Below are 72,089 nucleotides of genomic sequence, written 5' to 3'. Positions count from 1 at the left end.
GAAGACCGCTCTTGGATGTGTACCTGTAGACCCTCAATTTTGTCCCTTTAACACATGTCTTTAAGTTCGTTTTCAGTGCTCCACAGTAGTTCCTTGGTGGCCCAGTACTACTCACCACTTACCTTTTTCTGAGTCACCTTGGAGACTTTGGTTGAGGGATTATTTGATCCCTTATTGTGACCCTTGGCAGCCCTAACTTAGACTTAGGCTTTTCTTGTTTTTTTAGGATAGCTTTTAGATACACTTGGCCCATTAGGCACCACCCTAGGCCCACTTAGTCTCATCATAGGCCCGTTTAGGCACACTTGGCCCATTTGGACATTTTTAGTATGACTTGCATGGTTACATGGCTTTTGGGCTCGGCTTTTGTTTATTGGTTTATTTTTATTTTATTTTATTTTATTTTTAGTTTTAGTTTTATGATTATCATTCACTTTTTATTGGTTATCTTCTTTTTTATATTATTTTCCTTAACTTATTCATTTATTTATTATTTATTTTTGTTTATTTATTTATTTATTTTTTATCGTTTCCTAATTTATTTACTTGCTTATCTATTCATTCAATTTATTTAACTTCAAGAATTTCATGTTTTTGTAAGGAAACTTACCATTGGAGTTTAAGGAAGGTGGGACTCTCCTTGGAAGGTTTTGGAGGGGAATTTGAAATTGGGAAGATTGCTTTTGATTGGAAGATTTAAAAAAAAAAAAAAAAAAAAAGAGAAGAAGAAAGGAAAGAGGAGAATTTTCCTTTTTGGAAACAAATTTACGTCTTGAGGAGTGATATATATAGGTGAGAAAAGGAGGAATTGAGGGAGGACACACATTGGAGAAAGGAAAGGGAGAAGAAGGAAGATAGCAGTAAAGGAGATTTTTTTTAAGAAAACTTTCAGCACACGTTGAGAACGGAGGAGATTTGGAAAAGAGAAGCAATTTTTGCTTCTTCAGAAGAGTTCTAAGGTAAGTCTACTATTATTTTATTTTTTTTTATTTTTTTATTTTTTGGCTCGTATTATCAATCTATGTTCCTTATTCTTTCTTTTATGACCTGGGATGTTGTTTGCTTGTTGGGTTGAGGACGGCATAAACTCCATGTGAATCTTGTCGATTTCTCGTTTTTATGTATTGTTACGGATATTGTTTCATTCCTTGCTATTTATTTTTTATCATTTGAACTCAATGAGACCCTGTTTTATAGTATGTTATTTCAAGATATTGGTCGCCCCGTTTCTCTTTACTCCTCCCCACCAACCTAATCTCGTTGATTCAAAACATGAAACATGGTTTTCATTGGTTTCTTTCGTTTATTTTCACTGTGCACTGTTTTTGGATGCCTTCCCCTGTTTCTGGTGCTTGTTTATATGTGGTGATTCTACTGGACACTGTTGGAGTATGGTTTTTTTTTTCGGAACAAAGCCCGTGGTGATGCTGGAAGTAGTGCTCAGAAGAGCTTGTCAGAAAGTAACAATCTCAAGGCAATACCTATTACAGAATTCAAAAGGAAGTTTTATCAACGTATCACAGATGACTGTTTGTGTGGGACAGCAGAATGTTGAGGGTAAGCGAATCCCATATGGCTTCATAGATTGAGCGCTTCCCCATTTCACCAAAGATGATTACAGACCTGAAAATGGAGGATTTGTCAAAAAACTCTTATCTGCGTGGGTCGACTCCTGAAAAATTCTTTTTTTGTGCTATGGGTGGTAGGGAAGGTTTGATTGATACTGCAATCAAAACTTCTGGGATTGGATATATCCAGAAGCAGTTTGTGAAGTTTATGGAAGATATTATGGCCAAATATGAAGGTATTGTTAGGAACTCGTTGGGGAATGTTATCCAGTTTTTTCGTATGGTGAAGATGGTATAGATGCAGTGTGTATTGAAACACAGAAGCTAGACTCACTTAAAATGAAAAAGACTGAATTTGATAAGAGTATTCAAATATGAGATTGATGATGAGAATTGAAATCCGAGCTACACATTGCCAGAACATGTTGAGGATCTGAAAACCATTAGGAAGTTCCGTAATGTGTTTGATGCTGAAGTTCAGAAACCTGAGGCATACATGCATGCTACCACCATGGCTCTCAGCCACTCACGTCTAGAAAGTAAAACAGAAGGAAATTTTTTGTGGTAAATAAGCAAACAAACCTGGTTTTACGCAGTTCGTTGATGATTCACATGAAAACATTTGAATCAAGACACCATCTTGCAGAACTGAAAGCAATGTTAAGGAAAGAACTGAAGGTTTGGTCCCCTGGTTTGTGCTTGGAGGGGAACAGGATTTCTGCTGGAGGCAGTGGAAGCTTTTATGATAATTCTTCCAGAGATTCTGCTGCAAATGAAACCAGTGCAGCACCTAGAACTGACACAGCAGCTTTGGAGCAAAGAGATAAAATGTACTCTTTAAATAATAATGGTCCAGAAATGGAGATTGGTCGCTGTTGTGTAGTCTTTTAGTCTTCACTAAGACCATTAGTTGGCGAAGTTCACCAGATTTTGAGGCAATTCAAGATCAATTTGCTTGATATGGATGCTGCTAATATGAATGTTGTACTCCCTAAGGATGTTCTAAGACTATCAAGGGCTGACTTAGAAGAGGGATTGGCGTGGCGTGCTTTTGTTAAATCTGCAGAAACGATCTTTGAGATGGTTCAAGCAACAATTGTGCTCGAGGACAAGATTAAGACTGAGTACTTGATGAACGGATGGTGATATTGGTCATCACTCTCTACTGATGCCAAGACTTCTATCGTCTTTTCCCTTGCCCTCTACATATACTCCCTAGATGCTACCATTGCTTATGAGAAGATCTCATCTAATTTGGATGATTGACAGTCCCAAGCTCAACAGCAAACCTGATTTGGAAGAAGCTAAAACACAGGAAAATGCAAAATTACAATCTGCTTTGCAAGAAGTGCAACTCGAATATAAAGAAACTAAAGAATTGCTCATGAAAGAACATGGGGTAGCCAAAAGGGCAGCAGAGCAGATCCTTGTCATACGGGAAGTATCAGTCATTGACCACGCAATGTTGGATAAGCTTACTGCTGAAAGTGAGGAACTGAAGTCCTTGATGAGCTCCTTGGAAAAGAGAATTGATGAAACATAGAAAAAAATACGAGGAGACAAACAAACTTAGTGAAGAAGGGCTGAAGCAAGCATTGGAAACAAACCAAAAAAAAATAGTTCAGTTGAAGACTTCTATGCAGAGGCTTGAAGAAAAGTTTTCTGATGTCAAATCTAAGAATCAAATTCTTTGGCAGCGAGCCTTGTTAAAGACACCCATAAAACGCATTGCAGATATTCTTTCAACTCCGGAAAAGAATCAAGGTTTGGAAAATGGTCATCACTTGAGTGAAGAGAATGGAGCTAATGAACCAATAGATGCAACGCCTATTAAGGAGGTTAAGACAGACTCAGAGAGCAAGATGAGGAAATCCCATATTGAACGCCAGTATGATGATATTGATACCTTGATTAAATGTGTTCCAAAAGATATTAGCTTCAGTCAAGGAAAGCCTGCTGCAGCATTTACAATCTATAAATGTCCTCACCAGTGGAAACCTTTTATGGCTGGAAATGGACATCTCAGAAGAAATTCCTTGCCGATCAGTTGGCCCAAATGATCCTGAACTCAAAGAACAAATAATTCAACCCATGGCTACTGCCCTAGCAAATGCACTACCTATCAGAAGAGGACATTACTGTTTCAATTGATGTAGCTGAATTCAGGATAGAGAAGCTCTTTGCTGCTGCTACCACTTCTGCCTCTACTTCTGGCATTGACATCTGCCACTTTTCCTTACCATGTCTCATGATCTGGACAGTCCTTTACAAACTCAGATGGCAGTTGCAACCAGCAAAGGAACCAGTTATTATTACTCTGAAAGATAAGAGAATGGGAAGAGAACCTTATACAAGATGTGTTTTGTTCAAACTGAAACTGGCAGTATGTTGGGCATGGAGTTAGCCAAGAGTGACAAGGCATATACAATGAAGAAAATATTACAGCTTGCCCTCGATATCCCAACTGAGGAAATCTCATTAACACATTGGGATCTGCACTTGTTCTAGCTGCTCAACTTGGTAATCAGTTTTATGGTGATACTGTGAAGAACCTAACTGAAACAGTGGAGGATTGTCTCATGATTTAAAAATTTGGATCAGATCAGAAATATTGCTCATCCAGTCGTAAGATGAAATTCCTTGTCTCTCCTGTCACTCATGCTACAGTGCAATCTAAGGTTGCATTTGGCCTTTCTGAATCTGTTAAAATTTTGAAGCATTTAGCCAAGTCAGATTCTGTAGTAATATATTTTATTGAAGAACCTAGGGAGAATGACATTGCCAAACGGATCAGTGAATGAATGCCTTAAGGAGAATATTGATACAAAATTCGTTGAGGATGACATGTTTATTGGGAAATTATTCTTGGAATGAGATGGCTCTCTCAATCCCAGATTAAAGAATAAATGGATGCAGTAGTTCAAGTACCTCCAACGGTGATTTAGGCTCTTCATCAAGTGATTCGGACCCAGGCACTTCTTCAGATAGTGAATCAGAACGTGCTTCTACAATTTTGGTAATAACCCTACTGAAGATATATAGTTACTGTGATCTTATAATGAGGACTCCCTATTTCGTATAAGGAGAAGGTCTTGATCCGAGGTAGAAAGAGACATGGTTTAATCGGTGACCAAGAGATACCTGGTTTTCGAAATGGCTTGGTTCAGATTCTGCAGCTGTCAGTAGAGACATTCTGACCAGAATTATGTATTCCAAACATTTGGGCACGCGGATATGGCCTTCGAAAAATGAGAAGCGCAGTTTTAAATGGAATGAGACTGTTTTGAGAAAGGGAAAACTAGGTTCTTGTGACTGTCAGCTTTCAGGTCTTATTTCATATTGTTGATTTGCAACCAATGAGCTCTAAGCTTTGCAAGGAAAGTAAAATCTACAGTCAATGAATGAGTTTGAAATTGAATATAAGGTGACTGGTGTATATAAGACATAAACTAGTAATTTGATGATGTCAACGTTAATTCAGCAAGCATCTAATGCTACTGGAGGTGAGAGTGATGAATGCAGGGTTCCCCCTCAAATGGGTCCTACCATGTACTGCATTGCTGGAATATTCCACCTTATTCTTCACAAGTTTTCTTTTTCATATTCCAAGAGACTCAAAAGGGAGAAGAAAATTCGATGCTGATTTGATGCAGCTTCATTTTTTTATGAGCTCCGATTTTAGAAACCTGGTTGTGGATGCCAATCTGATCTATTCATGGTGTTCGTCCCGAAAGTGGTTTGGGGAATTTATTCATGGCATAAGAAATGCTATCTGAACACATCAGTGTGAAGTTGAAGCATTGGATCAGAAAAGGGAGGAGACGCAAGTTCCACTTGATCAGGAGGAGCAGAAGTCAGCTTCTTTGAAAGAAAAGTTAAATGTTGCAGTTAAAAAAGGGAAGTCTTTGGTGCAACATCGGGATAGTTTGAAACAAGCTGTTGAAGAGATGAATACCAAGGTGGAACACTTGAAATCTGAGATTGAATTTCATGATAATGCTCTTGCAGAATATGAACAAAAGATCAAGTACTTATCCACCTACCCGGAAAGGATAGAAGCCTTAGAATCTGAGATTTTGTTATTGAGAAATCATTTGACAGAAGCTGAGGTTGAAAGAATATACGTTTCGCATGGCATCTTCAGGGAAGACCCGCCTAGAAATACTGATATTTCTGTAGCTTCCAGTGGCTGTAGGATGTGAATTGATACATTTGGAATCCAACAGTTGATGGACATGCCAATTTCAAGCCTTCTAAGGAGATAACTAGAAGTCAGGAATTCCTAATTCCAATTATAGAGACTATCAAATGCAAATTGCCTTTAACTGAGCTTATAGAAGAGAAGAATGAGGAGTAAAATGATTTAAAATCAATGTTGGAAGTCACAGATAATCAGGGATTTGATTTGGAGTTGTGTTTTCAAACTTAGATGAAATGTGACCTACATCAGCTCAATAACATACAGAAGAAAGTTTGGGATGAAAGTGAATCTGTTTCAGAAACAGTCTCAATAAATATCGAGAATATGAAATTAAGGTTTTTGAAGACCTTCCGTTTGATAAGGATCAGTAAAAGCTGTTTGAGGGGGCTGTATGGAACAATCTTGACCCATTTGAAGAGTACTTAGATGAACAGATTTGGGAGACTCCGGATAAGTGCCAGCTTCAGGATAAAGTCAGGAAGAAATAAGGAAAGCTAGATTCTACAGTTACTGAGAATGGAGAGAATTGGAGCATGGGTCAGAGGCAGCAAGTTTGTCTTGGCTGAGTGCTACTCAAGAAAATCAAGGTCTTGGTGCTTAATGAAACATATATGGAAAATGAAGAAATCGGTGAAGACATTATGGGATTGAAAGAAAAGCAATTCTGACTGGTTTTCCGAGAAGAAACAGATGGGCAGAATACTGAAGATATTATGCAGAAATTTAAGGTCATTCAGGTTTGATGTGGAAATAGAGCTGGACAGAACCACAGAATTCATGCCAATTCAGTTACTTCTACTTCCAAGAACCTCCTAGCTAATACTGCAAAAATCCATTTAGTAACTGCTTCAATCTGAGCACACGGATCCAAGGAAAACATAGATGTGGAAAGTTGATTACGCCAGGATAGCCTCGGGAAGTGACAAAAGAAGGCAGAATGTATTTGGGGATTCAACGCCAGCAAAACAGTCCCAAATCTTATTCTCAAGTTCCATTCCACCATGGCAACCTTGCCACACGCACCTTCTCCTCTATTTGCTTCATTGATTGGGAATTTACTATTTTAAAACTGAATTTTAGAATCGTTGTTCAACTAAACATTCCTAGCTTTGAAAAATTCATCTTCAGATCCTTTCTAGGCTAAAATCCAGATTCTAACACAATCTTTTGCTGCCATTTTCTTTCTGGCACAAGTTTTCATTATTTCATTTTTATTTTCAACCATTTTTTTTATTTTTTCGATTTTCTCAAGCATGAACAAACTCCATAATTCCAAGTCATGGAATTTATGGAATCAACTCATGCGAAATTAATTAGGGCTTTGGTGGGGGCCCGACATTCATGATACCTTCTTCAATATTGTTTGCTTGATATGTTGATTTTTTTATTCTTCTTGATGAAATATTTGAATTCACTTAATATTTATTGTTGAGATACCCTTGTCCCCATAAGACGTGTGGATGTTCGCTAATCAGGTATGCTCTTCTCACCTTACAACTCTAAAATTCTATGAATGTGTACGTTATCATGAGCTATGATCTTGTTTGATGGCATGATTGATTGCCTTGATGCTCGTTTGATCATCTTTGACAAAACACATATTATGTGTCATGTTTCCAAACTAACTCTTATGTTTCATGATAGCGCTTGAGAAACTGTTCAGGTACGCACTTCGACTCTCTCTTATGGTTTGTTTTCTTGTTAGGCATGCAATATTTGAAATCACCTAGCCTATTTAAGTATCCATAGTTAACTGATTAATGACCACACTTCCCTTAACTTTGTCAGTAAAGACCTTTATAGGGCTTAGAGGGGTGCTACCTCCTAGAGGTACCTTCCCAATAAGTAACATAATCCCTGGACCAAGACTTGGGTTTTCAAAGACATGCTTTTCCAAAAATTATGGAGTTACATTTTTTTTTAGGGTTTTTCTTTCTTGTTTTATTTTCCCTTTAAAATAAAAATAAAATAAGTGGCGACTCCATTTTTTCTAAAAATTAATTTTTCACAAATAAAAAGCGAGTCTCGTCGATCGAGTGAGGGCGCATGTGAAAAATGCGGGTCCATAGTACCGTTCTTTGCGTGTTTCAGAAAATCATCTCTTAATGCGTGGCTTATGTGGCGGCCATCTTCCTCTTTCCATAAGATACAATTCCATAAGTACCCGAACCAAGTTCTTTTATGTATTCCAGGTGATTACTACTCAAAACATATTATTTTGTGGCTTGTAATTAGCTCTTTTAAACACCTTTGAGTAGTAATTATTACCTTTTAACTCAATTGGCATGTTAAGGACCCTTGCAATCATTTCTAATCAAATTGTGTTAAGTTTTGGTGTTTTTGATAGCTTTTTGCTCACCAAAGCAATTTAAGAATGAGGGAGAGCTGTATTTAGTTCTTGACAAAGCTTTTGGAAGCCCAAATTCATGAAGAAACCAAGCTTTGGAGCCTCATAATCCTTTGCCTTAGTCGTTCAAAGCATGCAAGGAAAAATCAATGGATAGAGGAAAACAGAGTGAAGAAAACAGAAAACAGCAGCTTCAGTCTTCCTTCGCACTTTTGGAGCACTTCCCGAAGTCCATTTTCTACATGCTATATTTCATTTCAAAGCTCAGGAAGTCAAGAATCCAACGCTTCAAACCATGTATGATTTGGAGCTGAAATGAGGAAGTTACAACCGTTGGAAGCCGCACACCACAAGCTGAAAGCCAACTTTGCAGCGCTGTGAAATCAGCCTTTTGCTGCGAAGTGATTTTGCAACCCTTTTTGTGCGTCTGCGAAATCTCGTAGACCTCGTTTTCACCTATGAAATGGTCCTTAGTGCTTCCCGATATGTGCGACCGACACTTTGAGATATTTTTCTTCAAATTTTTGTGTCTAAATTTCCATTTTCTCCTTGTATTCAGCCACTCATGTAATTCCTTAGCTAGGAAGTTTCCAAGGAAGGGTAAATTACCTTCCTATATAAACTCTCTTGTAAACACTAAAAAGGTGACTCTCGGGGAGCTTTCTCCAGGAGACCAACTTATGTATGTTTTACACTTAGTAAAATACAGAGATCTCTTTTGCTTTCTTTTTCCTTCTACTATTTTCTTTTTCTTGGAAGCCAAACAACCTCTGAGGATGTTTTCCCAGAGGATGAGAGGCTAAACCTTTAGTTTCTTGGAGTGAAAGGAAGCTAGGTGAAAAATCCAGATGCAAAGGTGGAAAACTCTCGTGCATTAAATACAGGTAGTTGGAGTTCATAAATGGCTTTTAAATCTAAAGTTTTGCTTTAAATCCCTTAGAATCACTTTGAATGGCCAATACATGGTAAGCTTCAGGTCTCTGTGGATGCTTATTGCTAGATCCATATCAGTCCATTAGTTATCATGTACGAGCCATTGGAAAGTGGTTCAAGGTGAAGACCCATAGTGTCTAAAGCCATTAATGGAACTTGACTACCACTTCTATTGACTTTTTATGGATTAAATCTTCATTGTTAAACCTATACCGGTTCGGGAAATAACTATAGGTTAAATCCCCAATGCAAGGAGAAAAATCCGGAGTTTCCCACTTTGCATTCTGAACTTGATCCTAGCAACCTCTAGCTCTAGGAGACTTTCTTTCTTCCATTTTTACTTAGTTTTATATTAGTTTAGTTTCAAACACCACTTTCAAAACAAATTTTATTTTCTTTTAAACTTTAAGTTTATGACAAAGAAAATCATCAAACTCAATCTCTAATCTTGAGTATATCACTGGTAGAGTGAAAACCCATTCCAGAGTTCGACTCTAGAGCTGTTATACTATAGTAGTTTTGCTATACCAGTATGAGGTCATAAGATTTATAAATGTTTTTTTATTAAAATACCTGACTGGGCTTGAATCACCAGGTCAGAATTTTATTTTATTTTTTATAATCTGCAGCACTCTAGTGGCTAGAAGAGAATAAAATATTGCCTGGTTGTGTAGTTGACAATAACAGGAATTGGAGGATTCATCGTTTTCAAATATGCATGGATGGATGGGCTGCTGTCCAGATGGTTCCGTCAGTGAGTTCAAACAGCCGCCTCTTTGCTTTCAAATCTCCTTGCATTGATCCCTTCAAAACAACCCCTCTCACACTCTCTAAACTCTCTTTTATATCCCTTGAAATAGCCTCTTGCATGCTCTCAAAACTCTCTCTTCGGATCATCTCAAACAACAACTCCTCACGCTCTGAAAACACGGACTGATCTTTGTGCGAACAGCAGCCTATGATCCCTTCAAAACGCCTACTAATCTCCTCCCAAACGGCACCCTCAAAGGCTCTAAAAAATCCCTCATCTGATCACTTCAAACAACAGCCTCTCACGCTTCAAAACGCAAGTTGATCCTTTCCAAACAGCAGCCACTCAAGCTTCAAAACGCAGGCTGATCCTTTCCAAACAGTAGCCTCTAATCCCTTCAAAACGCCTCCTCATCTCCTCCCAAACGGCAGCCTCCCATTCCATGGAATGCTCTATTTCTTTTTTCTTTTTTTAATCTCCGCGGATATATGGAAAGTGCATATGTGGTGACTCACTTGGAGATTCTATAGGATGCAGCCATGTGTCCTCCTTGGTAAGTAATCAAATCCTTACCATGTTGACTTTTCTTTGTTAAAAAAACAAAAAAGAATCTCCTCACAGCCCACTATATGCGTATTGTGCACTAATGGTGGACTGCATGTCCACTTCTCCTCATGCATGGACTGTGTTCTCTCATGCGAAGTGCGTGTTGTGTCCAACTCTTTCAAGGATGCAGCCGCTTTGCTTATGACAGCATGTGGATGAAGAATTGATGTGCAAATTGGAGGTGGACCATCATCGAGGTTTAGGAATCAGGATGCCAATGTTGCTGTCAGTTTTCCTTTCCTCTCTTCAATGCGCCCTGAAAATGTATCAAAAATAGTGCGGCTGGTTAGTGGTCGTCTTCCCAATGGTGCAGTTGCACCTTTATCCTGATCAGAATCTGTGTCCGCTCCTCTCCAAAATCTGGTGTATCTCCATTCAAAAATCTGGTGCATCCCTCTTCAAAAATCTGGTGCATCCCTCTTTCAAAAATCCCATCATACTCCCTTCCAAAATCTGGTCATCTTTCCTCTCAACAATCTCGTTTATCCTTTCAAAAATCTGATCATCTTTCTCTTCCAAAAAAAGTTTAGTCATCAGAACTCCTCCTCAGTTCCTCAAGAATCTGCTAAGAATTCTTCCTTCCATACCTGCTCCCACCTTGCACCCGTAGGGATCCTTCAATATGTGGATTGTCCAGATCTTTCACATGCGTGCTGGCCACTTACCATCCTTGCATGGTGATATTTTCCTTCCTTTTTTTTACAAGATTCTTTCCAAGTCTCTTTATTTGGCCGTGATTTTCTCTCCTTGATGGCTCCAAGTCTCATGCAAAAATTAAAAATAAAATTGAAATAAGAAATGAGAGTTATGATCAAAATGGAATATAACGAAATAAAATAAAATGTCAAATCACATAGCCACAAAATCCAAGTATCAATTTATGGGATTAAAGAATGAATAAATAAGTAGGTAAATAAACAAATAAATTAATAAAAGTATAAAAATAAATATTAGACGTATGCAATTAGGAAAAATCAAGAAATTAAATTAATGCAATAGATTATAATAATTTAAATGTCAAACTCAAACCATTAAAAATCAGAAAATTCATTCATGCAATAAAAGGTCAGCCAACAGTCATCTTATCCCGAAAAATAAGTAACCGAAATCAAGATCATGCCTAAGAGAACTATGCCAAAAGAAGTGTCTAAGTGACCTATTCTGAAAGATTGTCTAAGTAACCTAGGGTGAATGTGTGCAAGCTAGAAGGTGCTAAGTGCATCTAAATGGGCCTAAGGTGGTGCCTAATGGGCCAAGTGTATCTAAATGGGTTTAAGGTGCCTAAGTGGGCCTAAGTCTAAATTATGGTTGCCAAGAGTTATAACGGGGTTAGATAAATCTCTCAACCAAAGTCTCCGAGGTGGCTAAAAAAAGGTAAGTAGTATGAGTAGCTATGAGCCACCAAGGAACTACTGTGGAGCACTGGAAGTGAACTTAAAGACATGTGCTAAAGGGACAAAATTGAGGGTCTACACCATGCCAGCTAAGGAGAGTCTCTCTAACTGAAGAAGATAGTGCCCAAGACACCCCAAACAAAGTAAAGAGTAAATCCCATAAGACCCTTGTTTTTTAACAATGTAGAAGAAGATGGTCTATGGTCTCCTCATTCTCAAGACACATAAAACATCTGTTTGTCAAGGCCCATCCTCTTTTCTTAACAAGATCCAGGGTTAAGGCTTTACCCCATGTAGCCTCCCACATAAAGAAACTAATCTTGGGTTGTACCCACACATTCCAAATGCTACTAGAAGGAAACAAAGAAGGGTAGTCCGCTTCTAAAGCAAGGTAGAGAAACTTGGCCGAGAACTTTCCACTCTTTGTTTCGGTCCAAACCACCATATCATCCACATCTCCAAGCACTCTCTTCCTATGAAGACGTTTCAAGAATCTTTCTGTCTCCTCTACCTCCCAATCATTTAGGCTTCTTGAAAAACAGGGATTCCAACCCCCCCAACCCCCCTCCACCAAGGGGTCCCAAATATCTACCACCCAAGCTTCCTTATCAACAACCAAAACAAATAAGGAAGAAAAAGACACACACAAAGGGGAGTCCCCACATCATCTATCCCTCCAAAACCTCACCCTCCTCCCATTACCTACACAGAAAGAAATTCGTGCACCCACCAACTTCCAGTTCATCGTTATTCCTTTCAAAAGTCCCACACTATGCACCTCTCTCACTTCCCGAGAGCACCAACCCTCTCTATCTTCCTCATACTTCCCTCTAATCACTTGATTCCACAAAGCCTCTCTTTCATTTGCGAAACACCAATTCCATTTAGAAAGAAGAGCCTTATTGAGGATGAGAAGACATTTAACCCCCAAACCCTTTTTTTTTTTACTTAAGCACATCAATTCTCATCTTACTAAATGTGGCTTTCACTCCAAATTGCCACCACCCTAAAGGAAATTCCTTTGAATTTGCTTTAGTCTCCGACTAACTGAGCTTGGCAAGCGCAACAATGACATAAGATAAATAGGAAGATTCGACAAGGTGCTTCGAATTAGTGTCGTTCTTCCCCCCTTAGATAAGTATTGTCTCTTCCCCATGGCCAACCTTCTACGAAAGCGCTCTTCCACTCCATCCCACACTGACACTAACTTAAATGGAGCACCTAGGGAAAGGCCCAAATAGGTGAACGGGAGGCTACCCACTCTACAACCAAGTCCAAAGCGATATCATCAATATTTTTTACCCTGCCTACTGGAATGAGTTCACTCTTCTCCAAGTTTATCCTCAACCCCGACACAACCTCAAACCTTATAAGCAACCAACTTAGGTAAGTCAGATGATCCTAAGAAGCTTGGCAGAACACCAAAGTATCATCAGTAGACAACAGATGAGATATCTGAACTCCTTCTTCACTCCTACCCTTGACCCTATAACCTAACATAAAACCTCCATCCATAGCCCTTTTAAGAAAGAGGCTAAAAACCTCCATGGCAATCACAAAAAGGTAAGGCGAAAGGGAATCGCTCTGCCTCAACCCCCTTGAGCTTTGAAAGCAACTCATAGAAGTGCCATTAACCAACACAAAGAAGCTTGCAGTGGATATGCACCACTTAACCCATCTTATCTATTTCTCCCCAAAACCCATTTTCTACGTAACTGTGAGGAGAAAAGACCAGTCCACATTGTCATATGCCTTCTCTATGTCAAGTTTGCACAAAATACCATTCTCATTATTTTTTAGAACCAAATCAATGGCTTTGTTAGCTACCAACATTACATCTAGAATTTGTCTTCCCTCCACAAAAGCCTCTTGAGCCTTAAAAACCACATTTCCAACCACCGTTTTAGCCTATTGGCTAAGACCTTGGCCAACCACTTATACAAACTTCCAACTAAACTTATAGGCCTAAAGTCCCTTAAATCTTCAACCCCCCGCTTTCTTTGGGATTATACCATAAAAGTTGCATTTAGGCTTTTAACAAATTTACTGTGTTCATAAAATTCGTTGAAAAAATTCATCACATCATCCTTCACAAAGTCCCAAGCAAACTGTCAGAAAACCATTGAGAAACCATCAGGCCCCGAAGCTTTATCCCCACTACATCCCAACAGCGCATCATACACCTCCTCTTCCGTGAACGACACCTCCAAAGCACAAGCATCCATATTCTCTAGCGTCTCTCACACTACAGCCCGGATAAAGGACGCCAGTCCCCCGAATTGGACAGCAAAGTCTTGAAAGCATTGACTATCCCTTCATTAATCTCATTCTCCTTCGAAAGCCAAACACCATTAATCCTAATTCAGTCTACATTGTTTCTTCTTTTATGAGCATTGATCATCTTATGGAAGAAGCCTGTATTTCTGTCACCCTCTTTCAACCACACTTTCCTAGATTTTTGCCTCCAAGTAATCTCTTCTAGTAAAACCCATTTTTTATATTCTTCCATCGCTTCTCTTCTAGCTTCCATCTCTTTCAAAAATAGTATGTTAGTCTTCTCTTTAGCATCCCAAAACTCCATCTAATCCAAAACCAAATTCTTCTTGTATTCAACCCTACCAAAAACATCTCTGTTCCACTCCTTCAATTTAGACTTCACAACCTTTAGTTTTTTCGCCAAAATAAAACTTGCAAACCCATTAAAGTTGTCCCTCTCCCACCAAAATTTCAATAGGTCCTTAAAACCTTCCACTTTTAGCCACATATTCTCACATCTAAAGGGGGAGGGGCCTCTTCTCAAACCCCCTCCTTCTAGCAGAATCGGGAAGTGGTCTGACACTGGTCTCGGGAGGATACACTGTCTCAAACCACTAAAACGACAATCTCACTCCTCATTAACCAAGAATCGATCTAGCCTTGAGAATGACTAGTTGTTCGCCCCTCCACTCCAAGTAAAAGGACCCCCAAGCAGAGGTAAATCCTTTAACTCTAAATCTTCTATTATTTCTGAAAACCTTCTCATGTATGAATTCAAAATCCCTCCTCTACTACGCTCTTCAGGGCTTAAGATGACATTAAAATCCCCAACAACACACCACGAACCATTCCAAAGGCCTTTTGTAGCCCCCAGCTCATCCCAAAAACACTTCATGTCTTTCCTCAAGGTCGGGCCATAAACCCCAATAAAAGTCCAAATGAAACCATCCTCATAATTCTTAAAATGGCATGAAATTGAGAACACTCTCTTCTCTAAGTCAATCAATTCCAACACCCTATTATCTCATAACACCACTATACCACCAACAGTACCCCTTGAATCCACAGATCCCCATTCTAAAAATCTTCCCACTCATAGACTATGAATAATACCCCTTGACATTTCCTGGATCTTGGTTTCCTGTAAGCAAACCAAATCCACCCTATTCTTCTAATCAAGGCTTTGATCACCTTTCTCTTATCACTATTATTTGTCTATCTTACATCCCAAGAAAGCAAACGAATCTTCATCTAGACTTGCAAAAACTACCCATCCCTCCCATTTCTCTTCCACCTCCAAAATAATTCACAGTCCATTCCAGCTTTCTCAACTTCCTTTTGAACTTTGACGACTCCAATTTTTTCTTTTTCCTACCATCCAACTTCTCCTTCTTCCACTTCTGTGTTTTCCTCTCTTTCATTCTTTTCAACAAAAATAAAATCTCTCCTTCAAAACCCTCTGTCGGCATTCCAAGGCATCGATTAAACTTAGCTAAGCAACTGGACTACCAGCACGGTTCACCCACTTCGTTCCCCTCCTCTAAAACTTCTTTAAAAACCTTTTCCGAAACATCCGTTATCTCCTTCTCGACAACCCTATTAGCCCTTCCTAACATCCTAGAGACCTCCGTCTCCCTTCCATCCGCCAAAATCATCCTTAAATGGCCCAACTCTACTCCCTCAACTATTTCTGAGCTACAATTCCCGCCGCAACTACCATCAGTGGTGACGATTACCCCATCCCACCCAGAAAGAGTAGTAGAAGAAGAGAAATCCCACTTCCCCAAAGAGAGTAGAGCCCGAGGATAAGAAATTATGTACTTGGAAGTCTCCTTCATTAAAGCATCATCGATAAACTCAGTGAGATTAAGCGCTGGTGGAGACAACCCCAATTGGAAGCCAAGGAAATCCTCGTCTGGTCCTCCGCAAGCCTTAGCCCCAAATAGGCCTTTAAAAGATTCTGCCATGGGCCGGCCCATTTCCAAGAGATTTTTTGAGGCAACGTCAAAAAGGCCCTCCTTTATGGACCTCCTCTCAACCTCCATTTCCAACTCTCAGCCCAAAGGGCTATTACCTTGGGTTGCAAGCCCATTTTTTGAAGCCCCCTCCTAAACAGAAAGCAGCCTACCTCTGACCATTTCAGCCTCTGGGCCTCTTGCCGACACCGCATCAGAAAAAACAGTCTTCCTATCTTTTCTACAGTAAGCTTCTCCACTCTCACACGACACAACCACCTATGCAGACTACTCATGGGATTGAACCTGCTCCACGTTACAGCCAGCGCGTGAAACAACCCCTTCTTCATCCCTAACCTCCTGCTTCTTTCCCAACCCATTTTTGATCACTGAAATCACTTCCGACACCCTTGGTTGCACCTCCCACCATAGCTAGATGGCAAAACAAGAAGAGATAATTACCACCTGCAAAGAACTTGGCCACTCTGACCCCTCAAATTTTACTAATAATCTAGCCTATTAAAGCTCCTTAAAAGCAGCAGTGTTTTCATCCACTGCAACAAAACCCCCACAACAATCCCCAATCTTTCTAAACACTTCCTGACTCTAAATGTGCAGCGGTAATCCCACTACTCTTACCCAAACTTCCTTAATTCATTCAAAGTATTGAGAACACCCCACTTTTGGGTTCCATCTTTCAAAGTGCATAAACGAATCCTTAAAGCAACGAAACCCTCTTCATAACACATTGTCTGCTTCTACTTTATTCTCAAACTCAATCAGAATGAAATGGCCCCCTAGCCTCGCAAACTTCGCTCCTCTTTTAAGGTTTTAGTGATATTTTTCCCATCTTCCCAAAGCAGAGAGGTCTTGAGCCAACACGTGAGACTCTCCCCATTTCCCAACCAGACACCAATCCAACATCTTCCTTCTGCTTAACACATCTTCTTTTCGCAGTTGTAGCCACACTACTTCTTCTAACCTTCTTGCTCTTGTTTTCACCGCCTCAACATAGGAATTTTTTGTATTCCCTTCATAAGCCCCAACTTTACTCTCTGTCCTAAAGAATATAAGAACTTCCCTGGGCTCATCACGAGTTGATACTCCAAGAGAGCGGAGCTTTTCAGCCAACAAGTTCCACCCTTCCAAAATACCTTTCCCTTCTGGGAACACTAAACAATATTTCTTTGCTTCCGAGTTAACCACATAGCACAATAAGAATATGTCTACCTCATTTGCTCGACATTCCAATTTAAACTTCCTACCTACATATTCCCAACTTTTAACAAATCTCTTAACAAACTCACCCCTACAACAAGCCTCCACTCCCTCCAACAGACAACACAAGCTAATGTTCCCAAACCTGATCCACAAAGTAAAGCCTCTGCTTCTTTCCACAATGATCCCCTTAAGATTCTCCCCAAACACATCCACAGAAAATTCGAAAGACTTAGAGTCCACTGCAAACCAACAACTACCTCATTTTCTCATCCTCTCAAGCACCCCTGTATTCTTCTCAAAGTCTTTGCAGTCTTTTCTTCTCCAGTAAATGAGAGAAATCAAGTTCCTTGTGTGTGATTGAAAATTCTTCTTGAACCCTAACCCTTTGAACAATCCATCATTGAAGCTTTCCCAATCGTAGAGAAGTCAAGTCACACTGGTTTTATCCAATCCTAGGAAAGCTTTTGGTACTAGAAAACCTAGAACCAGAGCTTTGAAACCCAAAAACGGGAAGAGAAAATCTGGATAAGGGGATATTTGGATCACCAAAATCACCATTGTTATCCCCTCCACCTCTAGGATGTGCAGGGGGAAGCCTCCCATTAAACCACCTATTTTTCTAGTCATGGCCACTTTGTTCTGCTGACTTCTCAACAATTTTCCACAAACCCACCTCTCTTACACACCAATTCTCTCCCCCATGAAACTCGGACGCGAAGAAAACAACTAGTGAATGGGAATGGGGAAAAACACGGGAAAACAGAGAGAAAAGCGAGAAAATATACTCAGAGAGAAAAGAAAGTGAAACTAACCCATTGATCTTATGTAATTGACTTCCATCAAGACTTTTTTAGTACCGAACTTGTTGAAACAAAAAATTTTCCCCTACCTTTAGTTCGTATTTAATTAAAAAAAATTATCAAAGAAACACCCCGAATCAACCAAAATTAATGTGTTTTCTTATCATGTTATGAAAATTAAATTTTATACAACAAACAAAATATATTTACTAAGTTACACAAACAAATATATATCAAATACCAAATAATTAATTTCTTCACAATAATTCATTCAAACCTCGCTAATCAATGAAATTCGAAAAAAAAAATCAATGCTAAAAAAATAATAATTACATTGCATACTTGTAGAAAAAAGACCTAAAATATGATTGTCCTTTCATCATCAACCTCAGCTCCTAGACACTTCTTATGGGTCAAGGTCGCCTATGACACTTTATAAACATTATCATTCAATTATATTGACATTATGACAAAAAAACCTGGTTTAAAGGTTAGTTTTTACATCCAATTAACGTCAACGTTTTTCTTCATTGACTTTTAAAGCGGCATGATCACTTTGAAAAAAATGTGTGCAAAAAAAAAGTTCAGATTTTTATTTTAGTTTTCTAAAAATTTAGAAAATATTGTGCAAAAAAAAAATCATATTTAATCATAATTATCAATTCAAAAGGTAATAAAATTGTTTATTACATATAAATAATAAATTTAATAATATATCATTATTTTAATTATAATTAATTTATTTAATATAAAATAGTTATCTATTTATTTATCTTTACACTTTATACCAAAGTATAACTATATTGTAAAATTTTATATCTGAAAAACTTTTACAACACATTTTATTCTCTATTATATTAAACAATTATTAATATTATATAATAAATACAAATTTATTATTGATTTATTTATTATTAAAAATATGAATTTATTTTTAACTTATTAATACTAGAATAAACTTTTTTTTCCAAATTTTTACTTGATAATATTTCTAGAGAAGAAAAAAAATTCCAAGTAATAAAATAAAAATAATAATAATAATAATAATAATAAAATATCTAGAAGGAATGAAAACATTTAAATAGAGGAGTCTAGTTGTCAATTGATTAAGATGACATGACAAGCAAGGACATTTTTTAGAATAATTGGATGACTAATTAAAAAATGCATGCATTTCAAATTATTTTTAAATAGATGATGATAATACTGATTTAAAAAATTTGAAGTTTTTTTCTATATATTTTCATATTAATAAATCAAATATCACTTTTCTTGTTATTTAATTTTTATATAATAAAAAAATAAGCTAATTGAGTTTGAAGGAACATATAAAAATAATTTATTAATTTTAAATTTATTTATTTATTTTTCTTCTTTTCTTCATATTTTCCCTTGGATATTTGGAGAGACAAACGTAGCCTAAAAGTATTAAAATATAAGAAGGGGACATAAATAATAAATAGATCTAATGAGTACTTCTATAAGTTGAGTAGAATTTAACTTGTTAGCCAACAAGTGTCCACAGCCTAAAATGTCCTAACTAAGAGATTAATCATTCAAGGGTTGCCTACCTTTTAAACCCTGGAGAAGCATGCAAATCTTAATCCTAGGTAAAGCAACTTCCATGGCATATTTACTATTGGAAGTAGGCATTGTTGATTTTTTTTTTAATATTATTAAAAAATAGTTTAGAAAATAAATATAAGAATATAAAAGAATGTTTGGCAAATTGTTTTTAAAAAATAAAAATAAAAAGAAATTTAGAAAATCATATGTAATTTAAAGAAAAATCATATTTGAGGATTTTTAACATCGATAGATCATGCAAAAAGAAAAGTAATGATATTATATTCAATTTTATTTGTTTTTTTTTTATTTTCTATTTTTTATTTTGTTTTTAAAATTAATGAAAATAGTTTCTACTTGTTTTTTAAAAATTGTTCTTTAATTTACTTTGTTCTTAAAAACCTTTTTCAAATAATAACAACTAAACAATATTATGAATTTTTAAAAATAGAAACTTGTTGTTAAATCAAAAGACCAAATAAACCCTAAAACTTTTTTCCATTTTATCCTATATATTTTATTTACTTTTTATATTGATTTCAAAAGACAAATTCACTTTTTATATTTTTATATTGAGCTCATCTTTTCAAAAGACGAGTATCACATGATCTTAAATTACGATAATTTTATAATTATTTTTAATAGATGATTTTTTAATAGATGATTTTTTTAAAACAAATTAAAAATTACAATAGTTATGCAAAAAGCCTTAGGTATTGGTAGAAGATTCAATACCTTGACAACGATTTTAGAAAATGTTTTTAAAATTTTTAACACTTAAATTATTTAAGTGTTAAATAAACTAAAAACCTTTTTTTAAATCACTACCAAATGCAACTTTAGTTACCTTCAACTTCCATGCCATATTTGTTGTTCCAAGTAAGCATTGTATCTCAAAATCTTAAGACTCAACCTTGCGGCTACATTTGCTTTATCAATTGATTTCATCGGCAACACCGGGAAGTAGGCCTCCTCGGGTCAACCTTAAAATAGAAAAAGAATGAGACTAAGAGCCCATTTAGTTGTGCTTGTAGTAAAAATGTTTTTATTGGAAATGTCTTCTTCCATAACACTTTTGTGAAAAACACTTTTTTGAGAATCTAAAAAAATGATTCTAATAATGTTTTTGACAATATGTCACATAAGTACAAAAATACTTTTAGTATTAATAAATTACTAAAAAAAAAGCATTTGTTACAAAAAGAAAATATTATAATAAACCAAAACTTTTATTTAAAAAATATAAACATTTATATTGTTAAAAAAACTTAAAAATTTGTTTTTATGATTATAAAATAGTAATAATGTAGAGTACACAAAAAATTAGAAACTGATTTCATTGAACTTATTACATAACAAGCTTGCAGTGATTTTCGATGAAATTGTACAAAATCTCAAAATTATTTTCTTGATATTAGTTCTCCGGTTGTTGGTGAGAATTTTTCATAAAAGAATTGAAGAGAATGAAAGGAAAAGAAGGGTAGTAAGAAATGAAAGAAGGGTAGTGGGAAACATTTTGGGTATTTTAGGAATATTGGAAGTGTTTTTTTAAAAGACACTTCATTTGTTGTTCTAAAATTTTAGAAGTGTTTCTCTAAATTTTTAAAAGTGTTTTTCAAAATATTGCTAAACGCATATTTTTTTTATCTTAAAAACACCATTAAAAAGCATTACGAAACGGCTTGTAATTTATAAAAGAAAGATTAATGGATTAAAAATGATGAAATCATCCCAAATTTATAAAACTAACATCTCTTATTTTTTTACTTGAAAGAGAAATACATTTTTTTTATATAAATATTCTTTAACATCTAGATTATTTACATATGTGTTTTAAAAGAAAATATTATTTTTGTAAAAAAATAAAATTAAGGGCATTTTTGTTCAAAATAAATATTTTTTACCATAAAAAAAATGAAGGATTAATTTTACAAATTGAGATTAATTTCATTAACTAAATAACTTAGCCCATCCCAAAACCAAACTAAGAAAACAAATTCCAAACAAAGTCCATATTAGAGAAAACAAAATTTTCAATAAAAATAATTTCATATTATATAAATTACAACAAAAGGTCCCCATCAATTTCATAGAAGATGTAGAAACGAAAATACAAAAACACCCGAATTTGCAATTTAAAATAAGATAAAACAAAATTGCATTTCTACATTTCACATCAGTAAATTTGAAAATTGATTGTGATGTTTTAAAAGAATAAAAATCTATTTAAAAATTTAAAACATTTTTAATTTATTTAAAAATATTTTTTTAAAAATAATTTTTATAAAACAATTTGTAAAAATGGCGACCACGTTCCCAAAAAACCTATTTATAATAGCAAAAGAACGAGTCTTTCCTTTTTTTTTTTTTCCTTTGTTTTTTCCTCAAACTATATATATATGAAATTTTTGACGAGAAAATCCAAAAGTGTGATGAAGGTGGGGAGCCTAAGGAGCAAACAAACCGATTGATCGTGGATTCCTAAGTTCCAAAACCATGCCGGTGAAACAGGAAAAATAAAAAACAAAAATCAAAATTGAGGCTAGGTATTCTATCGCACGCCCTCTTGGAGAGCGTGCACTAACATCTTCACAATACAAAAATTTCTTTTCCACACGAGTGTTTCTCACAAACCCTAAACGCGAGTGGGAAAAATGGTTGAGAGACTGCCATTTTAGAGAGAGAGAGAGCGCGAGAGAGATAGGGTATAATAGTGTGGGTGGCACCTCACCCTAACCAGGACGCCTCAAGCTCACAATCCACTTCTGGGCTTCTGGCAATCTTAGATTTGAATCAGGTTTGATCAGTTTCTTCTTTCAATTTCCCTGTTATATCATATAAATATTTATTAGGGTTTGCAATAAATCTCAAAATTTTTCAAAATAAAAGTAGGGCCTCTTTAGTTTTGAATTTTTTGGATCCCTTTCCGCGTGATTCTTGAATTGGGTTTCTCAGAATATTGGAAATTCTGTACTTTTTGGTGATTACTCTTTGTTTTGAATTTATCGATTTTTTTTTTTGTTTTTTTTTTGTTTTGTTTTTGTGATTGATGGATCATCTTGTTTGGTATAGATTCAAGTCTACATTGGTTTTGTATAAATTTCAATTTTTGGTTGGTAAAGAAATTATTAAAAGATGATTTATGGTAGGGTTTTTAAGTGCTATTTTATAAGGGCAAAAGTTTGTTATGATGTTTGTTTCTAGTTTCTTTGAATTGCCTTTGATGTTTGACATTGTCTACATTTGGTTGTTTTAGTGGCTTATGGCAGACCTAGGGCTGTTTTTTTATTCATCTTATATGAGTTTCTTCCATTTCTTGCTCTGTGATGATTCAATAAAATTGGCAAGGGCTATCAATTTTCTGCTAATCCTAGGCTGCTTCTGGAGTTCAGAATTTCATTTAGCAACTCTTTAAGTGGCCCCTTTATTTTATGTCAAGAAGATTCTTATTACAAAGATACGGCTTTTCTTCTTCTTCTTTTGCAATTGATGGTTCTTGACATAATGGAGCATACCTTTAGATTTTACATCTATGTAAAGTTTTCTGTCTCCTTGATGTGGCTTCATTAGTTGTCCTTATCAAACTTCTAATATAAAAGAAAGTGTCATCACCTGGTGCTGGTCCTAACCTCCTGCACTTTTGCATGAAATGGATGTTTTCATGATACCTACACTGGGGTTTCTAACATGGACCATATCTTCTTATGTGGACATCTAAAACTAAAGTTCACATTGTGTAGCCAAACTCTCTAAGAAATTGTTGCACTTATTTTCTACCTGAAAAATGAAGTTATGAATTTGGCTTCTATTACACAGGGGTTAAAGTTTGGCATCACAGTTACTTCCCTGGCTGTGATGCAAATCTGCTTGTGGTCACTTCAGGCTAAGATGCTGAATTTTAGGTCCATTTCCTGGCTACACCTCCTAGAACCTTGGCAATTGGACCTGTACTATGTAAGGGACCTTCTTTTGGATCTGTTCCTGAAGGAGGTGATTAATGTCTCTCAACTTACACAGTAGCTGTGGGTAGGCCATCTTCATAGGATTTAAGAAGCATATACCTTTTTAATATCCTTCACAAATCTGTGTTAGATCTTTCAACCCCGTTGTTCATATATGTTCTTAATTATATCTGTTCAATGCTGACCAATCATGCTATTTTCTAATCTTATCTGAGATATGTCATAGTGAACATGTTCTTTATATCTAGCACATTTCTCAAATGATGTTAGTCTGGCATCTGTTCTGTAGCCTATGCAACTATAGTTTTCAACTCCCTATATATGGTATTCCTTGTATTCTCCTATTATTTCTCTTTCATTGTAAAAGGATCTATTCTTTCTGAGTCAGTTTTCCATGAGAATGCTTTGTTTAAAAAAACGATCGTGTGAATTAGATTCTCCTGGACCAGCATCTTCAACTTGTCGAAATGAAATTGAAAGTTGAAGGTCCTGCAAAACTCTTTCCTTTTGCTGCAGGCATGTCTCCTGATGCTCTTTTAGCATGTTTCTCTACAAGAAATCACAACTCTGATTCCTATGGTTTGATCTCTTAAGGATCAAGATTTTTGACCTTTACATTGTAAATGGTTAGTATCGTGTTTGTTATCTGGTTATAAGTGTTTTTGCTTGCAGCTGTTATGCTTAATGCACATTGAGTTTTATTTTTTGTTTCTTGTAATATGATGTTCATCATGAAAGGCTTTTTATGAATGTAAAGTTGCTCGTTAGTTGTTGCTGTTGCTGGTTTGTCTATTGAATCTTAACAAATGAAATTCTTTAGGTGATACAGATTATGGAGGACATGGACATTGATCAAGTAATGGATGTTCCAGACACCCCCGATAGATCAGCTGAGCGGAACATAGATGGTAGAAAATGTGATAAACATGACAGTAGTTCATTAGCATCTGCTCATTCAGGAAATTCTAAGGATAAAGGAGTTCTGAATCAGCTGAGGGGCAGGGGTAGACTGGTCACTGAAAACGGGCACAGCAGAAGACTCCAATTTCGTTCTCGGGAAAGCTCTGCCAATTCTGGTGAAACTGAGTGCTGCAGTAAATCCATGGTTTCCCAATTGGAGAATTCTTCTGCTCCCAAAAGTGCTCATTTGTTTAGGAGAATGAGATCAGACGGGATCTCGAAGCATGAAGCAAAACATTCTATTGGACCTCAACATACAAATAAAGGGAAAGCTTTCTGCAATGGATTTCCTTCCAAATCATCTGCATGCCAAAATGATAACAAATTTTTGGATTTAATTGGACCAAATGGTGCTTTCAAAGATCTTCTGGATGAAGAAATAGGAAAAGGATCAATGGCAACCAGTGGTTGTTCTTCCTTGCATCGCATTGAAAATTCTCCAAAGCCATCCTGCAATACCTGGAAAGGGAAAGAAAAAACAGACAATGGTGCATGTGATGGTTCTGGTTCAGGTATAGGTTTTCGTGAAGCTTTTGATATCTCTATTGATATTCAACCTAGAAGTGAAAAGCATGTCTCCTCATCTCTTATTACCTCACCTAGAGTGTCTGGGCAAAAAAGGTTGGTACGGAATGGATGTATTTCTCCACATAATATTATTGCAAGGGCTAAACAATTAGCTGAACAGCAAAGTAGCAGCTCCAAAGATGTTGAACAGAATGATGCTAAGGATATTTCATCTAGAGCTTCACCATCTCGGATAGATATCAAAGATCCAATTGCTGAAATCAATAATTCTAGTAGGGTCAAAGGAAAAAGCATAATAAGTCAGCCTTGTACATCAAAGCAGCATGACTTCGGAACTGTAACTAGGTAATTTGCTTAAATGCATTTGTTTATTGATGTTATATTTTTTATTTCCTTTTTTCTTTTTTAATTTAGGAATTAGATTTCCATGCTTCCTTTTCTATTTTTAGTTTCTTCTCCTTTTCGGTGGTTTCCATTTGTATAATGTTAGTGTTATGTGGCTGTTTTGTTCTTCCTTGAATTTTTATTGTGAAGTAGTATTCTTTAAAACTCGATTGATATCTATGTTGGAGAGAGCAACCATTCCAAGTCATGCCCCTACTAGAACTGAAGAGCTGAGCTGAAGGCCCCCTCCTATGGAAAAATGGACTATGGTAGAAGTTATTTTACTACTAGGGAGGGATGTAATATGCAGCTTTGGTTATTACATCTTTGGTTCCTTGGGAGAGTGAAATTATTTCTCTTGTGAGCCTTCAAGATCTCCATCTTGCTCGATTGAGATTCCTTTTTTTGTTCATTAACCCATTTGGATTCTTGTGCATGGAACTACTCACTTCTCTACCAAAATTGAAGAGATTAGAGAACTCTGACTTTCTTTCTTAACCATCTTCTCATGTTCACTATGTTTGACGTGCTTGCCATTTGGTTCTTTTCATGCTCATCTTCTTGTTATGGAACTGCTATTTGATTCTATTCACACTTGACAAGTTTGAGTCACTATGCTTGACGTGCTTGCCATTTGGTTCTTTTCATGCTCTTCTTCTTGTTATGGAACTGCTATTTGATTCTATTCACACTTGACAAGTTTGAGTTAATGTCCACTTCCAAATTCCGTCTAACTTTCTGAAAATGGGATTGATTTTTTTGCATTACATACCCTTGTTATCATGACACTTGAATATGGGTTCACTATATGCATTCCTTCTCTTTCTGAGGGTCCTCTTCTCTGCTACTGGTTTGGTGGTACTAATTATACAGCAAGTTATCTATTTTGATTCCCACTATCAAAAGTTACTTTGAATTACCTTTTTTCTTTCCTTGTATGTGGATATGCAATTGTGGATGTCTATGTTGTTATGAAACCCATCCTTTTATCTATCAAATAAGGGAAGAGAAAAGAAATGAAATCTGGAAATGGTAACTGTTTTTATAAATAGTTGGAGATACCTAACGCAGTGGAAATTTCAAACAACTCATGGTTGAAGGGCACCTTGAAAAATGGGCAATTCTTAAAAATTTAAGAACTGCTGTTGCTAGGTTTGTTGGTGGGTTATTTATGTCAATCTTCCTTTCCAACAATTTTTTTTTTATCCTGAGACCCCGATAAAAACCATGTTTTTTTTTCTGCAGGAGTCCAATAGTTCATAATGAACAAGCTAATGACAACAGTGACACTGGCAGAGATGCATTTGGGTGCTTTGAAGGACTGAGTGGTTGGAGAAGTACACGTAATCGATCAAAGAAAGTAGATGTCCTCTTGTCTGATGGGGGTGGGCATCTTCCCAGGAGAAATAATGCTGTTCAATGTTCTTTGCATCAGAAAAATGATAATGGAGTGGAGAAAAAAGATGATCCTGAAGTTCAGGCTATGTCTTTACAGCATGTGCCTGCTCCATCTGGAGCTCAAACAGCTTCCAATCTTATGTCAGGGTCAAACCAAGTAAATGTGAGGCATCGTGCAAGAAGCATTCTTATTAAAAGACAAAGAAAGCATGGATCAGCTACTAGTAATACTGGTGAAAGCTCCACCTCAGTTTTCAATGACTCAGAGATCATGTTTCTTGGTTCATCTGGGGAACCATCAAATTCAGGATCAACCCGAAGCCAGAGTCATCATGGTCAAGGTGTCATGGAGCCAGTTATTGAAATTGATGAGCAGTCCCCTGAAATAAGGCATGTTGCCTCCCGAAATGGAGGTAGCATGAATAATGACGACTCAGATGCCAGGGCAAGACAAATAGAAGCAGATGAGATATTGGCTCGTGAACTTCAAGAGCAATTATATCATGAAATGCCTGTGGATGGAGGTGTTGGGGTCAGTTCTCTTTTTATGCAATGCTCATTTTCTATGTGATAATTATTTGAAAGATGCTTTATTTTCCCTTTTATTTTAAATTGGCCTATCCACAGATTGATGCACATATCGCACAGATGCTGCAGCAGCAGGAGCAAGTGCAGCCTACTTCTTCAAGTAGAAACCACCGTGTGCCTAGAGCTGTAAGTTGGCTTTTCTGAATATTGAGATTCACTAATAACATGACATTTAACATTAACTGCATGTTGATAATTATTATCATGTATCATTTGGAAAATTCCAGGATTCATTTATAGTATGAATATCATGTGTGGTGTAGAGATTCTTTTATGAGCAGCTCGCTAATCTGCTGTGCCAGGTGGCCAGAGTTGCACGACTTAAAAACTGTATTTGCTTGACTGTTTCCACACCATTCAGCTAACTTTATAAAATGTGAAGTCTTCAAAATTTAGTGATAGTTGTCTTGTTTTTCTTTGGTGGGAGGATTTCTCATCCTTCTAATTGTACCTTCTTTTTATCAATATATTCCGTTATCGTTTCCTATCAAAAAAAAAATAAAATTTAGTGATAGTTTTATGGGAAATGCCATGATGCCTTTGAATCTCTCGCTCTCTCTTCCTCCCTCCCTCCTCCCCCTTCCCCCCTCCCCCCTTTCCCCCCTAGTGCCTATCATTTAAATTGTGATTTTATATGAAATGCTAAAATACCATTGCACAACTTAACAAATTAGGGTTCTACCTTAAGCACTTAATTATTGATCATTTTGAGGGCATGCCGGTTATACTTTTCTTGTTTATATCTTTCCCAGATGATAAAAGATGGTTTCCTCTTCACTTTTAGGTACCTTTTATGTGTGTTTAGCAGGTAGAACCTATACAAGGAAATGTGTATTCATGTGTAATTGGCAATCTTGAGACATTTTGTGCAAATGAGGCAATGCATAAGCCTTGAGGTAGCCGGAGGTGTAAGCCTCAATTTAAATAATTAAATAATGAAAATTTCTTAAAAAATCAGAAAAATACTTATAAAGTCACAAGAAAATTGAATAATAAGAAAGATATAAACTTCAAAATAACAAAATTTGTCATTAAAAATTTAAAATTAAGTATGGCAAAGAAGATATCAGACTATAGACCCATTAGCTTGATCACAAGTCTTTACAAGATTATAGCCAAAGTGTTAGCAGGGCGTCTAAGAGGGATACTTCATGAAACTATCCATTCCACTCAAGGAGCTTTTGTTCAAGGGAGACAACTTTTGGACGCAGTCCTCATAGCCAATGAGATAGTGGATGAGAAAAAACGATTAGGGGAGGAAGGAGTTGTCTTTAAAGTTGACTTTGAAAAGGCTTATGACCATGTGAGTTGGGATTTTTTGGACCATGTGATGGAGAAAAAGGGGTTCAATCCTAGATGGAGGAAATGGATAAGAGGCTGTCTGTCCTCGGTGTCTTTTGCAATTCTAGTGAATGGAAACGCTAAAGGGTGGGTTAAGGCATCTAGAGGTTTAAGACAAGGAGACCCTTTATCCCTTTTTTTTGTTCACCATAGTAGCAGATGTATTGAGCAGGATGTTATTGAGAGCAGAGGAAAGAAATGCCCTAGAGGGTTTCAGGGTGGGTAGGAACAGAACAAGGGTGTCCCATTTACAATTTGCAGATGACACCATTTTCTTATCTAGTACTCGAGAAGAGGACTTGCTAACTCTCAAGAGCGTGTTGCTAGTGTTTGGGCATATTTCTGGGCTGAAGGTTAACCTTAACAAAAGTAATATTTATGGCATTAACCTCGGTCAGGATCATCTTCATAGGTTGGCCGAGTTGCTTGATTGCAAGGCATCTGGGTGGCCCATACTCTACCTGGGTCTTCCTCTGGGTGGGAATCCCAAGTCTGGTAGCTTCTGGGATCCTGTGATTGAGAGGATCTCGAGCAGATTAGATGGGTGGCAAAAGGCATATTTATCTTTTGGAGGTAGGATAACTCTCATTCAATCTTGTCTCACTCATATGCCTTGTTACTTCCTTTCATTGTTTAAGATTCCCGCCTCTGTGGCAGTAAGAATTGAGAGGTTGCAAAGAGATTTTTTATGGTCCGGGGTTGGGGAAGGCAAAAGAGATCATCTAGTTAGTTGGGATGTAGTGTGTAATCCGAAGACGAAAGGGGGTTTGGGTCTCGGAAGGATTTCCTTACGGAATTCCACTCTCTTAGGGAAATGGTTGTGGAAGTATCCTAGGGAGGGTTCAGCGTTGTGGCATCAGGTCATTTTAAGCATTTATGGATCACACTCTAATGGTTGGGATGCCAACATTGTTGTTAGATGGTCACATCGTTGTCCTTGGAAGGCTATTGCACAAGTTTTCCAAGATTTTTCCAAGTTTACTCGGTTCATGGTAGGAGATGGGGAAAGAATTCGATTCTGGGAAGACTTGTGGTGGGGGGATCAACCTCTGGGGGTCCGTTATCCAAGACTACTTAGAGTAGTAATGGATAAAAACATTCCTATTTCTTCAATTCTCGGATCCACTTGCCCCTTCTCTTGGAACTTTAACTTCCGTCGTAACCTTTCCGATTCCGAGATAGAAGATTTAGAGTCTCATGCGGTCTCTTGATCATATACATTTATCACCTTCGGTTCCAGATAAGAGATCTTGGTCTTTATCTTCTTCAGGACTTTTCACAGTCAAATCTTTCTTTCTTACCTTATCCCAAAGTTCTGGTTTGCCTTCAGTTTTCCCTTCCAAATTAGTCTGGAATTCTCAAGTCCCTTTCAAAATCAAGTCCTTTGTCTGGTTAGTGGCTCACAAGAAGGTAAATACTAATGATATGCTACAGTTGAGAAGACCCTACAAAGCACTTAATCTCGACATTTGTATGTTGTGCATGAAGCAGGGAGAAACAGTAGATCATCTTTTTCTTCATTGCCCTCTGACGATGGGGTTGTGGTACAGACTATTTCAGTTAACAAAGATAGATTGGGTCCCTCCTAGGAGCATCTGTGACATGCTATCTACCAATTTTAATGGGTTTGGATCTTCTAAGAGAGGGATTGTATTATGGCAAGCTGCGTGCATCGCTTTATTATGGGTGGTGTGGCGGGAAAGAAATGCAAGGATTTTTGAGGATAAAACAAGGAATTCAGAGAACCTTTGGGACATGATTCATTTCCTTGCTTCTCTTTGGGCTTTTTGTTCTAAGGTTTTTAAGGGGATTCCCCTTAATGTGATACACCTTGATTGGTTAGCGGCGTGCAACTCCATTGGGTTGGCCTAACTCATAGCAGTTGTCTGTATCTACTTTGTATTTTCTCGCATTTGTTTCATTGTAGTTTTGTTTTTCTTTGGTGGGAGGATTCCTCATCCTTCTCTTGTACTTTCCTTTTTATCAATATATGCCTTTGTCGTTTCCAATAAAAAAAAAATTTAAAATTAAACTCTAACATGATTTGGGACTGGACAAGGATGGAGAAAGGAGGGAAGACCTGGTTTGGTGTTGATTCAAAGTTTTTTGGAATTTTTGTTGAGGAGGTAAATGGATGCTTGTGCAGAAAAATCTTGGAGAGGGGTGAGGCTTCACTAGCTGAATTAGATTTTCTGAGGTTAATTTATCCCGGTTGTTGAAATGTGTGGAATCTTTCCATAGGGAGGAAGATAGGAAGGAGTTTTGCAAGGCATGGGATAAAGAAGGAAGGTCTTATAGATTGGAAAGATGCTCTAATGAGGTAGAGAGATTTATTCAATTTTACGGTTAGCTCTGTTAAGGCAAAGAGGTTCATATTGATTTTCCTAGAAGGAGAGGTATTCTACATATGGGGGGTGGGGGTGAGGTTACATTGATTGTGGTGTGAGGGCTTGTGTGTTCCATTCTTGCCAAGAAGCTTTGGGATCTTGGAGTGGAAGTCTCAAGAAGTGCATCGATGTCTAAGAGGCCATTTGAGGGTTGCAACAAGTTAGTGGGAGTGAAGAAGGCTTATGTAGTGTAAGGTGAAGTGTGAATTCAGCTAGGAGATAAGGAGGTGCAATATAGGGAGGAGCTTTTGAAGTGATGCTTAGTGGGATGGGGGGAGTTATCTAGTTCCGTTCCATATTTGGTTGCATTAAAGAGGTGGATTACTAGAAGGTGCTCTTGTCCTTTTTTATTTTTAAGAAGTCTCTGACATACAATTAATGTCTGTTAGAGGTTTAAGAAGGTATGAGAAGCTCTTGCCTCTGGAAAGATGGGCTTCAGAGGTAGGGTGTTCTCTAAGCAGAGTGTTTGTGAAGGAAGTGTGGGTGGTTTCCATTGCATTTATGGTGTTGGAAGGTATTTAGAAATCTAGGGGATAACTATGGTCGATTTGTTGTAGTAGACTAAGATATTGCCCAACAACACAATTTGCAATGAGCAAGAGTTTTGGTGAAATTAAATGGAAGGGTCTACTAGGAATGTTATAGTTGGTGGTGGGCTTATTGTGCTTTGTGATCTAGCTCTAGTGGGAAGTTGCACCATGTCTATCTCAAGTTGCTTTTAGGATCAGTTGCAATGGGTTAGAGATAAGGGGAAATGTTGAGGGTGTCACAAGCTGAAGGGATAGTGGGGGGCATGGTACTTGTCAAAGAGGAGTGTGCATGGGATTTGTTGTCCTTTAATTCAAGGAATAGGGGCAAAGACATGGTGGCTATTGTTGGCTTTGAAAAGGTTGTTTTAGGTGGATTAGATGAGGGATGTAGGGTTGTAGAGGGTGCGGGACTAAAACCTTGGGGCCAAGAATGCTTAAAGGAGGCCTAAAGTGAGAGGATAGTGGCTAGTGACAAGCCCTTAGAAGATGGTGGGCTTAGAGGTGGGTTTGAGGGGGTGGACTTGAAAGAGGCCTATTGCAAGAGGGAAAGGGGTGGTGTAGTGGGCTAGGCAATAGAGCTTGATTGAAAGGGATGAGAAATGGAAGCTCCAATCTGCAACTAGGTTGTGGGCAGAGTTGGGATGTTGTTGAATATAATGGGTGTGGATCTAGCTTAAAGGAAATGGTGGATTTTTAAGTGGACTATGGGTTAGGCATAGTCCCTTTAGGCTTAGAGGGCTTTGGGGCTCCTTTTGTCTTTAAGTATCTCCTTCTAAGTGGGATGTCGAGCAAAGGAGCGGAGTCCAACAACATCAAGGAAGTGACAATGTAGTTTGTGCTGTTGTTTTTGCGCCTATGATCACCATCGAGGCATTCATGGTGGAAATGACTAAATTCCTAGGTTTTCCTTTCTTTGTGATTTCTTTGGGAAATAGGGTTTCTTTTTCTTCTTTTCTCTTTGAGAGTGGGTTCATCCTTAAGGGTACAAAGATGGACCGCTATCTAAAGGATTCCGGAAGAGGGGTTTGGTAATACATCTCAAAGTGACGATATGGGCTTGGTTGGTGAGGACAAGGTCTCCTTGAGAATGGTTGCACGGTGGAGTTCCTTGAGTGCAAGATGAGGTGTATGAACTCTTGGTAGGTGAGAAAGTTAGGGAAGAGGGTGTGGTTCATGGGATGGTTACGAAGGAGGTGGCCCTTAGTCCTCTTGCAATTTAGTTGCTTTCAACAACTGTCTAGGCATGTCGATGGAGGGCTTTAAGGTTGAGATTTTGACTTTTTGCAACTTGTAATCTTATATAAAAGGGTGGAGGCCTAGCATCAATGGGTTGGCTTTTTATACTTTGGATGGGTAGGAAGTAGAAAAATTGGGGGAACAATTCTTAGGGGAGGAGGTGTTCAGTGCTTGGTTTAAGTTGAATAAGGATAAAACCCCAGGGTTTTGACATGTTCTCAATTGCTTTTTTGCTATTTAATTAGGATTTTGTGAAAGATTAGGTGATGAGATTTCTCAAGAAGTTCTATGATTGAGGGAGGTTTGAGCAAAGTCTTAAACACTACATTTTTAATGTTAATCCCAAAGAAAAGCAGTGCGGAGGATCTGAAAGACTTCACACCTATTAGTTTGGTGGGCAATTTGTATAAAATTCTTGCTAAAATATTGGCAAAGAGATCGAAGAAAGTGATTTTGAAGAGGGAAGACAAATTCTTTATGTGGTTCTTATATGACTAATGAGGTTGTAGATTCCATGTTGAAAAGCGATGCTTGTTGTGTTATGTGTAGGTTAGACAATAAAAAGACGTATCAAGTATGATTACGTCAACTAGAGTTTCTTGCAATTAGTTCTTGAAAAGATGAATTTTGCTTAGAAATGGATATGATGGATCAAATGGTGCATATTTTTTGCAAAATTTTCTATTTTTGTTAATAACACACCTTTTGGCATTTTTCAAGCTCTAGGGGTTTGAGGCAGGAAGATTCTCTTTCTCCTATTTATTTCTAATAGCAATGGAAACTCTTAGTTGTCTTCTAAGGAGGGCTAAGGAGGAAAGCTACCTGTCAGGATTTAGGGTAACGAGTAGGAGGTGTCCCATTTGTTGTTTACATATCATATCCTTGTTTTTGTGAGGCTTTTCCAAATTAAATGGTCCATTTAAGCTACTTGCTCATGTGGTTTGAAGTCATTTTGGTTGTAAAGAATAATTTAGAAAAAAACGAGTTGATCCTAGTTAGAATGGTGGATAATGTGGAGGAGGTGGTCAATGAATTAAGGTGCAAGGTAGGACAGCTGTTGTATACTTATTTGGGCTTCCATTGGGTGCTCCTTTTAAATCAATGGCAGTTTAGGATGGGATGGAAAAATGGTTTTGCCTTAGGCTATTGATATGGAACAAACAATTTATCTTGAAAGGGTGGAGGTTTATTTTGATGTGGAACACATTATCTAGATTGTCCGTGTATTTTGTCATTGTTTAGCATTTAAAGAGAAGTCAGTTTGAGACTTCGGAAGATTCAAAGAGATTTCTTTTAGGGAGGTAGGGCTTTGGAGAAAAACCTCTATCTAGTGAAGTGGTTGATTGTTGGCATGGAGAAAAGAAAGGTGGGTTTGAGCGTTAGATGCCTTTCCTCGATTAATAAAACTCTTTTATGTAAGTGTAGTTGGTAATACTCATTTGAAAGGGGGGAATTTCCAAGTCTGAAACCTCTCCTGTCAGCAATATGAACTCTTTATGAGAAAATGAGAGTCAATAGTAGGAGAGAAACTTGTGGAAAATTGTGAGGAGGTTGTTGGCCATGAGAGGTGGACAGTGTTGGTTTGCAATGGAGTAAAAAACTTTCGACCTTTCTATGGAGTAGGTTGGGGGAAAACTGAGAGGGGTTATTGTGGAAAAGGGCAGAGGTTTTTCTGACTTGATTAGGTTTGGGGATTTGAGTTTGCGACTCTTGTTGGAAATGGTAGAAGATTGTTGTAGGGGTGAGGATTTGGAAAGATGGAGCAAAGGTTGGGTGGAGGAGGGCAGGAGGCTCAAGTTGGAATGACGCTCGAATGAGGCAGGGAGGTTTTTTACTTTGCTTTGTTGTGGTTGAAGAGGTTCTCGTTGGTTTTCCCCGAAGGAAGGGATTTTCATGGGGGATGGTCAATTCTAGCGGAGAATCTGCGCTATTTAAGTGTAGCCCCCTCAACTAAGGCTAGGAGAGTGAGCCCCCCTGCTAAGGCGAGGAGCGCCTATAGGGAGGAGACAACCCGTGAGTCTTTTTATGATATTGTAAGGAAGCCTTGTGGAGTGGCAGGGGAAGCGGTCTGGGTTCAGATTGGAGAAAGTGAGGCACGAGGCAGGGAGGAGTTTCTATGAAGTTGTCTGGTCGGTTGGTTTGATGAGGGGTCAGAGCAGCCATCTGACTTATCCTTTTTGAAATCTTTTGTGATTGCTCTTTGAGTGAGTGAGAGAGAGAGAGAGAGAGAGAGAGAGAGGGGGGGGGGGGGGGGGGGTGAAGATTTTAGGTTTTGGAGGTACCTTGCTCTTGTTTGATTTTGAGATTCTTGTTGAGGCATAAAGGGTGCTTGCCAGAGGTTCTCGAAGGGGTTAAGGAGAAAGTGCTGCACTTGGTGAGGTGGACTTCCGAGACTGGTTGTTTAGGAAAGGGGGGTCGTGCCAAGGAGATGTGGGTGAGGGTGTTGGGTTTCTCATTACATCTTTGGAGTCGGGTGATGTTTAAGAAAATTTGGGATGAATGTGGAGGGTTTGTCGCTGTGAATAAAGACATAGCTCTGATGACTAATCTGCATTAGGCTAGGATTTTGGTGCATCCTGTTGGGAGCTCTTTACTTATTTCGTTGCAAGTGGTAGTGGGCAATTCCAACTTCTCTTTACAATTGTGGTGGGAAGCTCCATTGGGTTTTTCGTTTGTGGAGCCGAGAAGAAGAAACTGTGTGCTCCATGAGCAAGAGGTTGGGGGAGGAGTGGAGGTCTCATGCGCCGACGAAGCGAGTGGGATGCGGATGCATCCCTTGAGTACTGTAGCAGTTGTCGAGCCGCTTTGCTGTAGGTCTAAAGCGGCAGGAGAGGGTATTGCAAGCTTTGACACAAAAGCTGTTGCAGTAGGTTTGACTTGTTGCAGGCCGGGGTTGGTAGGAGAGGCTATAGTGGACTCTACAACAATTTCTGCTGAGAAGGGGGATTTCCTAGGATGTGACAAGAGGGTTACAGCTGTAATGGGAGAAAGTGGGGCAGTAGGGCTTGTTGCCTTTGTGAAGGATGGTGGGGAGGTTCTTAGGCCTCCTTGTTTGGGCCGACAGGGGTTGGAAGAGGCCTGTGGTGGTGTATTTGGGGATGCCTCTTCGTCTTTGGATTCAAGAGGGGTGGGTCCACTATTTTTGGGCTTGGCCCAAGCATGTACAGAAGCTAAGGTGGGAAAGGCCTTTGTGAAGGATGGGCGATTAAGTGGAGCTTTAAAAGGTGAAGCGAGCTTGCTAGGGCTTGTTTCTTATGCAGAGAAGGTGTAGTAGGGGCATGTTCTTGTGCGAGAGAGTAGCGGAGGGGACAGTTTTGGTGGTTCAGTCGAGAGAAGAGGGCAGGGTACGACTTCGGATGAGGAGCCTAGAGTCGAGCTGCCCTATGGTCCTGATGTCCTTTTCTTGTGTGACGGGGGCAGTGAGCATTTTCTTGTGGATTCGTTATCTTCTCGAGTTGCGATTACTGATGAGGCACTCGTGGTAGAGGCAAATAGGCTTATGGGGTCTTCTCCCCTCTCCTTGGGTCCTCAAAGCCCTGGTTGTCAGCCTCTGAAGATGGTTCTGCAAGATGGCAGCGTGCTGGATCTCTCGAGGAAGGTTGTGAAGGAACCCTTTGGTATGGAGTTAGTTTCCAGGGTGAAGGAGATGGAACCAAGGGATGTGGAAATCGGGGTCTTGGAGGGGAAGAATATTAACAACCTTCCCAGTGGTTTTGTTGAGTTCAGTAATTGTTTAGGGATGCCAATAGCTGGCTTTGAGAAGGAAATTTGTGCTCTAATAAGAAAAATGGAGTCAAGAAAAGGGCGGGGGATAAGGTTGTCAAGGGGTAAGAAAAGGCGTTCTTCCTGTTTTGAGAGGGAAATTCGAAAGTTGTGCTCAATTAATTATAATAGCTCTTTTATAATTACAATGCGGCGTTTTGCCTTTTGCTATTATATGTGTTTACTTATCGAAAAAAAAAAAATTAATTATAATAGCTCTCCATTCACTGCTAAGGGAAAGGGGAGTGGGGCGGGGCTGGGGTTTGAGGGAAGAGGGTGCTTCTGGTTATAGGGTTCTCTCGTTGGTTCTGTTTTTCTATTTTTTCTGTTTAATTAGGGCAGCTTGTTGTGAGGGTGGTGGGTATTTCTCCTCTTTTCCTTCTTTGGCTTGCTTTTGGGCCTAATTTGTATATTCCGTGTGTACTTTTTTGCGCCTTTTTGCAAGTGCTTTAATGTATCTTTGCTTACCTATAAAAAAAAAAACCTCATTTGAAAGAGGAGCTCTTTGGAGATAGGTTATAAGTGAAAAATAGGGGGAGGAAGGAGGGTGATGGTCTTGTGATATGTGAGATGGATATAGTGTTAGGTTTTGGAAAGCGATTAGGAAGGAGTTCTCAAAGGATAGGTGGTGTGGGGATGAACCTTTATATATGTTTCTTTTTCATCTTTGTATGCTTTAAGATTATCCAAACAGGCTTAGAATCCAAGTTCTAAGGAACTCATCTTTCTTTTTCATATTTGTGGGATCAAATAGGTGAGATAGGTCATTAGAATCTATGATACATGGACACTTTGGTTTCAACCAAAATACCTAAGTTGACATGATACGACACAAGTACGAGTGTGAGATCCTTGTTGGATACTCTTATTATTTTTTTTTTATAGGTAAAGAGAAATAAATTAAACAGAAAGAGGAAACACCAAACTAGTGCCCTCTAGGTATATAGAGAGTATACAAAAGCAGCCCACAAACTCGAAACCAAGGAAGGGGAAAGAAACAACAACCCCTACCCTTACTTAGAGCCTAGCCACTCAAAAAAGCTAACAAGAGAACAAGGGCTCAAAACTATAAACACCTTAACCCAAGACCAAAGATTACATACAAAAGAATGTTTCAGCCTTTGGAGTGAAAGCACCTCATTCCCAAAAGCCAACAAATTTCTTTCCTTCCATACTGACCAAAATATACATAAGGGGGCCATTTGCCATGCCTTTTTATGGGTTTTCCCCACAAACGCTTCATGCCATCCAAGGAGAGTTTCCTTAACTGAACCAGAGAGAACCCAAGCCACACCAAAGAGGGAAAAAAGAAGATTCCACAATGCCCGCGTCTTAACACAATGAAGTAAAAGGTGATCCACCGATCCTGCTTCATAAAGACAAAGAAAACACCTATTTGCCAAAGCGTACCCCCTCCTCTGAAGTTGCTCCAAAGTTAAGATTTTGCCCCAGGAAGCTTCCCAAGCAAAGAAAGCTACTTTAGGAGGCACATACGCTCTCCAAATACTATCAAAAGGGAACAAAGCAGAACCTCCGGGCTCCATAATAGAATAGAGTGACTTGACTGAGAAAACTCCACTTCTAGATGCTGTCCATACCACCTTATCCTCTGCCTCCCTTTGCACCCTAAAGGGTTGGATTTTTAGCATAAACCGCTTCACCATCTCAATCTCCCAATCATTAAGCGCCCTTGAGAAAAGCGGGGTCCAACCATCCCTTACACCATCTGGGTTCCACACATTTGATATCCAAACATCTTTAGCCAGGGAAATGGCAAATAAAGAAGGGAAGGACTCGCAAAGAGGCTCATCTCCACACCACTTATCTTTCCAGAATCTCACTCTCCTACCACAGCCCGCGCGGTAAGCTAAACTGCTATACATACCCAACCATTCCTTTCTAATAGCTTTCCAAAGCCCTACACCATGCCTCCCACTTACTGCCTGAGTACACCATTCCCCCTCCTCTACACCATATTTATGACTGATCGTTGCTTCCATAAAGCCTCACTTTCAATGGCAAAGCGCCAATTCCACTTACCCAAAAGAGCTTTATTCATCAAAGCTAAATTTCTCACACCCAAACCACCTTTCTTTCTTTCCAGACAAACCAAGTTCCACCTAACAAGATGTGGCCTCTATTCCAGAGCTCCTCCCCCTCACAGGAAGTCCCTCTGAATCTTCTCCAACCTCAGCCTTACTTTTCTGGGCAAAAAGAAGAGAGACATGAAGTAAACCGGCAAACTAGAGAGTGCTCCGAATTAGGGTGAGTCTTCCCCCTTTTAATATATAATGTCTCTTCCACATAGTTAGCCTTTTCCGAAACCTCTCTTCAACACTATCCCATACCACCTCTGATTTGAAGGGTGCCCCCAAAGGCAGCCCAAATAACAGGAAGGCAGACCACCCACTTTACAGCCCAACTCCAAAGCCAAATCCTCTATATCATTCACCCTCCCCACCGGAATAAGCTCACTCTTCTCCAAGTTAATTTTCAACCCTGAGCAAGCCTCAAACCACATGAGAAGCCAGCTTAGATGCGTCAACTGATCCTGAGACTCCTCACAAAACACCAAGGTGTCATCCGCAAAAAGCAAGTGAGATATCAGAATCCCCTCTCCACCCTTACCTCTTACCCTCCACCCTGATAAAAAGCCCCCACTAATGGCCCTTCTCAATAAGCAACTAAACACCTCCATCACTATCACGAACAGATAAGGGGATGGGGGGTCTCATTGTCTCAAACCCCTTGAACTTTGGAAAAACCTGGAGGGAGAACCATTTATAAGAACAAAGAATCTTACAATAGAGATACACCACTCTATCCACTTAATCCATCTCTCCCCAAAGCCAATTTTTTTTAGCATCCCACCAGAGCATTACCAATAAGAACTTCCAGTAGACATGATCATAGGCCTTTTCTATATTCAACTTGCACATCACATCCCCTTGATTGCTTTTCAACCTAGAATCCACAGCCTCATTTGCAATCAAAACTGCATCATGTATTTGTCTACCCTCCAAAAAGGCATTTTGGGGTTCCGAAATCACTTTTCCCATTACCTTCTTGGTTCTATTTGCCAACACCTTGGCCAACAACTTGTAAAGGCTTCCCACAAGGCTAATCGGTTTGAAATCTTTCAAATCTTCTGCACCTCCCTTCTTAGGGACTAAAACCAAGAAGGTGGCATTTAGATATTTTACAAATCTGCCCCTTTCATGAAATTCTCTAAAAAAGCCCATAATCTCAACCTTCACCACATCCCACCAAAAAAGCCAAAACGCCATGGTAAAACCATTTGGCCCCGGGGCTTTGTCTTTGCCTAGATCTGAAAGAGTTGCAAACACCTCTTCCTCCGAGAAAGGATTTTCCAACCCCTCAACCTCACTGCTATCTAACCCCATAAAGGACAGCTTGTCAATACTAGGGCGCCACCTTTCTTCTTCTGAGTACAACTTTTGAAATGCCCCGACCACAGTGTTTTTTAAATCATTTTCCTCTGAATGCCAACAACCATTAACTTTCACCTTGGACAACCAGTTTCTTCTATTGTGAGCATTCGCCATCCTATAAAAAAATCTAGTATTATTGTACCCCTCCTTCAGCCACAACTCCCTAGACTTCTGTCTCCAAAAAATCTCTTCCCTCATCACCCAAGACTTGTAGGACTCCCTTGCTCCATTTCTTGCTTCACACTTTTCCATATTTAAAGCTGCACATTTCTCCTTTTCATCCCAATACTCAACTTGCGTAAGAGCTTCACCCTTTTTAGTCTCAACGAGCCCAAACTCTTCTTTATTCCAAATCTTCAGAATATTTTTAAGGGCCCTCAATTTCGCATCTAAAATGTAGCTAGATGTCCCTATAAATTTTATACTCCCCCACCACATCTTCATCTTGTCTTTGAAACCCTCCTCCTCTAACCACATATTCTCAAATCTGAAAAGGGAAGGTCCCCTCTTCAACCCTCCTCCTTCTAGGAGGACCGGGAAGTGATCCGAGACAGGTCTGGGGAGAATTCCCTGCACAGCCCCATTGAACAGATTATCCCAGTTGTCCATCACTAAGAACCGGTCAAAGCCTAGACTGGGCCTGGTTATTCAAGCCTCCTCTCCAAGTGAACGGGCCCCCCCGTCAAAGGAAAATCCCTCAGCTCCAAATCCTCTATCACTTCTGAGAATCTCCTCATTGAAGCAGTAAGCCCACCTCCCCTACTGTGCTCCTCTGAAAACCTTACCAAATTGAAATCCCCTCCCACACACCATGAGTCACTCCATAACCCTTTAACTGACCCAAGTTCCTCCCAGAATTCCTTTCTATCTCTACTGCATACTGACCCATACACTCCAGTGGATACTCACACTACACCATCCACACAATTTTTAAACCGGCAAGAAATTAAGAAAACCCCTTCTTCCCAACCAACCAACTCCACCAGTCTATTGTCCCAGAACACCAGAATACCCCCAGCTGCACCCCTAGAATTGACTGCTCTCCATTCTAGATTTCTTCCCACCCCTAGACTATGAACAAGCTCTGTAGTCATTTCTTCAAATCTTAGTTTCCTGTAAACAAACCACGCCCACTCTTTGGGATTTAATAACTGACTTGATAATCTTCCTTTTATCCCTATCATTAGCTCCTTTAACATTCCACGATAGAATTCTTATCTTCATTTATACCCTGATCCTGAAGCCCCTCCAAAAATACCCACGCTAGAACCCATTTTAGCTTTTTTGTAGCTAACAGTCCACTCCAGCTTCTTGAGTTCCCTACGGATTTTGAAGATTTTAAACTCGTCTTCCTAGTCACCCCTTCCTTACCCTTTTGCTCAATTCTCCCCTTCATTCTCCTTAAGAAGTACAAAATTTCCTCTTCGAAGCCTTCCGTCGGCATACCCAAGCAGTGACTGAACATCGCAAGATTGCTTGAACTCCACCCTTCATCACATCCCCCTTCTTCCAGGTGACAGACACTCCTTTTCTCAAAAGGACTCGTAAAGTCTGACCCCATCGAGACAAGTGCTAACCCTTTCACTCTCTCAGCGTCAACCGAGTCCCAAGAAGGCTCACTCCAGCCTCCGAAAGCTGATGCAGCTCTATTCCGCACCACACTCAGTGGAAACCGACCCAACTCCCCTTCCGTTCCATAAGCAAACCCCTCGACACCCCTATAGCTTTGGCATGGCCCAAGAGAGAAGAAGAAGACGAGGATTCCCGAAGCCCCAAAGAAGAAGAATAATTGGGAACAACGTAATACCTGGAAGCCTCCTCCATTAGAGCCTCGTCGGTGACCCTCCGCCGGTGCGGCAGCAACTCCGCGGCGACTGCAACTTCAACAGCCAAGAGCTCCGCATCCATCCCCTCAACACCCCCCGCGGGAACATATGGAGCCCTAGTCGAGGAGGGACGCTCCAACAAGCCCGTGCCATCCTTATTAAAAGTGGGCCTAGGAGACCCACCCCAGCCTGCCTCTTCAAGGCTGACGGACAATGGGCCTTTGGCCTAAATCACTTCGCCACTTAAGCCCAAACAACCAGTCCCTTTGAAAGCCTTCCCATTTTCTTTTTTGGGCCCAGACCCACAGCAAGAAGTGTCCAAATCAGCTACACTAGGCAGCCTACCCTCTGCAGGCACTGCAACTGCTGCCTCCCTTTGCCTTCTGCCACACACCACCTTCTCCCCTATCCCCCGAGACTGTAACTCAGTTTGAAAATTTTGAACATCTCACATGCTAATACTGGCCCGTGTTTCAACCCCACCCTCATCCCTGACCTCCCGCCTCTCATCTTTAAACCAGGCATACTTTGCCACTACCTCCGAGAACCATGAGGGAGTTTCCCACCATAGACTCACCGTTTAGCAAAAATTCCCGGCTGCCACCTGCAAAGTTCCTGGTCTAAACCTCCCAGAGGCTCTCACCAACATATGAGCCCACTGCAACTCAGAGAAGAAAACAGTTTCCTCATCCACAACTATGAAACCCCACATCTCTCTCCAATACTCTTGAACACCTCTCTACTCCAAAGGTGAAGTGGAAGTCCGACGACTTTCACCCACACTTCCTTAGGGTGGCTCCCATTTCTAAAACACCCCACTTCAGGTCCCCATTTCTGCAAGAAAAACTCTCTTCTTAAGACATCTACTACCCCTTAAGAGCACCAAATCCGCTTCGACTTTATCTTCAAATTTGAACAACACGAGCTCCACCAAAACTGGAGATTTTTAAACCTCCCTTGAGATACCACCTTTCATACGCTCACTCCTTCAATAAGGACAAAGAAGGAATGGCCTCGACACTATCATTAAAGCATCCCACCAGGCAACGACTAAGCTGCTCTTCCCTATTGAGCAGGTCACGATCCCCAACATGCACCCACAATGCATCCCCTAATTCCCCAATCTCCTTTCTCACGACTTTTGCATACACTCCTTTCCCTTTCTCTTTTCCTTTGACTCTATAACCATCCTTTTCAGAGTTGGAAGTATCCAGCTCACCTTTGCTCAAAGCTGGAGTAGAAACTCCAAGGGCCCTTTAACTTCTGAGCCAACAGAAACCACCCTCCTACTAAGCCTTTACCTTTTGGGAACACTAGACAAAACCTCTTTGCTTCCAAATCCCTCACTGAGCATAGCAGATATCTATCGGTTTCATTTGAACGACACTCCAGCCTATATTTTCTTCCTCCTTCTTCCCAAACTTTAAGGTGCCTCGAGCTTGACTCTCCTCTGCACCAGTCTTCCACCCCTTCCAATAGAAAATTGAAGCTCTTTTCACCAAATTTTATCCAAGAGGAGAAGCCTTTGCTCATTTCCAGAATAATCCCTGTCGGTTTGCCTCGAATCTCTTCAATGGAGATTTCTAACGTCTTTGATTCCACTGCAAACCAACTCTTACCACCCTTCGAGACTCCTCTCCCCTCCGAGAAAGCAGCCATCTCACTCTCGAGAACCTTAGGGTAAATCATAGAGATATATCAAATATAGTTATTTAGCTATATTACCCTTTTCTTTAAATTTTTTTTTAATTTCACGTATATTGCATCTATTTTGCCTTCTTTTTTTAGGTCTTTCTTAATTTTTTATAAAATTATATTGGATAATAGTATAAAATATTGTATTAAAAAAAGAATTTTTGAATTAATTTTCTCTTATAAGTGAAGAAGTGCTTTATCTCTTTCTTAATTTTTGAAAAATTATAGTAGATAAATTTAAAGATAAATGTAATAATTAATATGGTATAAAATTTAAAGATGAATTTAATTAATAGTTGCTTTATCTCTTTCTTAATTTTTTTAAAAAAAAATTATAATATATAAAATTTAAAGATAAATTAATATTGTATAAAATTTAAAGATGAATATAATTTAATAGCATAAAGAATCTAAAGATAAATATCAAAATTAATAACTTAAAAAATTTAAGGATAAATTATAATAATATAAAAAAATTAAAATTTTCGCATGATAAGAAATTAAATATGAATTATATTTTATCGATTTTAGGAGATTCTTATTACAAAATTCACATAGATATTTAAAGTTTTTAACTAATCAAAGTTTACTAATAATGTGATCTAATATTTTCTTAAAGATTTTTCTCAGCATTCTATTAAAATAATTACAATAAATAATTTCTTCATGTACAATTATTTTTAACAACAAAGTAAAATAATGCTTAGTATGTTATTAAAATAAAGAATATATTATAAATATATTCTCCAACTACAATTAACCATATAGTATTGTAGATGACTTATCTTATTGCTAGTGTTAATTTAACTTTCATTAACATTGTATCTAAGTATTGACACCTATGGTTGAGATTGTTTTGATCTGATTCCTTTTGTCCTAAGATTTTGAGATGCAAAGGATCTAACACCTAGTTACGTATCCGCACCCAACACTTACACTTGAACCTATTTAACATAGATGTCCAAATGATTACGAGTTGGATGATATACAAGAATTCTTTTTTAGATTGCAAGGTAAGGTAGTGACTAGAGAGGAGGACAACGTGGTGGTTTATTTGGATTTGAGGAATGATCCATGAAGTCTCTATATGCTGCCTCAGAGTTCTTTTTTTGCCGAGTGTTATTTGGAATCCATGGCTCCGGCAATAGTAGGTTTTTTCATGTAGGAAGCTTACTGGGGGAAGGTATTGACTTTAAACCAACTTTAGAGAAGAGAGTGGTTGTTGGTTAATGGATGCGCTTCGCTACTTGGTTTTCCTTGGGTGTTGTCAGTCACAATCAAAGAGACTCTTTTAAGGTGACATGAATCCTTTGTGGAAGAAGATGTAAAGAAGGTTGAAGAGTTACTCCTTTGTGCATTTTTAGGTAATTTGGAAAGATAGGAATTGAAGGTTGTTTGAGAATGAGCAATTGTCTGACCATGTTCTAAAGAGCTTTTTCCTTTGTTATCTCTTCTTGTGGGTAAAGTTGTATATGGAAGAAGGCCCAATAGCTTTAATGTGTTTTTTTGATTGGTTAGGTTTTCGCTAAGGGAAGGAGTTGTTTTTTGTGTTTTCTTGTTTTTGGTTGTACCTTTGCCGCTTTTTGTATACGTTTTATGTACCTTGGTGTGTTATTTTTCTGGTGCTTTTATAAAATTTATTATTGCTTGTAAAAAAAATAATTTGTCATTGTTAATAGTTTTTAATTTACTTATTTTTCTCTCTTCTAGAATTTAGTTCTCTTTCATAGATTCATCAAATAATTTTGAGCACTACTGTTACTAAGATTAGTTGGATCCTTCAAGGAATATAATCAATTCTTCCATCCAGATCTTGGATAAGGATAATGAAATTATGTCTTTGATGATTATTTAGTGGACGGTGTAAAAAAGGGTGTTTGAGTAGCAATGGAGAAAGGGGAAGTGTTTGTCTAGAGTAAACTAGTGAAGGGAAGTAGATGTAGGTTCAGTGTTGACTCAAAATCATTTGAGATTTTAGTAGAGACTGTCAAAGGCAAGGTGCTGGAGGAGGGGCAACAGCTCTCTTCATGGATCATATTTAGAGAGAAAGGCCGTGCATTGTTATTGGAAGGGGTAGAAGAATTCTCTGATATCCCAAAGTAAGGGAGCTTCTTGGATAGAGTAGTTGTAATGCTAGTGTTGGTGGGAGTGAAGCAGTGCAAATTCAAATGGGGGTGTGGAAATGGGAATCGACAAAAATTCGACATACCTTTAGCAGTGCCTTATGGGTAGATGGGATGATTCTTCAAATAGGGGTCCTAATCTATTCTCATTGAAAAATTAGGCATTGTATAACTGATAGCTAAAAGGGAACCTTTACTTGGCTTTGATGAATGCTTCCCTGATCTTGTTTGAGTTTGAGGAGGGATCAAAAGCTGAAAGGGTGATGCAAGTGGGGGGTGAGAGAGCTTTGAGGGGAAAGCCTTTGCATTTGGATTGGTGGTCTCCAGAAGGTCAATGCTTCAGGCATGATGCTAATGCTCAAGGAGTGTGACTAAGATTAATTAGGCTGCCTCTTCATTGTGGGGGAAGGATATGTTTAAAAAGGTGGGGAATCATTGAGGGGGCTTTGTAGCTATGGATGAAGACACAATGCATTGACATAAGTTATAGTGGGCAAAGATTCTCGTTCGCTCAAATAGGAGAATAGTCCCAAGCTCTTTGCAAGTGATGGTGAGTCTTTCGTGTTTTACTGTTCAACTTTGGTGGGAGATTTTGCCATGGCTTATTGGGATTGGAAGAAAGTCTAGTAGCAGCAAGCTGAAGGTCAAGGAAGTCATGCTCTGGATTGGGCCATCAATCTGTAGGCCCTAGTGAGTCTGATGGTGGGTTAGGTGTGCAGGCGGGCCATGCCAAATTGGGCTTAATGTCACGGACTTAGTCGTTCACTAAGCTTGTGCGGCACTTAGGCAAGTCAAGATGCTTGATCTTGCTAAGTTAGCCTTGCTCCCAATGCTTAGCTTGCTAGGCTAAGACGCTCACGACTCGAAAGCTCAAGAAGCTTAGTAGGCAACTCTTTAAAGAATGGAAGCTCCTATTAACTCAAGGAAGCCTTTACAAGTGCTTGGAAGCTCACTTGCTTGGTTAGGAAGTGATTTGGGTGGTGCCTTGGCCAAATGAGGGCCTCACCTATTTATAGGCACCAATGAAACTCTCTGGAACCTTGGAGGGTTCCTTACAAATCAAGAATATTCTAGAACTCTCTACACTAATCTATGTACAACCCTATGTACAAGAATATACAAGAGATTTCTAGAATTCTCTAGAAAGCCTTGGACTCCTCTCATGCCTTCCACCATAGTGTAGAGATGTGTGGACATCTCTAGGCATCTCTAGAACCTTCCACACTCTTCCCACCAATGTCTTAGTGTAGATGGCTCCAGGAGTCTCCAGAAGCTTCTTGGGCTCTATATAAGCCCATGGGGAGGGTCATTTGGAGCATCCTGTGACATTAAGGTGCTTTAGGGCTCCTTTTAACCTTGAAGTCGTCCTCCTTAGTGGAATGTTGTTCTATGTGAAGGTTTTAAGGCTTTATGGATGACATGTTGAAGCTCTCACCTCTGGTGGTTTGCCCCACAAGCACTAACAAGACCCTCATGGTGGAAGTGGATCTTTGTTTCTTTTTTCGAAAATCGGGTAGCTTCTTCTTCTAGGGACACTTGGTTTGGAGGGTCATAAGGTGGGCACTGAAGTTGCTCCCTTAGGAGAGGGTTGTGACTCTTTAAATATGGTTTTGGTGGATTACACCTTGGAGTTTGAAAAGGTTGAGGCGAGGCTGAAAGACGTTGCAGTGAGTGAGACGACTAGGGAAGAAGGGGTAGGTCTTGGTTAGATTCTGAGGTAGGAGGCGCCTCTGGAAGATTGGTCCTCAAGTAACTAGTTAGGTATGGTGACAGTAGGTTTTGTGGTTGAGATTTTGACTCTCTTCAATAAAATGAAGGGTAGAAAAGTGGTGAGGGGATGGAAGGGTGGGAAGAGGAGAAAGAATACTCCTCATTCAAAAATTGAAAGGGAAAAAAAAAGTTGGAATATTTTGTTAATTATAAAAGGGTAGAAGGTAAATCATCAGGTAGTTGGAAAATTGATGCAGTTGGTTGATGATGTTAAATTTCATCTTTTGTAATGTTGAAGGGGTGAGGAAGATTATCTAGGCTTTTGATTAGATTGCATAAAGCAGACTTGGTATGTTTGCAAGACGAGTGACTAGGGGCATTATGCTTTTCTCGATCTTTAGGGCGTTGGTTTTGTTTTGATGGGTGTTTTGTTATTGATCTTTTCCTTTTGCTTGCATATTGATGCTATTTGTATACTCTGTATACTTTGGTATACCTTTTTCAAGTGCTTTTAATTTATTTGCTTATTTACCTATAAAAAAAAATCTAATTACTATGTTATCGTCCCCATCAATGTTAATATCTATTCATTCTTCTTTTGCATCCATAATTTGCAATGGTATTTTTTGTTATGTATCAATAATAAGATAATAAATATATTTGTGCTCAGCCACCAGTAACAATTCCCTTATTCCTTTTTCTCAATCTCTCTTTTTTCACTCCATTTAAATAGTTAATTGGAAGTCAACTGAACCTTTATTTTGTAAAAGGTTTAAATCCAAATCAGGACATAATACCAAACATATAAAATCTAGACCCAAATGCTGAAAAAAAAAGCATACAACTCATTGAAGCTTATTATTGAATATTAAGGCTCAAGTCTCTTATAAAATATAATGCCAAAATCTCACAAAGGCTGGAAGCCCATTAAAACCCTTGGATATATGAGGCTTAAGCCTCAATGGCCTTGGCCCTATAGTGTCAAATACCCTAAATGAGGTTGTAGCTTCAAAGAATAAGTCTCAACGGCCTTTTAAAACATTGAATTGTGTATAAAAAACTTATAAAACCTACACATAAAAGCCCAAGAAAAGCATATAACTCATTGAAGCTCATTGAATATAGCCTCAAAGCAAATGCCTTAATAGCCTTTTAAAACTTTGAATTGTGTATTTATTAATAAATTTTTTGTCAGGTTTTTATGATTTGTCTCATTAAATATCATTTGTTTTCCATTTTATCCAGAGTGGCCCTGCGATATCGCGTTTGTACAGACAATCACAATCACGGTCTTCTCAGAACCCTTCAATTAGGAGAGGAACACAAGCTCGGGGTCCTACATCTACTAGAATGGCACAGTTGAGGAGCCGTTTTCCCAACCAGAGTCATGCAATTCCTTCTGGAGAAAGGAATCTTCACTTCCCTCTGAACATGGACTTGGATATGGTATTTGTTTATATCTCTGTCAGTCATTTTTGTTTATTGTGTTTTCCCCTTGATTCTTATCTCTCCATGGAATCAACACACACAGCCTCCCCTTAACCGCGCCCCCCGCCCATATGATTCCCTGTTATTAATTTTCATACTGCTGCTAGAATAAGTAATTGTGGTTCTTCCTAATCTCTGTCCAAATCACAACTGATATGGTTTTCCCTCCTACAGAATTACACAATTGGCTTAGGGGAAAAGGGAAATCCTATTGCCAGGGCTGCTTTGTCAATTTCCACATTTTAAAAGTAGCTTATTTGACATGTTCAAAAGATGGTGGAAGCAACTCTAGTAGTAGTGCTTTTGTTATAAAAGGTTCATGCGTATTGGTTATAACAAAAGTTCAATAAAATGTTTACCATGACTCTCCTACCATGAATCACTAGATGGTGGTTTAGCTTAATTTGTTCAATGTTTGAAATCTTCTCTATTGTGTGATTTTTATCATACATACATTGTTTTCTTCCATAAAACAACTTCAATGTGTATACTATAGACATTTTTAAACCCTACCCTTTGAGTGTAATTCAACTTAGCTGGCTCTCGATTTGTATACATTAGGGTTGGGTTATAGGGGCTGCTGTTGTCATACTTGTGTAGGCCTTTTGTCCTTATTGTATAGCCTTCCTTGTTTTGTGGAGGTTTACTTAGTTACTTTTGATCAGGTTTGTACTTTATGAGGAGGATCTCTCATCCTTCGTATGTTTTTTTCTTTTAATATATTTGTTTGTTTCTGATAAAAAAATAAAATAAATATGTATACTATAGTTGAATGTCATAAATTATATCAAAACAAGTTTAATATGTATGTATGTATATATGTAGAATGTCATAAATTATATCAAAACAAGTTTAATATCTATGAATGTATGTATGTATGTATCTATTATTGTTTGTTTTATCATTTCTTGAAGTCTTTCCTATTATTTTTACGACTTTTTGATCAATTTTCATCCCACTAATATTTTTTTGTTTGATATTTCCCAATATTTGCATAAAATCCAACCTTCAATATTTCCATGATTTATGATATTTTAATTGTTAGTTCCAACTAGTCTCTTGAGTTTGCCTTTAATGAGCATCCCTTGGTATCCTCCTCCTTTGGTGGGGGGGCTAAACACATCACAATCGACGAATCCCTTTTTACCAATATGTTTCTAGAGTAGAGCTTATTTCTGGCCTCAAAACCACACTATGATTTCAGCAGTGCACCAACCTTGGCTAGCTGGCTTAGAATATGCATGAACTAAAAAAAAAAAGAAAAAAGAAAATGAATGAACTAAAGCTCCATCTTACCAGTGTTGTCAAAGGCGATTGCCTGGTTCGCTAGGCCACCAGGCGAAGCGAGAAAAATAAAAAACGCCTCTTGAAGACCCAAGTGAGGCGACTTCAAAGAGGTGACGCCTAGGCAGTCACCTTAGGATAAAGTTTAATGTGTAATATCGATTGTCTTTTTTCATAAGGCTGAAAACTTGGAAAATAAAATAAAATAAAATATTAAAAATAAAGTTTGGAAAGTTTAAATATGGAGAAGCTGAAAGGTTGATAACAAAGCCTTAATAAAAGGGAAAAAAAAAGGAATAACAAGATTTAGGGCTTGAGAAAAAGACGAAGTGGAGGGAAGAAGAAAAGAAAGTCTTTTGTTACCTTTTAGCAAGAAGAAGACAAGGTGGAAGGAAGAAGATTTCATCAGCTTCATCGTTCACTTTGGCAAAGTTTTCTCCTCTTTCTCTTCTCTATAACTCTTCTTATGGCTTTTGTCTTCTGTTCTTCACGATTTGAAGTTTTGAACTATGAAGCCAACCTTTTTTTAAAGAAAAAAAGCATGTTATGACTGGCTGACTGCTGCACCTTTTAATTGACCCGTTTTTATTTTATTTTATTCTTTGCAAAGAAAAATATTATCTTTGCTTTTGTTTTGAAGAAAGAAGACTGCCCTCTTTTACACACTTCATAGCTATTGACCGTTGTTTTTTTATTTTATTCTCTGCAAAGCAAAAACTTGTCTTTGCTTGTGATGTGAAGACTCACATGGACCCTTTTTGTTTATGTTTTTTACTCTGTGTTGTCACTACCATACTGGACACTACAAAGCTGCCTGTAACAGTGTCACTACACAGAGAGTTGACCATTTTCTGCTGCCACTATGCCCACTACACATTGTAGAGACCCATACTCTACCTTCCTGAGACATATTTTTTTTATGCTTGTAACATTTCCACTACACAGTACACACACTGCAAAGATTTTGACAATTTTCTGTTGCCATTGCACATTTGTAGAGAGCCATAATCCATCCTGAGACTCATCATTTCAATGGGTCCCACCACTTTCATCACTTATAAGTTCTTATCATTGAAAATATATCATTCAACAGACCATACTTGCATGAGAATTTTATTATTTGTTATAAAAAATAAAAGTGTTTTGTATTTTATAACTTTTTTACATTGTTGTCTTATTTTCCTTATATTTTAAATTTTAAATTTTAAATTCTTTTTTTTTTTAAACTAAATTTAGATTTTGGAAATGACATCAGAAGATGACACATCATCAAAAGGTTCGAACAAAAAAGATCCGGCTTCGAAATATAATTTTTTGAAAGATCTTAAAGATACAAATTCAGTTACATGTTTATTTTGTGGGAAGGAGACAAAAGGTGGAATTTTTAGAGCAAAGCAACATAAAATAGGAAAAAAAGGAAATGCTGCAAGGTGTTTAAAATGTCCAGAGGAAGTAAGAGAAGAGTTTGAGCAGTATATGACCAATAAAAGAATAAAAAAGACAACTATAGTTCTTTTCCTGAATTTGGTGGCTTAGAAAACATTGTTGATATTGATGAAGAGGAGGAACTTGAAGAAGTCAATTTGAATGAAAAAAAAGTGATTGATAATAGAAGAAGTGGCATAGGAAGTAATAAGAAGATGAAGTTAACAACAAAAGGTCCCATTGATGCTTTTGTGTCTCAAAAGCCAGAAAAAGTAATTCAACTTCGGAAAGAGGGAAAGATGAAACAATTTGATAAAAAGAAAAGAGAAATTGTATGTCAATACATTGGTCGATTCTTTTATCAAGTAGGAATATCATTTAATTGTGCAAATTTATATAGTTTTAAATGGATGGTTTAGCTATTGGACAATATGGTCCAAATATGAAACCTACAAGTTATCATGAATTAAGAGTTCCAATCCTTTAGAAAGAAGTGGAGTACACAAAAATTTTATTGAAAGATCATAATGTTGCATGGATGAAGTATGGAGTTTCTATTATGTCTGATGGGTGGATAGATAGAAGAAATTGAACCTTGATGAATTTTTTGGTAAATTACCCAGTTGGAACAATGTTTATGGAGTCCATTGATCCTAGTTCATTCATGAAAACTGGGGAGAAGACATTTGAATTATTGGACAAGTTTGTGGAGCGCATTGGGGAGAAGAATGTTGTTCAAGTAATAACTGACAATGGATCTAACTATGTATTGGCAGGTAAGATTTTATTTGATGAAGTTTAGGATTTATTTGTGCCATTTGAATAGAAACATGTTATTATGAATTTAAGATATTATTAATCATTTTTATTTATTATGGTTTTTATGATTTTAACTTTATATAGGAAAGTTCCTTGAGGCAAAATGACCACATTTGTATTGGACACCTTGTGCAGTTCATTGCATAGACCTCATTTTAGAAGATATTGAGAAACTTCCTACAATTAAGAGGACTTTGACTAGAGCCATCACATTGAATGGGTTCATCTACAATCATGTGGGGGTGCTAAATATGATGAGAGAGTTCACTAAGCAAAGAGAATTGGTTAGGTCAGGCATAACTCGATTTGCAACATGTTTTCTTACCCTACAAAGTATCCATATGCAAAAGCGTAATTTGAGATTGATGTTCACTTCTGACAAGTGGTTAGCTAGTAAATGGGCAAAGGAAGCAAAGGGAAAACAAGTCTCCGAAATAGTGTTGATGTCTTCATTTTGGAATCATGGTCTATATTCTTAAGGTGATGGGTCCTCTTGTTAAAGTTCTTCGACTTGTTGACAATGAAAGAAAACCAGCTATGGGGTACATATATAAAGCTATGGATAGATGTAAAGAGACTATCAAAAAGCCATTTAACGAGAATGAGGATAAGTACAAGGAGATCTTCTCAATCATTGATAAGAGATGGGAATGTCAACTCCATCATCGTCCCTTGCATGCAGTAGGTCACTTCTTAGACCCAGAATTTTTCTATGACAACCCTTGTGTGGAGTTTGATGAAGAAGTGACATCAGGATTATATTCTTGTATAGATAGATTAGTTTCCGACATTGATGTGCAAGATAGGATCATTCGTGAGTTGTTGACTTATAAGAATGCAGAGGGTCTCTTATTCCAATAGCCATTAGATCAAGGAAGATGCTAGCACCAGGTATAAACTATAAAGTTCTTTAAGAAAGTTTATATTTCTAAATAAGATATTAAATTACTTATTTTGTTAGCTATTAGATAAAAAATTACTTGCTAGTCTACTAATTTTTTGTTTACATTTGAAACATTATAGCTGAATGGTGGAAACTATATGGCAACACAACCCCAAATTTATAACAACTAGCCATAAAGATTCTTAGCTTGACTTGTAGTGCATCAAGTTGTGAACGTAATTGGAGTGTGTTTGTTGATTATATAATATGTAAATTTATAAAATTAGAAATTTTATTAGTTAACTTAAGTTGTTATAACTAATATAGCTTGTGTAACATTTACTAATAAATGTTTATAGATTCATACCAAGAAGAGGAACAAACTAGAGCAAAAACAGCTAAATGAATTGGTGTTTGTTAAATACAACCAAGCTCTTAAAGGATGATATGATAGATGCAACGTCATTGACCCCATCTCATTAGTAGATATTGATGAAAGTAATGAGTAGTTGATTGGAAAAATAAGTGAAGAAGACACCACCATTCATGCGGAGGATGACTTGGTTTTTGAGGATGATAGCTTGACATGGGGTGTAGTGGCAAGTGCATCAGGTGTTGGAGATGCAAATATTTCCACTAGACTTCGGCCAAGATCAAAGACAAGTTTAAAGGGGGATTTAGTGGCTGCTACTTCACAACCTGATTTTGAAGAGAAAGAGAGCAATTTAGAGGACATTGAAGAGGATGATAATGAGATGGAGGGATACCAATCTAGTCTTGATGAAAGTGATGACAATTTTAATTTCAATGATGACTACAACGGAGATGCTTAAAGCTTCTTTAGGACGTTCATTATCTTGTTTTGTTTCTTATTTTAATTTTTGGATGTTTGGAACATTAGAATATGCATATGGACATGATGAATTTATCTAAATAGTATGACTTTTCTTATGATTTGGGGTATTATATTTAACACTTTGAATGATTATTACTATTTTCCTAATTTTATAAGCCATTAGAGGGGATGAAAATTTAGTAGTATTGAATATTGAAGAATATTTATATTGGTTGAGTATAGAATAGGTAAAATGGTAAATATATATACTATTTTATCGCCTTATTATAGTTAGGCGATCGCCTTAATTTTCACCTTTCGCCTTAGGCTAAAAGGGGTCCTATCGCCTTGGCATCACCTTTTGCCTTTGACAACACTGATCTTGATCTCTAAAAGAACATCAATGCCCAAATTTCTAGGTTGCAGTGGAAGCACCCATGAACATATGTGATATACCTAGACTCCTCAACTTCACCCAATGTACTGTATTGACACAATGTGACAAGGGTGCGGGGATTCTTGATGAATAAACTTATTTTGCTTTGGATATTCACTATTTTGATTTTTCATTTTCCTTTTCCAAAAATGAGAAAAAGAAAGTGATTTTTTTTTTTTGAGAATATATCAATGTTTTGTTTTTATTTATTTATTTGCAAGTACCTTTCAGCTAAGTTCTCATATTTGAGATGTGAAGGATCAGATGTCTATACATACTTGACACCTACCATTTGACATCTGACACCTATAACTAAACCTGTGTAGCATAGTGATACGGGACAAGTGAAATGCAAGGGGAGGGTAGATGTTTGGTATCACTGAAAGAACTCTAGAATTACTCCTAGAGACCTTTAGGCTTCACACCTAGGTGCTTTTTTTACCACACAAAAATAGTGGATGTTGGAAATTTTATCATTCATTCATTGATTTCTTTCAAAAGAGGGATCCACAACCATATAAAACTTCTCTAGAGACTTATAACTCCTTGGAACTATTCTCATAGTTGTAATGTAATAGCCTAAACCTGGATTGACTACTGGACCAAATTAAAAGACTTTTGGAAAATGATGACTTTTTTTTTTTTGGATAGGAAACGACAATGGAATATATTAGAGAAAAAAGAAGTACAAGAGAAGGATGAGGAATCCTCCCACCAAAGAAAACTAAACTATAAGAATACGAAAACAAAGAAATACAATGTAATAACGAACAAACACTCTAGACTAGACCGACCCAAAGGAATTACACAATGCTAGCCAATCAAGTTGTAACACAATAAGGGGAGTCCCCTTAAAGACCTTGGAACAAAAAGCCCAAAGAGAAGCAAGGAAATGAATAGAATCCCAAAGATTCTCTGAATTCCTTGCTTTAGCCTCAAAGATCCTCGCGTTTCTTTCCCGCCACACAACCCAAATTATAGCTATGCACGCAGCTTGCCACAAAATTGTCCCTCTCTTAGATAAACCAAAACCATTGTAATTGATGGACAACATATCAGAAATGCTCATCGGGGGAACCCGATCCGTCTTGGCTAACTGAAATAATTTGTGCCATAACTCCATCGTCAAAGAACAATGTAGGAAAAGATGATCTGCTGGTTCTCCATGTCTCATGCATAACTTACAAATATTCGGACTAAGAGCTTTGTAGGGTCTTCTCAATTGTAGCAAGTCATTAGTATTTACCTTCTTGTGTGCCACCAACCAGACAAAGGACTTGACTTTGAAAGGGATTTGAGAATTCCAAACAAACTTAGTAGGGAAAACTGGAGGAGATTCAAAACATTGGGATAAGGCAAGAAAAAAAAGATTTGACTGTAAAAAGCCCTGAAGAAGATAAAGACTAGGATTTCACATCTGAAACCAAAGATGACAAATGCAAACAATCCAGTGACCGCATGAGGCTTTCTAAATCTTCCATCTCAGAATCGGATAGGTTGCGATGAAAATTAAAGTTCCAAGATAAGGGACGAGTAGATCCGAGGATTGAAGAAATAGGAATATTTTTATCCGTGACTACTCTAAATAGTCTTGGATATTGGGATCCCAAAGGTTGGTCCCCCCACCACAAGTCTTCCTAGAACCGAATTCTTTCCCCATCTCCTACCACAAATCGAGTAAACTTGGAAAACTCCTGAAAGTTGTGCAATAGCCTTCCAAGGACAACGATGTGACCATCTGACTATGGTGTTGGCATCCCAACCATTAGAGTGTGATCCGTAAATGCTTAAAATAACCTAATGCCATAAAGCTGAACCCTCGCTAGGGTACCTCCACAACCATTTCCCTAAGAGAGCGACATTCCTTAGAACAATCTTTCCAAATCCCAAGCCCCCTCTTGCCTTCGACTTACACACTACATCCCAATTAACAAGATGATTTCTTTTACCTTCCCTAACCCCTGACCATAAAAAATCCCTTTGCAATCTCTCAATTTTTGCAGCCACTGAAGCGGGCATCTTAAACAAGGAAAGGAAGTAGCAAGGCATGTGGGTGAGACAAGATTGGATAAGAGTTATCCTACCTCCAAAAGATAAATAAGCCTTTTGCCACCCATCTAATCTTCTCAAGATCCTCTCAATCACTGGATCCCAAAAGCCACAAGCCTTGGGATTCCCTCCCAAAGGAAAACCCAAGTAGGGTATAGGTCAACCAAAAGCCTTGCAATTTAGCAACTCCGCCAACCTAGAAAGATGATTCTGTTCAAGATTGATGACATTAATGACTGAAAATAATTACTTATGACTATTGACTAAGCCCATAATCTTTTTTTCTATAAATCACTTCTAGGCAGAACCCATATGGAATTGTATAAGATTCCAGCTAGAGCCAATTATCATCCAAAGAATGCCAAATTAAAGCTTGGACCTCATAGCCCATTCTTTGCGCCCTTAGTATACTTCTTTAGGTGGCTGCCACTTCTCTTCATCACATAGATCAACATTAAGTTTAATCCAACCAGGAGTACATCATTGACAACTAGTATTCCTCCCTTTAGAACTGGAACAAATTGTTTTCCAACTCATGGATATCAAAATAATTGTCATACAACACTTTCCTTTGTTGTTGAAACCTGTGGGAAAGTCAAGAAACCAATCTGGTCCCACAGATCCCACATAGAGTTTTATTATCCTCAGAAGATTCTCCTGTTCCTTTCTAGCCATCAAATTTCCCACAATGTGGCTAATGCATAATGTGATGGTACCATAAAAGACTACATCTAGATTTACTGCTGAAACTCTGAAAGGAGATGATTGAAGGAGATGCTTAAGAAGAATCCAAAAAAGGAAAGTAAAAATAATTTACCCAACACTAGCATGGTTTCTCCACTTCTTGGCTTCTACAACATTATCTCTCTCTCCTGTTCCCTTTATTAGCAAAGGCTTTCTGGCAAAGTATAGTAGGTTGATGCTCTCTATTATGATGATTCTTATTTCGAGAGTAGACATGAAGTTTAGTTTGAGGTTGATACAGTATTGTTACACTAAAATCACCCTAATCTGTTATGCTGAAATTGTTGAAATCTTTCCAGAATGTCTTTATTCATTTTTAATTTTGTTCAATGGATGCTAGATATTGGCACTAGGTTTACACCAATATCTGTATCTATCTATCTATGTATATATTTTGTAATATTTTCCAATATTGTAAATGTGTATATAAACATATAAGGTCATGTTTGGTTGGTTGGATATAACATGAGATAGAATAAGAGATGAGATAACCTATTCTATGTTTGGTTGACAATGAGATATAGTATAATATATCCATGGAATGATCAAAATAAGGTGTCACTGTAGAGCTCAAACCTGGGGAATGGTATTCACTTTTCAACTAAAAATCAGCTTATGATGTTATAGAACCAAATCACATAGTTAAAAGTTGGATCTTGGTTTATGCTGATGCAAGTTGCACCCGCATTCTCTGCATATCGTCCTCCTGTAATATGATTTTATTTCCGTCCTTGCCATTCATACGATTTCTTAATGTCACCAACCATTGGACCTTTTCCTTGGATTGGGACTGAGCCATAGTGTTTGAGATCTATTTACCACCAAAATAGATTCTGGACATATTGTGTCCCTTTCTTTCTTTCTTTCTTTCTTTCTTTCTTTCTTATTTTTAATTGTTTTTTTTTTCTTTCGTTGGGTTCTTTGTGATTTTTATGTTTGCGTTGTGTGTTGTGTGGTTTGTCTATCCATGCCTTTGAATCTATACTAGTTAAATTTAATTTATTATTTTCAGGAAAGTCAGTTGATAGGAATTAACTATGTTTAAAGATAGACATCAGATTAATGGGAGATAATTTCAAATTTTCGCCATGATCTGTTACACTAAAAAATCTTTCCAGGTTTTGTATTTATTCATTTTTAATTTTCTTCAATGGATGCTAGATATTGGCACTAGGTTTATGCCAGTATATATATTATATTATATTTTTCATTACTGCAAATATGCATATAAACATGTAAGGCCATGTTTGGTTGATTGGATTTTTTTTTTTGATAAAAAGCAATAGTATTGAAAAGCACCAAATAAGTTTTTTTCCTATTCAATATTCCTTTTCCCACAAGATTTTTAGCAGAGGTGTATGTTTCTTACCGAAGCTGCTTTTAATTTGTAGTTTACATGTTTCTCCATAGAACCTTCTCCTTCATTTTTTTAATGTTACTGTATCTTTCATCCCCTTTATTCTGTTTCATATTGGTGATTATTGTGTTGATTGGGGGTTAGTTTTATATTTGTGCAAGTGTCATTTTAAAATTGTGATGAATATCTTGCTTTCTCATGCAGAGAATTGATATATTGGAAGCATTAGAGGCTGCAGTTGGTGATTTTGGTGATATGAGAATGCCTGGTCACATCCTTCAAATTCAACGTGATTTCAATGAGTAAGATTTTAGTATACCAGTTAGTTGATCTATATTTCCATTCATTTAGGCTTCTGTAACAGTGATAGAATATGGTGCCACTTGTATTTGCCAATTGGGTGAGCAGATTAGTCTTCACATCCGCTTTTGGTCGATATAAACCTCACTCTGGGTATTATATTTGGCTGTTATAATTCTAAGATAACCATATTTTGCTCTTAAATTCAGAAGCTTATTTCCCATTTTTCTGTTTTTGATGCAGAACAGGAAATTCTAATGCAGGGAGAGTAGTAGTGTAACCATAAGAACTCTAGGAATCACTCCTAGAAACCTTCAGGCTTCACACCCAAGTGATCTTTGTATTACGCAAAGAAAATAGTGACTGTTGGAAATTTTATCATTCATTCATTGATTCCTTTTCAAAAGACAGATCAACTACTATATAGAACTTTTCTCGGGACTTATAACTTATTGGAACTAGTCACACAGTAGTAATGCAAGTTGAAAATAACTTGGATTGATTGCCAGACCACATTAAAGACTTGTGGAAAATGACAATACTAATGACTGAAAGTAGTAACTTATTTTTTTTTGATAAGTGACTGAAAGTAGTAACTTATGACCATTGATTAGTCCCATAATGTGATTTCTGGAAAGTACTTCTAGGCTGAACCCATATTGAATTATATAAGATTCCACTAAGCCCATTATCATTTAGAGAGTGCCAAATTAATGTTTGGGCCTTGGAGCCCATTCCTTTGTGCCTTTGATAAGCTTTTAAAGGTGGCTGCTGCTTGTCTCCATTTTTATACTAGACATATGTGCATGGAAAATTTGAAAGTTATCTGCATGTCTTATGACTTAGAGCTGAAGAGTCCATATGTCTGCAAACATGGGTATTGCGAAATGCTGACCTTGATGTAAGCTCATTATGATTAGAGATTCAATTGGCTCCTCTCCAATTGTGTATAAACCTAACTACTGCTACCTCATACATTGGGATTAGTAACTAGCATAACAAGAAGTTATTCCTTCCCATCCAAATTTCTAAGATGTAGGACTCTGTATTCTGCCTATGTATTGTTGCATCCCGATATTTATTTTGAAAAGTTGTGCTTCAGTTATGGATGCTTATGTAATAGATATCTTTTCGATGTTTTTTTTTCTTTTAATAGTAATTTCTGTGTGTTGATTATTCTTCAGCGTTTTTAGTTGCTTCCTAAATAAGGAATTCCTCTTTTAATATTATTTCTTTATTATGTATGCCTGGGTTGCACTTCCTTTAGGTTCCTTATGCATATTTATCCATTAAAAAGGTGAAGAAAAATTTACAGGTAGGTGAAGTAACTGGTTCTGACAAATTTTTCTTACATGTACTAAATATTTTTTTCCAAGAAGAAAACAGAAATGGTAGCTAAAAGTGACTTCATTAGAAATGAAAGAGGCTTGCTCCAAGTATATATGTAGTATGAAAAAGCCAAATGGCACCAAAAGAAAAATCTGGTTTGATATCTACATGCTATTTTTCGTATGGTAGCAAGTCCTATGCTTATTTAATAGTATTTCTTCGTGTGTATGTATATATTATTTACTGATATTTGGTGACTTTGAAGCTGTGTATTTTTGTTAGCAAATAGAAAGAGGTAAAATGGATCTTGTCAGAATCTGCATTTGGTATATTAATAGGAAGAAGTTTCTTTGGCTGATTATTGACTCGTTGATATGAAAATTATTGATCACCAGTAATGATATTCTTAGTTTGGCTGTTAATTTATATGTTAAAAGTTGAAGAATGAATTTGAATGTGAAAACATTGCATGTTAAATAAAAAATGAAGTGCTACAGTCAGGATATTGAATCCATTATTGCAAATCTATAAAAGTCCTGTTAGGGTGGTCGTGGGACACTTGCTTTAAGTGTTGTGCTATTTTATAGGCATCTCTCTTTTTTTTTTTTAAAGGGATTTTTATGTAGAGCTGATCTCTCAATCTCTGTCCAGGAATGATTATGAAATGCTATTAGCCCTTGATGAGAACAATCACAATGTTGGTGCATCAGTCAATCAGATGAATAGCTTGCCACAGTCTACAGTACAGGTAATGTATGTAACCAACAGTTAGATCTGCATCTTTACTTATGATTGAATCCTGTTCTGTCTTTCCATTGTGTCATGCAGACTGATAACTTTGAAGAATCTTGTGCAATTTGTCTTGAGACCCCAACTATTGGAGATACCATACGCCATCTTCCTTGCTTGCACAAATTTCATAAAGATGTAAAAACTCTCCCCTTTCAACTCAAGAAACATTTGTTTCTAGAAAAAGAAACCAGTAAACAGCTTTGTCCTTTTTCTTTTAATGATGTTTTGGCAGTGTATTGATCCATGGCTCGCGAGGAGCACTTCGTGCCCAGTTTGCAAGTCATCCATCACTTGATTGCACTGGCAATTCCGATGATTCTCTCTGTTTGCAGCTGGTTAAATCAAATCCAAGGATTTGATTGTGCTGAAGGTAATCACAAATTCGTTTTGGTTTCCTGCTTACAACTTTTTGCAATTGGAACTTTGAACATGGAGGGGGACTGTCCTCTGTTAATTTGGTTTCTGTTAGACGTACTAGGGAAAAGAAAATCATTAGGTTGATATGTCAATCATACAAATTCTTCTTTTTGGATGATGATGCTTGATAAGAAGATATATTACACATCATTTTGATTGATTTGTGGTCTCATGTTGGGCGTAGCTTGTAGCTTGTAGCTTGTGGCCTCTAGCCAAGCCTTGGTGTATTTGGAACGAGCCTGGTGGTGGGGTGGCATTTTATCTTTTTGAATCGGTTCATGGTCTCGTCTCGTGTGCGGCATAGCTTGTAGCTTGAGTTTGAATCGAACCAAAACTTGGTGTTGGTGTTATACAGAAGGGGCCTTAGACCAATTTAAGATTGTAATGAGGCCGATGCAAAATGGATGGCATCGAACACGACCCTAGCCATGAAACCTTGAACCTGATTAAGGGGGCTGACGGGGGTCTTTGGGCGGGCAGCAGTTGTTGGGATAACAATAGGGGTGAAGCAAAAAAGCACAGTTTCATGAGTAGAATGTAGGGTGTTTTGGGAGCAAGGTAATCCTTGTAATTGTATGGCCATGTGAAATTGAAGCCCTCAATCTAGGCATGTACTGCTTGGCTTAGATGCTTGCAATGTTACTTGCATATACCAGCTCCCACCTCCAACGTACACAATTTTACTTGTTTGCAGGGATCTGCACTTGCCCAACTCTCCATTTACTTTCATTTGCGTGTTTAGCTCTTTATCTTTTCCATTCTTGCCTTTTCTACTTGTTTGGTTTCCAAGAAAATGGTTGATAACAAAACATGACATCCTTATGGTCATAATCAAATTTTCAATCAGAAGTTCCACTTTCTGAAAAGTTAAAAGATGGAAACAGAGAGAAGGGGAGTGGGTATAAATTTGTTGTCTTGGAGTGATTTATGGCTTGTATGGTAATTATTTTGAAAAATAGAAAACATGTTTTGACAACAAAAAAACAAAAAACAAAACATAAGTTTTTATTTTTAAAAATAGAAAGCATACTGTTTTTTGATAGTATATTTTAATTGTTTTTATTTTTTCACTTGTTTTTTTGATAATTATGTTTTAAATTAATGGAATAAATATGAAGAATAATTGAAAATAAAGTATTATATTTAAATTTTATTTTTAAAAGATATCTGAAAACATGAAAGAAGAGTTAAAAACATTCTATGTTATCAAATGGATTTTTGTTTTGGAAAATATATCGTGTAGAGTTGTTTTTTAAAAATTGTTCTTAAAACCTCTTTTTAATAACGGTCTTGAAGGATGTTTCCAAATAAACCCTTATTTCCACAAAAAATTTTAGGAACAAAGCATTATTTGGATAAAGTTTCTCATAAATTATTCCATTATTTTATTGCTTTTTATAAAGAATTTCTTCAAAGTGGTTTTATATTTTTAATATTTAGAAACTTAACCATGTTTTCTGAAAATTGTTTTTAAAAGTATTATTTATTTTTTAACTTAAAATCAATTTTTAAAAACAAGTTTTAGAAAATATGATCAAATGGGTATATATTTTCCATTCATTTTTTTAAAAAAAAAAAACTAGTAAAACTAACTCATATTTATTTTTTAAAAATTATTTTTGTTTCACTTGATTTTTAAAAATAGTTGTTTTCTAATACAAACATGCCGTGAAAGCAAAAAGCAAAAACCATATCGAAGTATGTATTTAGTTTGTTAATACTTAAGTTCATATACTTTTATTCCCATTCTAATATTCATTGTCTTTAAAATGATCTATATAATAGTCTTTAATATAAAAAGTTAGATTTATTTATAAATAAATATTTTCCCCTTTATTTTAATTCATAGAAAATGAAAATAAACATATTAATTCTAGCATTGGGAAAATGTCATGCCTTAAAAGTTCAAAAATTTTGAACTCCACTTTCAGATTTCAAACTCGACTTCCCCAATACAAACCAAGCCTTTGCAAGCTTCTAGTTCGTTAAAAATTATGACTCTCACGTCGAATTACCTTACAAAATGTTTTATGCTAAATGGTCATCTTCTCAGGCTATGAGACTAATAGATCAACTGTTTGAAAATCAAGGAACAAGATCTATAATGAATATCTTGGCTTCATTCATAGCATTGTTGATGAACTCTCTATCCTTGACTCACTGCTACCTCCCCCAGTTTCATTCTTCATGTTTTGAATGGATTTAGCCCTAATTTTAAGGAACTTGTAGCAGTTGCTAGAGCACGAGATATTACCATAGGCTTGAAGGAGCTTCATGACAAGCTTATAAAATATGAAACAATCCTCAACCATGAAGAGACCAAAACTGTTGGTATGAATTCTAGTCCTGCTCATTTCAATCAATAATAGCAAGGAAAAATTAATTTGAGAAAAAAACTCTCAAAATTGCAGTTGTAATGACTTGCGTTTGATTAAGGGTTAGTTAATTTTGTTTATTCTCTTGATAAAGATTAACAACTTGAGATAATGGAAAATTGGCAATAGTAAGAGTTTGTGTTCTTTTGGGAAGCAAGCTAGCAACTTAGTTGTGTATGTGAGTGGGTGGCTGAAAATTTAGCAGCTGTTGACGAATTTCTTAGCTGAAATAGTCATTTGCCTCCTTGAAATTCATGCAAAAATTGCTTATAGGTTTAAGAAATTGGTTAAGTAAGGGACGCCAAGATCGTTTTAAAATTAAACACTCGACAATGACTTTTTGTGAATAAATAATTGCTAGCCTTAATCTTTGTTGGTTTGGGAAAATCAAACGGTGAATAGCAAGACTTTCTTTGAGAAGGAAATAGAAGTTAAGCAAATTGTTGAAAGAGACGTGAAGTTATAGGAATTTTGGTTATGTATGACACTTGAATATGAGAAATTCTGATTGAAACTTGTTGCCCATGATTGAGAAATACTTTGCTATAATGAGGTATATTCTGTTTTGTTGGAACTAACTTGTTTGATGTAGCATGACCAACATGGGGAGTGTTGAAAGTACAATTATATCTTATCGTAAGGCATTGTGATGGGTGAGTTGAAAGAAAGGTAAAAGGTAATAGGAAGAATGGTCCCTAGGTGAGAGTCCCTAAAGGAAGAAGTGTAAAACACCCTAGGTTGAAAGACCTAAAACATTTACTGAAATATCCATGCATGGATTAATAGGGGGCATGACACAGTCCTTGAGTGAGAGCCCCAAAATACTTTGAGTTCGTTTAGTAGTGATTCTAAAAAGTGTTTTTAATATTTTTAATACTTGAAAATTTTTATCATTTAAGTGTTAAAAAAAAATGCTAAAAACGCTTTATAGAATCACTCCCAAATGCACTCTTTATGTACTTCCATAACTATTATAGGTTGTGGAAAGATGTTCTTGAAAGGTATATGGTGTGATATGTACTATTGGATGTGATATAACTTTATGATTATTTGAATTGTTGATATGATTTGTGCAAAGTAGTTTAAAATCATATTACAAACTTGTTTATTTTATTGAACCCTTCTCTATTGAGCTATAGACCACCCTTTATTATTTAAAATCCTTTTTTTTTTTTCCAGACCAAGCTGAAGGGGTTCAAGGAGGAAGGAGGAGTTGATTTTCTATGTTGATGATTAGACTCTTTGAATGCCAAAATTTTAAAGTATAGGTGTTTTGGATGTTGAAAAGTTTAGTAATAATAATAAAAACAAAGCACTCTAGTTGTATAAAATAGTTAAACTTGTATATAAGTAACTTAAACAATATGCACAAAGCTTTGATGAAATAAATAAAATACAAAATTCCAATATTATAGGTTGAAATGGGTTTGATGTTGGTTGAGTTTGTCTATCAATTGATTATTGGATTGTTCCATGATTTTTACATCAGAAAGTTGTTGGGATTGAGCCCCTAAAAACAAGACATGATGTAATGAAGTTAGACTTCATTGTCCCATTGTTATCCCTTTTATGCATTGATATTGATTTAATCATTCAACCCATCTAACATGCATTATAAATGACTTGGGTACATTAGGAGTTGCATAGAGTATACAAGTCACGAGTTCCTTGCAAGATGATAAGTTGTTCATAGTTGGTTCATGGATTTGAGTAATCTAGTAAAGATTCTAGTGTACCATTTCCTAATTTGAGAAATGACTTATCTTAGCCATTGAGATGGGGTTCCCATGGTGAGTGCACTAGTGTGTATGGTTACACTTTGGACATGACCTATGATGAATCATGAAATAAGGTTATCAGATTGTCATGATTCACCAAGCTACAATGTTGCATGAGCACTCAATCTTGAGAGGATATTAAGCTTGTGTGAAAATCGACAAGAGGCTTTGGCCAATGGTTGAGACCTTAATGTGGTGATATATCTCTACGAATTAGATCACTATTGATAGAAGTTGGTGTCAATAGGTATTCTCAATAGAGACATAATGACATCTCATGGGATTGAGACAACGAGACCCTTTGGGTGATTCAAAGTATAAGTGATAATGAAATATGTGGCCATAGTAATTCCTTAATGGAATTTGACATATGTTTCTTGAAATTAGAGTATTTTAATTAATCATATAATAGGAAGATCTATAACTCAAGGATTGAAGAAGAAAACTTGATAAGTTGATAACATTACCCTATTAGATTACAAATACCAGTTCATGATGAGTCTGCATGCATTGAATAATAGGTTATGAACCCAAGCTTCGTCTCATTGTAATTTCATAGAATAATAAAGTATAGTTGACTCTTTATAGTGGAGTATTGAATCGACTTCAGAATTGGATTATGAGGAAGCTAGTATTTTCCTATTGATCCTAATGGTCCTTGCTCGAGCTCCTAGTTCATGGTGGCACATATTTTGAGAATATTTTAGGTATGTAATTCATAAGTGTTCATAAGAGTGTTTTGGTAAAAAATGCAAGGTTGCACTAGATCTTATGAATTAACTTTCTGAAATGGACTAATTAATTAATTGGAGTTTATTAGGACTAATTAATTAATTAGGACCTAAGTGAGCTGAATTAGGTGACCCAAGCCCAATTTAGGCTCAAGTCACTTAAGCCCACAAGGAAGCCTATATAAACTTCCTTAAGGGTTAGGGCTTCAGCTTGTAGTTCAATTTTATGATATTCCAGAGAGAGGAACCTTAGCCACCCTCAAGGAGAAAGAGAAAGAGAGAAATCCACCATTATCTCATGCCTGGCATCCATGGATGAAGAGATCGGGTGAAAGATCGTTGGGTAGACAATTTCTACGATAACCACAATGCTTTCATTTAATAAAATTCGATCTTGGAACATATAGATCATAGGTTTGAGATTTTTCTCTTTAGATTTAATATTTTTTTTAGCTTTTATAGCTATAGGTTTTTGCTGCTTTAAATATAAAGAAGCCTAGGATAGATGCATGCACCTTATGTGATCTAGGGCCAAGTAATAAAGCAATCTAAGATTTCTAACAAAAGTTTCTAAGGTGTTTAAGATCCTTCAATAGAGGAAAAGATAACATATAAAACTTGGTTAAGTACTAAAAATAATAAACTAAAAACAAGGGAAGAAAGATTGCGTAGGTGGTTCATGGTGTTTCAACACAAGTCTAAGATAAAAGAAAGAGAGCGATATATATATATATATTGTGTAGGTGGTTCATGGTGTTGGTACACACGTCTAAGATAAAAGAGAGAAAGCAATATATATATATATATATATGAGAGAGAGAGAGAGAATGTGCACAGTTGAAAGTGCATAAAATATTTTAAATTGGAATGGTGTGCAATTTGTTAAATGAGTGAGGTGTGTAATTTGGAAGGTGCACAATATTAGGATAGAGCCTTTAGAAGCACAACATAATATAATAAGCTTTTGAATTTTATTATTTATTAATAAATTTTTAGTTCACTTTTATTCATTCTCATTCTATGCATTATATCTTGTAAGTATTCTGGCTTGCATTTCTTGCATTGTATATGAATTGGGGGCATTAGGAGTTGTACGGAAGATCCAAGTCACAAGATCCTTGCAAATAGATGACCTGTTCACAACTAGTTTGTGGGTCTAGGCAACCTATTAGACGTTGTAATGCACTACCTCTTAATTAGAAGGATGGTTGGTCTTTGGTCATCAGGATAGGTTTCCCATGGTGAGTGCACTAGTGTGTATGGTTACATATTGGACAGGACCTACAGTGAGTCATGACATAAGGCTATTAAGTAGTCATGACTTTACTAAGGTGATTCTTTGTGCTATCTCTCAAACTTGAGAGAATATTGAGCTTGTGCTATATTTAATAGTGGCTTTGACCTACTGTGTGATCGTAAGTTGATTATATATTCTTTATGGATTGAATCATTATTGATGAAAACTGGTAACAATAGGTATTCTTAATAGAGGCACAATAATAACTCATGGAGTGTCCTCTTAAGTGATCCTAAGAAGGTTTGTTCAAGTAAACTATGGTAATGTTAGTTTCCAAAAAAAAAAAGGTGTACAATTTGAGTGGTGCACAAGTTAGGAGGTGTGCAATTTGAGCGTGTGCAGGTTAGGCATAGTGCACCCCTTCTTAACACTATATTTATGCCTCTACACAATTTTACTCCTAACACTATATTTTTATTCATATTGTAAATAGTTAAATAAAATTCCAATTTACAAAGTAAATAATGATGTACCCTCTATTTTAATCTAAGAAAAATAATTTCAAAACTTAATTTAATTTCAGGTAAATCAATTTTTTTTTTATATTGACAAATTTTTTTGAATTTCTTTACAAAAAAGTTTACCTAAGTAAAATTATCAAAGATAAAAACCCAGAAAAATTATCTTGAGCATTGTCGATATGAAAACAACAAAAATTCACCACTTTTTATTTTAAATTTTGTAACTTTTAAAAATGATCTATTTTCCATAGTGAGATTTCTACATAGCTAAGGTAACATACTACTAGGTATATAATCCTTTAATCCATGAGACCAAGTTATCTAATTTTTTTTAAAAAATAAAATTTTAAATTTGAAAATTGTAAAATAAAGTATTGTGCTTTTGTTATCATTTGGAAATACATATTTAACAATAATTGAAAAAAAAAATCTAGTTGTTATTTGTACATCAAAATTTAAATTTCTAAATATGAGAATAAATTATTGAATCCTATATTACAAACATTATTCATTATCCTTTAATTCACATTTCAAATTCTAGAATTATGAGTTTACCCATTTGTATTATAATTAAATCATAGTTTTAGAATTTGAGGTGTGATAGCAACAACCAAGGTGGTAAATGATATGACAACAATAATTAGGGAAAAAACTTCAACAAAGGCCCTATGATCTATTAATACTATTAAAAAACAAAAAGTCATACTGCTCCTTGTAATGACAACTTTGATTACCTATGCCACCTAGAACCAACCACATAACCATCAATAGTGGTTTTGGATCAAGCTCTAACTAGCTCCTTGACATAGTTGTTTCTCACCACATCATTGCTGACTTGAATAACCTCTCCATTTGGTAGGGTCTTACCCAAAGGTCAAAGCCTTTTGTCGATTTTGGCACAGACTCAATATCCTCTCAAGGTTAAGAGTCCATGTAGTATAGTAGCTTGGTAAATCATGACAATTGATAGCCTTGCATCATGATTCATCGTAGCTCCTATCCAGTATGCATAACATACACTAGTGAACTCACCATGGGAAACCAATTCGACAGACAAGACAAGTTATCCCTCCAATTAGGAGGTGATGCACTACAGTCTCTACTGGATTTGTTAATATTATAAATACTGATTATTTCTAGAGTTGAAAGAACTTGTTTACACTTGGATTTTGATAATTTTGAAATAGAATTTAGACTATACTTTTCCTTCTACTTCTATATCATTTTCTCATACTTTCTCTAAAACCATACATGAGAATGAAGAGCAAATTCTACTTCATATCTATAAAATGAGTGTTCCAAGGTGAAGAATAAGAATGATAATGCATCTCTTCTTGGTAAATTTTAGATTTCAACAATAAATGGTCGAATTCTCTTAAAATCTCCTTTAAACTTGACATATGTGATGCTTTGTAGATACTTTGAGTACTTTCTTCTATGTTTAGATTCATTATAGTTCATTAGGTTTTTACTAGATCTAAAGATGAATTAAGGCTTACTGTTTCAAGATCTAGAATTGATAGAGTATGATTGAAATCAATTGAAAAGAAATCTATTTGATGCCTTAATTAGACCCAAAGTTCATTATTCTTCTAAATATTTTCCGATCTTTATTTCCACATAATATTTTATTTTTCAGTTTATCTTTTATAATTCAATTCATATGATGTGTTTATATTTGAGTATTCATAAATAACTTAATAACTAGATCTTAAGGAATTTATGCTAATCTTTGAGTAAAATCACTTAGTTTCTTAAAGAGATGATCAAACAACTATAGTAACAATTTGTTTTATTTTTTATGATATAATTTTATTTTAGTTTTGAGAGTCAATTACATAATGATGCCATTAATTTGAATGTCAAACTAATTCATTGATTTTAATCTAAAAATCGATACCAAAGAAAAATGCAAAGCTAATTATCTCTAGGAAAAACAACAATCAGCCTCAATGCAAAACACTTGATCCTTATGCAATTTCACAAACCTATGCACATCCCTCTATATATTTCCTCCTTTGAGTGCCATCCAAGCTCAAGATTTGCACTTTTTTTTTCACCATCCATTTCCAAGTTACTTGCAAAACAATCATGAGTTGAGCATTTTGGTTTCTAACCATGCAATTCTTAGTGAAAAACCAAAAATGCAATAGGGAACACCCAGATGAGGGGCGATGAATAAGTGATTTTAAAGTTTAAAATAACGATTGATATGCATTATCCTCATTATTTATCCGACGAGTTGTTAGGGATTATCAAATTTTTTTCCTTTAGGCAATTCAAACAATATATCAAATAATAAAAAGATATAAACAATGAGGCACAAAGATTTTTACAAGCAAAACCCCCACACTAATTGTGGAGATAAAAAACCACAAGGTTGATAACCTATTAATCTAAATCCAGCGTACGAAATCAAGTTACATAGATTTACTTAATCGTTTTACCTTAAAAACTTACTTTCCAGTACTTACAACTTGATTCATGTCCTCGACGTAACAACCTTCAATTGCTCTTGTGGATCACTTCAGCCTCGCCAAAGGGATGAAGGTCTTCAACCCAAGATTCAACATTTGAATCCTTTGAGTGAAAGATCGGGAATGGTATGGCACTTTAAGCTTTCTCTACAATGAAACCCTCTCAAATAATATGATATCTTTAACCCTCAAGGGGTTATAATGAGGTATTGATAGGCAACTAAACCAAAGAGTTTTGGTTTTAGAAGGTTTATCAATTGAATTTTTATGAAAAATTCTTGGTAGAAATAACATGACTGCTCGAGCCAACTCACCCACCACTTAAGCGTCTTAGGTGCTTGAGTGGTAAGGTTCGCTTGAGCGATCCTGAGTGTTTGAGTGCTCCAGGCCACTTAAACGATCCTGCCTTTTTTCAAAAGTCAATATTAAATCATTTTATGTTCAAAACAAAGTCAATTCACTTTATACGTCAAAGAAGTCTAATATTGCCATAAGCCAAACCTTTTTAGACATACATTTGAATTTCTGATTGGACAAACAACAACCATTGATTTTCAATGGAAAGCAAGTCATTATCTAAAAAAATTTCTATGGCTAATCATTAAAAAGATCAAAATAGCTAACATATAAACTAGACTCAATATCCTAACAATATTTTTTTTTGGCAATTTTGTGACAAAACAAACATTACATAAACCCACCCGAACTCTCATAACAGAGTTTATATAATGCATCATAATGATCAATTAAAAATAAACTAAGGGAATGCTTTTCACCATCTTTTAATAGAAATCTTCCAACCTTGTAACCTGCACACATACATAAAACTATACCAAAGATAAAGCAATGTGTAAGATAAGATATGATCAAGAAAGTAAACCAGGATGATTAGAGATTTTGCTTAATGTATTGCAAAAGCATGAAAGAGGAACAAATTCCTATACTAACACCAAGGTACAAATTAAAGCTCAAAAGGAATATATATGCATGCAAATCTACCAAACATAACTGAAGCTTGAGAATAATAGAATGGTTTCCAACCATGCTATTCTTAGTGAAAAACCAAAAATCCAATAGGGAACACCTAGGGGGGAGGGTGAATAAGTGATTTTAAAATTTAAAATAAAGATTGATATGTATTATCCCCATTATTTACCTTACAAGTTGTTAGAGATTATCAAATCTTTTCCTTTATGCAATTCAAATAATATACCAAATAATGAAAAGATATAAACAATGAGGCATAAAGATTTTTACGTGGAAAACTTCCACACTAACTGTGGAGATAAAAAACCACAAGGTTTAAAGACCTACTAATTCATCTAAATCCAC

At 36.9% G+C, this 72,089-nt stretch overlaps 1 protein-coding gene across 7 annotated transcripts; it reads left to right on the top strand.

The window, feature by feature from the left end:
• The first annotated feature begins 22,063 nt into the window (after window positions 1–22,063).
• On the top strand, window positions 22,064–62,387 carry LOC117914107. Of its 7 annotated transcripts, XR_004651224.1 has the most exons (11): window positions 22,064–22,395; window positions 23,415–23,588; window positions 24,381–25,393; window positions 26,678–27,362; window positions 27,458–27,544; window positions 48,726–48,926; window positions 59,005–59,102; window positions 61,081–61,177; window positions 61,258–61,356; window positions 61,454–61,591; window positions 61,823–62,387. XR_004651224.1 is itself a non-coding variant. In XM_034829297.1 (10 exons), the coding sequence occupies exons 2-10, from the start codon at window positions 23,454–23,456 to the stop codon at window positions 61,514–61,516; spliced, it is 2,469 nt and encodes an 822-aa protein (XP_034685188.1). In that variant the 5' UTR covers window positions 22,064–22,395; window positions 23,415–23,453; the 3' UTR covers window positions 61,517–61,807. The 7 variants fall into 7 exon arrangements, 6 of the variants coding, with proteins under 6 accessions (XP_034685188.1, XP_034685187.1, XP_034685192.1 ...); XM_034829297.1 differs by lacking the exon at window positions 61,823–62,387 and having other exon boundaries at window positions 24,390–25,393; window positions 61,454–61,807; XM_034829296.1 differs by lacking the exon at window positions 61,823–62,387 and having other exon boundaries at window positions 61,454–61,807.
• The last annotated feature ends 9,702 nt before the right edge of the window (window positions 62,388–72,089 follow it).

Source organism: Vitis riparia, chromosome 5 (assembly GCF_004353265.1).
Source record: "Vitis riparia cultivar Riparia Gloire de Montpellier isolate 1030 chromosome 5, EGFV_Vit.rip_1.0, whole genome shotgun sequence".
In the NCBI taxonomy this organism is placed as follows: Eukaryota; Viridiplantae; Streptophyta; class Magnoliopsida; order Vitales; family Vitaceae; genus Vitis; species Vitis riparia.
This window is presented reverse-complemented; position numbering and strand designations above follow the sequence as displayed.

Bases quoted from the DNA above. Each gene is read 5' to 3' on its own strand.
- LOC117914107 (XM_034829296.1), top strand. From the start codon at position 23,454: ATGCAAATCTGCTTGTGGTCACTTCAGGCTAAGATGCTGAATTTTAGG. The intron at 23,589-24,380 runs GTGATTAATGTC...GAAATTCTTTAG, and splicing joins TGGATCTGTTCCTGAAGGAG to GTGATACAGATTATGGAGGA. The intron at 27,363-27,457 runs GTCAGTTCTCTT...GCCTATCCACAG, and splicing joins CTGTGGATGGAGGTGTTGGG to ATTGATGCACATATCGCACA.